At 36.8% G+C, this 72,089-nt stretch overlaps 2 protein-coding genes and 1 non-coding gene across 3 annotated transcripts; all 3 read right to left on the reverse strand.

Moving 5' to 3' along the window:
- Positions 1 to 5,182: 5,182 nt before the first annotated feature.
- LOC131618882 (protein PHYTOCHROME KINASE SUBSTRATE 1-like) lies at positions 5,183 to 6,363 on the reverse strand. The gene has a single exon (XM_058890037.1). The coding sequence runs from the start codon at positions 6,317 to 6,319 to the stop codon at positions 5,183 to 5,185; it is 1,137 nt and encodes a 378-aa protein (XP_058746020.1). The 5' UTR covers positions 6,320 to 6,363.
- Positions 6,364 to 42,908: 36,545 nt separating this feature from the next.
- LOC131617113 (uncharacterized) lies at positions 42,909 to 45,876 on the reverse strand. The gene has a single exon (XM_058888487.1). It carries the CDS (start codon positions 45,852 to 45,854, stop codon positions 42,909 to 42,911), a length of 2,946 nt encoding a protein of 981 aa, XP_058744470.1. The 5' UTR covers positions 45,855 to 45,876.
- A 24,474-nt stretch (positions 45,877 to 70,350) lies between these two features.
- Positions 70,351 to 70,457, reverse strand: LOC131621160 (small nucleolar RNA R71). The gene has a single exon (XR_009289488.1). It is a non-coding gene; the product is annotated as a small nucleolar RNA R71 (small nucleolar RNA).
- Positions 70,458 to 72,089: the final 1,632 nt, after the last annotated feature.

Consider the following 72,089-nt stretch of genomic DNA (forward strand, 5'->3'; position numbering starts at 1 on the left):
TATATATGATTATAAAATATAATAAAGTGTTGAATTTAAAATACCTGAACATCAAGCCATATAACGTCTTTTATCCCATTATCTATGTCTTTCCACTCATCTTTCAAAATAGGACATCTCTGCCGGGCAAGAGATGCTATATAACTCCTAAAGTTTGCAGCATTTTTACCAACACTAGTACATTCAAGGGTTCTAAGATCAAACTCGACCTTTATCTTTTCACCTGTTTGGTGAACTTTATCAATTTGTGTCATCAATAATATTCTCACAAAATCTATTTTTTTGGCAAGTACTTATCCTCTTTAATTAGTCTATTTCTTATTAAGATATGGTTTTCAGCTTTACGGCAAAGTTAGCTTGCATTTTTTGCTATACATCAAACCAAAGCAACATATAATTATATATTATATAGCCTCTCTAACCACAAAACAATTAGAGAAAATTTCTTAAATCAACCACACCATGAGAATTATTAGTATTATTATTACTATTTTTCTCATCATCAATCTCCTTGTAAGAGTAGAATCAATTAGCAGAAGAGATTTTCCAGAAGGATTTATCTTTGGAATTGCTTCTTCAGCTTACTAGTTACTATTCTTATTATTCAATCACCATAATAGTTTATAAAAGAAATTGAAATTGAAAATGAAGTAATGTGTTATGTAAAGAGTTACTACAAAATAAACTTGTTGAGAATAATGCAAGTGAAAGTGTGGATAATAGTCCCACATTGGATATGCATGTGGTGAGTTGAGCATATATAAGTGGGAGAACCCACTCACCTATTACCTTACGGTTTTAGGTGGAGAAGTGGTGCGTCTCCCACAAAGGTGTGTTGCTCAAGTGGAATGTCCCGAAAATTAACGACGCGCCTTGTTCAACCCTCCCCCAATTGTTACGCTAACAAGTGGTATCAGAGCCTGGTTTGAGAAAGAGACCAGCTTACTTGTAGTTGAAGAGAGTCAACAGATACATGTAGTTGAAGAGAATCAACGGATACATGTAGTTGAAGAGTCAACGGATACAAGTGTAAGTGGAAGAGGAGTTTCCACATGAGGGGGAGCATAGTGGACTCACACTTGAGATGGAGTGTTGAGAATAATGCAAGTGTGAGTGTGGATAATAGTCCCACATTGGATATGTATGTGGTGAGTTGAGCATATATAAGTGGGAGAACCCACTCACCTATTACCTTAAGGTTTTAGGTGGAGAAGTGGTGTGTCTCCCACAAAGGTGTGTTGCTCAAGTGGAATTTCCCAAAAATTAACGATGCTCCTTGCTCGACCCTCTTCGGATTTTTACGCTAAAAAACTATTTTTTGTTGATGCGACCTCAGTTTAGTACTTTCAATGAACATGTTAGTCACAAAAATAGAACCAATTATTGAAGCATATTAGTAATATTATAATTCTATACTTTACAGAATGACATAAACTAGATGAAGGATTTTGTCTCTCATCAACTATCTCTAGTCTTCTCTAATTTCTCAATACTCAGATAACAGCAACAACTCCCTCTATTCTTTTCTCTCCATGCTCGGTTCTTACCTTCTCTCAATACCTTTCTAAACTCTATTCTATAAACACAACCCAACTACATCTAAAAAAAATCAAGCAATAACAATCTAACAATGTTCAAATGGAAACATACGGATCCCATCATTACAAGTGAGAAGTAGGAATAGTTAGCGACAAAATAGATTTGAATTACGATGCTTTTGCGCGACAATGTCGAATGTAGAATCTGTGAAGTTGTTGCGCTTGGTGAAGCTTTGAAGGTTGGATGTTGATATGCAGCGTTATTGTTGTGAATCGATTGAGGTTGTATTTCGATTTTGAACGGAGCTGTTTGAGTTGCTGAAGGCGCGTACGAAATCGCATTGGTGATCGAACTCGCGTTGGATGCTGATGTGCAGCGTTGTTGTTGTGAATCGATTGAGGTTGTATTTTGATTTGTATGTTGTAGAGGTATTTGTGGATTGAATATGCAGGTTCATCGATATTGCTACGAAGGTGAACGCAGGGAGATGAAGTTTCGGCGCAGGGAAGAAGAAGAGAGAATAGATTTTCGAGATTGGGCTGGAATAGGGTTTTCACAAAAAATTGGGATGACCATTTTCCATCGGTTTTTAAAAGGCCCGATGTAAAGGCCACTTCGTAACATTTCCCATCGGTTTTATTTGGATCGATGTCAAGGACCATTATGCGTAACATTTATCACATCGGGTATTAACTAGGCCCGATGTAAAATCCCTTATAAAAAGATTTTCATTTATTTACAATTATGCCACCGCCTTTTTTTTCCTCATTTTATTTACTATACTGCCACTATGTTATACATTTTCTATTTTTTCATATACTGTTATAAGGTTAAATATACAAAATCCTCCTATAATATTAGCGAGATTCGGCTTAAGCCCTTGTAAAAGATTTTTTTTAAAAGCCCCCTCGTAATTTCCAAATTCCGTCAAATAAGCCCTTGATTTTTAGATTGCATCAAAGATTCTTTGATTTTGTCAACGTGGCAGTCCACCTTAGCATTTTAAGTTTTTAATTAATTTTTTACATCTATGTGGAATTTTTTTATTATTAATTTTTTTTAATCACATATTAATTTTCTTATAATTAATATTTTTTCAGAATTATTATTTTCATTTCCATTAATATTTTTTGTGTTTTATTATTTTGATGTATTAAAATATAAAATTGGACCTTAAGCCCAAATTATCTTACCCAGTAGCCCAACACTTTAACATTTAGCAGGTATTGTTTAAAAAAGCTTTATAAACACTTCCACTTGTTATTAAAATAAGATGCTATTTTGGCTGAAGATTGCTACTTTGAATGTTAATGTTTCTCCTCTGTTTCCTTGTTGGAGGCTGAATTGTGGGAAAGAGTCCACCAAGGAACAACAGTTGCAACACAATATCTGAATTTCCACGCTTCAGTTGCTGCGTATGATGCCCATCAGGTATTGGTTTGGATGCGAGCAAATGCTAGGTCAACATCAACTTTCATGGAGGTTAGTTACAGTCACATGTAAGCAACTAATAACCAAAATTTAGGACTCACCAATAGTACCATTTTGTGTTTCATTGAATTTTTAGTCTTCCTGTATACTTATAAGCCACAGAATAATAAAAATAAACAATATCATTCCATCCACATTAACACCGATCGAATCCACTATCGTCTTCTCTTTATTGAGATGCATGAACATTAATTTAAGATCGGGAAATTCATGAAGTTGTGGTTTGTAAGGATCTGCCATGATGATGAGGGAACGCAAAAGAGAGATAGTGTTGTTGTTGCTAGTGTTAGTGCTTTGGCCGCCGTGGATAAGGTGGCGGGAGGCTTCATCGTTGTTTGGTTTTGTCTGCAAATTGATGCAAGCTACACTGGCTGACTGTGAAACAACATGCTCGCCGCAAACTGACAAACTGTAAACAAAAGATTGTTTGGAAAGTCATGTGGCTTTGCTTGCACTTAAGGATAGATAATAGCCTCTTTATGATAAAGTAAATGGTTTTTCTCTATGCTTAGAAATGAACTATGTAGACTCTAGTTAATACAATGCTCAAATATGTTTACATAAAAGTCATGGTAAACAACTTCTGAAGTTAAAAGGTTGACTAGAATTGAAATTGCTCCAACTTCAGTAATTAGTATCCTATTGCCGGTGCTTCTTTTAGATAGTGATCGAATTTCAGCAACAACTGCTCTACACTCGTCAACGGACCTGCATGAGAGCCAGGGCTTCAATTGCTGCTATGTCACCTGTAACATCTTTGAACGATTCGTATGTGCTGCAACTTTTCCAATGGCCAAGCATTTCACATGCATCCAATGGTAAACTGCAAACTTGAATGAAAAATACTTGTAAAGAAGTCCCACATCGAAAATTAAAAATGAAAAGTAATTGTTTATAAGATCCTTTCACACACTAGTTAATAAAACTTAAAGTATTGGACTATGTATCATTGGGCTGAAAAATTATAGTGTATTAAGCCCAAAATAATATTTTAATAATAATTAGTTTATAAATAGATTTTCATAAAAAATATTAGTTAAAATAATTTAAAAAAATATATAAAAATAAGTATATTATATATATTATATATTTAAAAAGTAAAAAAAAAGTATTTAATTAAAAAATTTAAAAAAAAGTCCACGTGGATTTAAAAAATTAAAAAAAAGCCATGATGTCTGCTACGTTAGAAAAGTGAGTGAATCTGTGGAGGAATCTGACGCTCAGACGTGTTATAGATGGAATCTGTAAATTACAAGGGGGTTTTAAAAAAAAAAACTTTACCAGGAGCTAAAATCAAATCTCGCTAACATTACAGGAAGGATTTATATATTTAACTCTTTTTTATATCATTAGAAATAAATGTCTGATGTAAAATCTTTTGACAAATATTTTTTACATCATATATTTCAATACCTAATGTAAATTCCTTTAAGCAAATCTCATATTTTTAATAGTGATATACATGTGGTTCGCTTCCGTATATGCATCTTTGAAATTAACTAAAATTTAACAAAAATAAAGTATGTCCGAAAAATATATTTTAATTTTGATAGAATTCTTTTCAATTACATAGAGTGAAATAAGTAATTCTCAAAAACAATTTCTTTGAAAATCAATTCTATCACCCAAAAAATATTTTGAAAAAAAGTTTTGTAGTTATTTTTGTGAAATCCTATTGTAGAGGTAAAAGACTAATTTTAAAATCTTAAAATGACAACACCCATCCATTCCTTGAAATTTGAAAAAAATTGCTAAAACGTCCCTATGCTAAATTAACTTTCATAATTGGTGTTATTCTCATTTTAATACCAAATATCAAACAAAAAGGAATAAATACAATTTCATATAATAGAACCAAACTTTTGCTTGAAGGGATCATTGGAAGAGACATTTTCTAATGTATTCACAACATGAGGCCACCTTTCACTTCCCTTTTTTATAACAAACCAAAAGCATCACTACAAAGCTTCCAATTTCATCAACTTTTTAACCATAAACGGCCATTACTAAAGGCAATCATAATATATGATATCAAAATATCAACATTATTATTACAAAAAAAAAAAAAAAAAAAACTCATACCATGAGGTGGCATTTAGAAGCCATACAACATTTTGATAATAATTTAATAAAATAAAACAATTAAACATAATCACACGTGTCTCTCTGAGACACTAACATCAGTCTCTCCTGGAAACCTTGCCACCTGAGAAAGAGCATTGTTTTCTATTCTGTTACCAATTTTTGGACTTAAACTTTGTTTTTCATATGTTATGAATGCATCACCAGCAACTCTAACAGTAACAGCTTTGTGGCTCTTGCATCCCAACAAGATACCTGGACTCCGCCTCGGATTCTCCCTAATGACCTTTGGTTTCAATGGTACCTTTAATGGACTCCTTACTGTAAATTCATACATTTGATCTTCACAGTCTGACATAACTGCAGCACTTGCAGTAACTACACTCCATTCTACACTCGCCTCACTCGGCGCGTAACAAGTTGAAGCAGCATCTGATGTCCGTCTATTGAGAAAATTGTTGGAAGATTTTTCTTTGAGACTCTCAATCTCAAACAAATCAGAACTTGCATCACTTCCAGCATCATCATCATCATCATAGTTTGCATCAACAATTTCTTCCATTTTGGAAGAAAATATCAACCTTTTATCAATGCTCAAGGAACTTTTTTTGCTATTGGTCAATATTGGATTTGGTGATCCAAATACTTCAACTGATTTTCTTGGTGTTTTTTCTTCATCTAATGGAAATTGCATTTTGACAAGATGGTTTCTTGAGTTAGAAGGGAAACTATTCATTTCACTGTTTAATCCTACACTTAAATTCTCTTGCTTTTGAAAGTAAAGATCTTTATTGATGAAAAATTCTGAACTAGCCTTTCTTAATTTAATTGAAATATCATCATCAAGACCAAGATTGAATTCTTTTTTTGGTGTTGTTTTTTCATGAACTGCACCATAGTTAGAAGTTTTGTTATTAAAACTGATTTCACCTGCATGATCACTGATATCAACAGAATTCTTATCAGAACAAGAGCATTTGAGACCAAGTCTTGATAGAACACTCTTAGCATGCACCTTATCTTTGATACTTTTTTCAGAATCTCTCTTTAAGAGTGCATTTTGGCTGTTCCATGTTGATATAGAACTAATACTTGGAGTTCCATACTCAACTTGGTACTTTGTAGCAGCTCTTGGAGTTTCAACTACTTTTCTGTTGAAGTATTTTTCAGCTCCAAATACTTCAATTTCTCCACTTTCTTCTGTCATATGTAATGAAAAGGTGGAAAGAGGAAAGGAAAATGGACAAGAGAATATATAAAGTAAAAGGGTGAATATAAATATGAGCAATGTCCTAAGGAGTAGTACTATTATATATGTTTAGTAGGTATCAAGTTTAGGGTGAATGGGGTCTTTATATAGTTTTCAGGTGGTTATTGGAATAATAAGTTGTATGTTTCAACTTGGAACTAATATTTTATTAGTTATTTATAATTAAAATATTATATTTGTATTAAAATAATAAATTCTTTAAACATTTAATCTGTTTAATTATTAAACGTTAATCATGCATTTATTGTGAGATTCCATTAAATCTATATTATAAGTGTCTAATGAAATCATTTTTAGTGTCATGAAATAATGAAATAATAGTATATAGATTATTATTTATGTATAGATTAGTAATCATATCTCAAATACCATAAATATTAGATATTAAATATTCTTATAAGTATAAATATTAAAAGTAATGATTAGGGGTTGGAATAGGCCAGGCCAATTAATAGAGACCTACGACCTAGTTTAAACAGGTCAAGACCAGGCCAGACTTTATTTTAAGTAGAAAAGGCCTACGCTTTTTTATAAGCCTATTTAGTTAAATAGGCTAGACCACAAGCTATAAGAAAAGTCTTTTAAGTCTATTAGGTCGGCCTCTCTAAATAAATATGAAAAAAATTACTATTTATTAAAATACAAAATTAAAGCTTAGTTATATTGAAGAACTTGTGAAAATAAGTTGAAAAAGCCTAATGAATAATGTCATAAGTTGTTTAAATAAGCTCTCAAACAAATAATCTCATAAAACTTATATTACTTTGAAGGCTTAAATAAGTCAATGTAAAAAAATATTTAATCTCATTGTACTTTTGATTCTCTTATCTATTTAAACATTAGTTGATTTACTTATTTACGTATATGTTCAAATAAAATAGGATTTTTAAGCAGGCTAATAGGCTAATCAGACTTTCAAAAATGTCAGGCTTAAGCCAAAAAATAAGCTTATGATAGGTCACAGGCCAAGCTTAGGCTTTGAATTTTTTAACAGACCAGGTCTAGACTTGATAAAGTCTAACTCGGCCTGACCTATTTCCACCCCTAGTAATGACGAATACATATGTGCGAGTTTGAGGATCTTGCTCCCACAAAATAAAATAACTTTTCTTACAAAAAAAAACCTTACTATGAAAATACAAAATGATTTTTAATTTCCTTTGTAAAATAATTGTCTGTCTACATATATGATTTTTTTATAGAAAATAAAAGTTGAAAGCTTTGAAGATAAAAATAAAACAAATTACTATTTGAAGTATAATAGAAAGTGAGAGTCTGCTCAAATAGAATGCAAGAGGCTCTGGTTGTGTTATTTTTGTAGAAATAGTGAATAATCCATGTATTTAGTAAATTAAAATGATGGTGAGTGGAAGTTGTGGAAAGCCTACTCACTCGAGAATCTTGAGAGCCTCTTTCTGTATGCGTGCTTAGTAAAAATTTGTGACCCTTCATTTTCTCGATTCTAGGGTATAGACCTTTATAGAAATTATTTAGGTATGGGTTAGAAAGTAAGGAAACGATTTTCTCATTCCTTCCTCGGAAACATGCAATGGAGGAGACCAAGTCGTCCTTCAATTGTGGGAGGAACGACTTTCCCCATTTTCTCACATTCCTCGGCCATTTCTCCTAAGCCACTTTAGAATATATGATGCGTATTGTAACACCCCAAATCTACCCCGCAATAAACAAGAATATCAGAGTACAAAATTTCAAAGCAAATAGAACATAAGATTCGGAGCGTCACATTTTAAACAACAAAATCACATACGTATATCATGCTCAATCACTTAGATACATAACACACATATAGGAGAACAATATCGAAATCATTAATCATTGTCAGCCAATCAAGTACTTGCATCGCAGCGGAAAATCGTATGTCAACAACAATACAACTCATAATATCACGGCCAAACACGGCACGATACATCAAAAGGTCTCAGCATAACATAAGGACAAAGTTTAACAAGGATAAACATAAGGAGCTAAAACATAAACAAGTAATCCAACGTTCCCCGAGTATTACGTATCAGAGCATTGACACACACCGACTCGAGCTATAGGTACACGACTACTCCTCGTCATTACCTGCACGTTACCAACGGAGAGTAACATTCAAACAGAAGGGGTGAGATATCATTCATTATAAAGGAGTGTATGATAATATTCAAGGCGGAGAAATAATCATACATTGGTCACCACTTTTCAACACATATCACTTACTACTATTCACATCATTCAACATCTTACCGACAACAATAATATCAATCTCAATTAAGGCATACATAGGAATTTATCACATATGTCCAATGAACAACCATCAAATTAAATCGACACAAGATAACATTCATGTTATGCACACACAAATATTCAAATACGACTCATCACACGACTTTACTTATGCAACTCGAACAATGCAAATGAATGTGGTACCATTGGAGTGAAACTCCCGTCTCAAACAATTGCCATTGGGTCGTCTCAAACATTCGCCACAAGGGCCGTCTCAAACATTTGCCACTAGGGCCGTCTCAAACAATGCAATGAATGTGACTCAATGATGCACATTCACAATCACACTTAACGACATAATTCGACTCGAACAACACAATCCACGTAAACGACATGATCAACTTAAACGATATAATCAAATACGCACAGTTAATCACATATAGCATATAACATCTTTATCAATTATGCATATCAACACATACATCATTATATCATCATGAGGAAGGTACATATCATCATCTCAATAACATTATCATAAGAAAACATACATCAAGTTATACAACAACACAGTTATGTCAATTCAGCACAAAGAGCATACTTCATATGTTAACACAACATAGTTCATCACTTAATCCTAATAAACATAATAGGAAACTATATCATATGAATCATTTTATTGCGTCATGGTATAGTTCATTGCGTTAGCTTTCCAACGCTTCAAACGGCTCCTAAAACGGAGTTACGGATCAAAAGTTATGGTCTTTACAAAAATCTGCCAAAAATGGAAATCAGCAGGTCGATGCAAAGGATCTTCAGGTCGACGCATAAATGTTTCTGTCCCCCTCGGGTATGCGCACGCTGACCCAATAGGTCAACGCATTCATCAGAAACCCAAATTTTTGCCTTTTTAGGCTGCACAGGTCGACGCAAACCTCTGTGTAGGTCGACCTATGCTGCGTAAAACTCAGAAAATCACCATTTTCTTCCCCATTCCCCTCATACAACACCCATTAACCCAAACCAAATCCATACATCAATAAACATCAAATACAACCAGTATTCATCATTATTGAACAACATATATCACCAAAATCATATTTAATCATGTAGTTCCATAGAAAATAGCATAAACCCTAACTTTTCTACACACAACTTCCATGGATGCAACATATAATTAAATCTCACCCAAAACATCATCATACATCCCTTTAGCATGAAAGAATCCCACCCTTACCTTAGGTTTGGATTGAAGACAACTCTAGCTTCAACCTTGAGATTCTCCTCTCTTCTCTTCTTTCACCAAAAACCCCAAAATGAACTTCTAACTTCTATTTCCTCTAAAACCCTTGTTTTAGATAAACCCTTACTATCTTTAATTACTAATGGGCTCTAACTAACACCCCTCACTTACTAATACCAACTTAGGCCCAATAATCAACAACACTTACTATCTTATATTAGTTACTAACAATTCCCAAATAAAACAACATAAAATCAATTAAGCATATAATTAACACATAATTCACAATTAATTCACAAAACTCACATAAATAAATAATTAAAGAAAAACGGCCGTTACACGTATTACATGAGACAGGTTGTTAGTCTTGGTCTTAAGCCCAAGTGAGAGGCCTGCAATATTCTTTAGGCGGCCACCTTGCTTTATACACTTTGGGATACATGTTACACTCAAGACTCCTTGGGTGATCTAGCTTCATTCGGGCGCTCGGTCCTTTAGATCCATCACAGACCATTTCCTTTTAGGCCTAGTAAGTTATCCTAATCTATAATCTCTCAAGCACGAGGCCTTAAAAAGGGCTAAGTGATATAACTCGAGCATATTTTTCGTATTAAAGATTATGCGAGTTTCATAGAAGAAACTCAGGACGAGTCTCTCAAACAAAGTTAGATGCGAGTCCCTCAGGAAATACTTTAGAAGGTGAGTTCCTGAAGCGTTACTACCCCATTTTACCTTTTGTATTTGGGGTCGTTCAGGCCCATTTTGAAATCACGATCTTCATGTTTTGAAGCATTTATGGCAAATGATTTCACGTTGCTTGAATTTATCATAGTTTGTCCATTTGTTGTCGAAGTTTTATGATACCTTAGTTGTACAAGGTTCTCACTTGAGGCGAGTCCCTCAAGCGTAGAGTTTTATGGGTGTTGATCCTTCCGTGAAGGTCCATTGTATTTTCCTTAAAAAAAATCTTGTTGAAAGTCCACATGTATCATCATATTGTGTCAAAGATAGGAATGAACACAGACGTAAAATAAGGTATGGGTCCAAAAAATTAATCTCCTTAAATAACTCCATATATAAGAGAGAGAAGTGTAGAGCACATATCTGAAGGCCTCTAACAAGGGGTCCAATTTGAATGAACTAAAAGACAAAACCTTATCCAGACTTCGTTGGTCTAAGCTTAGGGGCTACTAATACGATCAAGAGCGAATTTAAACTCATCCCACTAAAGTCAAGGTAATATGAATCCAGTTGTTAAAAAGAAATCCAGCAGGTACACTCATCTAGAGCTGGCACAATGGGTCAGGCTTGCCGGGCCAAAATGTCCGCAAAAATATAGGGCTTGAACAAGAAATTTAGAGCCAATTAAAACTGAATTTGTTAGCCTGCCAAGTTAGAGTCCAAAATTTAACTGGACTAGCCTAACCGAATTGTGGGTAACATTCCTATTTTATAAATTTAAAAAAAAACATAAATTATTTTAAATATTTCTATTATAATATTTTTTCCTCTAATTTCCTTATCAAAGAGCGTTGCACCTTAAACTTGTTCTAGCTGATATTACTAATTTTTATTTGTAATTCTTTAAAAAAATTTAGTTTATATATCTCATGGCCAACTAATTTTTTAAAGAATGTTTTATTTATTAAAAGTTGTTTTTAAAGTAAAAAATAAAAAATAAATAGAAATAGAGTCGGCTCAAAAAAGTACAACCCACATAGGATCAGACTTGAACAATCAAATTGCAATTCATTTATATTTTGAGTTTATTGCTCGACCCGCAAAAAGTATGAACTTTTACAGGCCAGATCGCCATAAGCTGGGTAGCTCGTTTTATAAGCTTCATACTCACCTTAGAGGAACATAAGATTGAGGACACACAACCATCATGTGTCGTATATTCGAACTCAGGACCTTGAGAGGAGCAGACTCCCAAGACTCAAGCCTCCACCGCTAGGCCAACCCTTGGGGGTTACTAGAGTTATATATTATTTGGCTAGGTCCCGTATGTAATTACTGAATTTGAAACATAATTGACGACTTTACAGTTTTCCCTGTTAAGAGTTGTGAATGGGAGTGTGAGATATAGAGGAAGACTCAGTCAATCATTTTTTCAAAATTCAGAATCAAGATGACAAGAACGACAACCTTTATTATCAAATTATATCTTCAACAAGTAAATGTTAATGTTTTAATTTTATATAATTAATCAATGAATTTTTCGGCTTTAACTCAAGCATTAAAGTATTTGGGTGCAAATCTTTCACTGCTAGATTAAAATACAAGACTTTATTAACTCGTCGTTAGGATAATAAAAATGAAAAAGAAAAAGAAGTATTACTTCTAAATGCCACCTCAAAAGCATGTGTGTTTTTTTGTGTAATAATAATATTGATGTTGTTAAGAATACTGAATACAGAGAGATAGAAAAGACTGGTAGTATATTGTTTCTCGTAGAAACGATTGGTGTGTTTTCCTTTCATATGCCAAGAGGTGATATATATAGTGTCGCTACTACTATACATGTTACTGTTAAATGTTTGAAAATTTGTGTATACACTATTCATTGGTATTTCAAAATAGTAGTAATAATAATTACTTATTATTATAACACTCCTCCTTTTTGAAATATTTGCCGCAGTGCTCCGTTGATGTCTTGTTGAGACGAATCCTATGGGAACATAAGTTGCCTCGTTAAAAACCTTATTAGGAAAAACCCATTGGGATAAAATCCTTAATAAGGGAAAAAGAGTACAACATTATGCTCCCCCTCAATAGAGGGATATGCTTGGTTCTGTCACTTTTTATGTAACCTTGTTTCATCTGGGTAACACATGCCGCATTGTCTTCATACAAAATTGTTGGATTATTATCAATTGGTAAACCAGACGCTCCCTGGATATGTCGAGTTACCGATCGTAACCATCTACACTCTTTGCTTTCTTCATGAAGGGCAATTACTTCTGCATGATTTGAAGAAGTTGCTACAAGAGTTTTCTTTTGAGATCTCAATGATATTGCAGTGTTGCCATATGTGAATATATATCCAGTTTGTGATTTAGCATTATGTGGGTCTGACAAATATCCTGCATCTGCATAACCAAGCAAAACTAGTTTTGTATTGTTAGAATAAAATAAACCAAGATCAGATGTACCTCGAAGATATCGAAATATATGCTTTATTCATTTCCAATGTCTTTTAGTAGGGCATGAACTAAATCTTGCTAGTAAATTCACTGCAAACGCTATATCGGGTCTTGTATAGTTAGCAAGGTACATGAGTGCCCCAATGGCACTGAGGTATGGAACTTCTGCGCCAAGATCCTCTTCATTACTTTCCTTAGGCCTAAAAGGATCCTTTTCAATATTAAGGGTTCTACCCATCATTGGACTACTCAAAGGATTTGCCTTGTCCATGTTGAACCTTCTCAATACCCTTTCTGTATAATTTGATTGGTGTACTAATATACCATTTTTAGTGTACTCAATCTGTAAACCAAGGAAGAATCTGGTTTTTCCCAAATCTTTCATTTCAAATTATTTCTTTAAATAATTTTTTGCTTCTTTGATTTCTTTATTCGTCCCAATGATATTTAAATCATTAACATAAACAACAATTATTACAAACCCAGATGTTGTTTTTCTTATAAAAACACAAGGACAAATAAGATTTTCTCATAGCCTTCTTTAAGTAAATATTCACTTAGTCTATTGTACCACATGTGCCCGGATTGTTTTAATCCATACAATGATCTTTGCAACTTAATTGCATACATTTCTCTAGGTTTTGATGTCTCGGGCATTTTAAATCCTTCAAATATTTTCATGTATATATCAGTATCAAGTGATCCATATAAATAAGCAGTAACAACATCCATAAGATACATATCAAGATTGTTAAATACTGATAAACCAATTAAGTAACGAAAAGTAATGGCATCCATAACATGAGAATATGTTACCTCATAATCAATTCCTGGTCTTTGGTAAAAACCTACTGCAACGAGACGAGCTTTGTATTTGACAATCTCATTTTTCTCATTTTGTTTTCTTACAAAAACCCATTTATACCCAACAGGTTTCACACCTTTAGGTATAGCCACAATAGAGCCAAATACTTCTTGATTATTAAGAGAATTTAACTCAGTATCTATAGCATCTTTCCAATTTTTCCAGTCATGTCTATTTTGACATTCATTCATAGTTCGTGGTTCTGGATCATCATTAATAATTTCACATGCAATGGAAAATGAAAATATTTCATCTATATTCATACCTTTTCGGTTCCACAAATTTCCCGTATCAACATAATTAATTGAAATCTCAAGATCATTCTTATTTCTAGTTTCACTATCAATGATCTCATTTTCATCATCTTGTGCTTCTTCGAGAGCACGCTTTTCAATTTTGGACTTATCATTATCTAGTGTCTTTTCAAGATCACTTTCAATCATATTCACCTTTTCTATTCCCTTTCTTTTTCGGGGATTTTTGTCTTTGGATCCCATAGGTCGGCCACGTTTCAAGTGTGCCTTAGATGTACTTGCTTCATTATTTTGATTTGAAATCTCAATCGTAGCTGGGACATTTATAGCCGGTACATGTGACTTTGTTACTCTTTTCAAATCAGTAAATGAATCTGGCAATTCATTTGCTAAATCTTGTAAGTGAATTATTTTCTTTATATTTTCTTCCCACGATCTATTATATGGGTCCAAATATAATAAATGAGGTACATGCCATGTTATGTCATTTTCTGATTTTTTATTCTCTCCCCCTAGAGTTGGAAATATTGTTTCGTCAAAATGACAATCAACAAATCTTGCCTGAAAAACATCACCTGTTAAAGGTTCAAGATATCTAATAATAGATGGTGATTCATACCCCACATATATACCTAACCTCCTTTAAGGACCCATCTTTGTTCTTTGTGGTGGTGATATTGGGACATATACTGCACACCCAAAAATCTTTAAATGAGAAATATTTGGTTCCTTTCCAATTGCAAGTTGATAAGGGGTATGTTTATGATCAACACTTGGCCTTAGACGGATGAGTGCTGCAGCATGTAAAATTGCATGACCCCAAACTGTAACTGGTAGTTTAGTTCTCATTATTAATGGTCTAGCAATATATTGAAGACGTTTGATTAATGACTCAGCTAAACCATTTTGTGTATGTACATGAGGAACAGGATGTTCAACAGTAATACCAATTGACATGCAATAATTATTAAATGATTCAGATGTAAATTCACCAGCATTGTCAAGTCTAATTTTCATTATAGTATAATCAGGAAATTGAGCTCTAAGTTTAATTATTTGTGCAAGAAATTTTGCAAATGTCATATCACGACTTGACAACAAGCATACACATGACCATCTACTAGAAGCATCAATTAATACCATAAAATACCTCAATGGTCCTGACGGAGGATGTATAGGTCCACATATGTCTCCTTGAATTCTTTCAAGCAATGCAGGCGATTCTGTCTGAATCTTTCCTGGTGAATATTTTGTTATTAGTTTGCCAAGAGAGCAAGCTTCACATGGTTTATTTTTTATAAGTTTTAAACTTTTCAATGGATGACCATGTGTACTTTCAACTATTTTACGTATCATAGTAGATCCAGGGTGACCTAAACGGTCATGCCATAAAGTCACAATTTTGGGATCTTCTTTTACTACTAAGTTGCATTCAATTTCAAGTAAATATGTGTAATGTAATCCAGAAGGCAGTTTTGGTAGCTTTTTTAAAATTTTATTCTTTCCCAAAATATTAGAGGTAATATTAATGTATTTCATATTACCTTCAGTTGCAGTTTCAGTATCATATCCTTGACGATATATGTCATTAAAACTCAACAAATTTCGCTTTGATTTTGGAGAGTATAAAGCATTGTTAATGACAAATTTTGTCCCATTTGGTAATATGAACATAGCATTACCTGTTCCTTCAATCAAATCTGCAGGACCTGAGATTGTATTTATTATAACTTTAGTGGGATTTATTTCAGTAAAATATTTCTTACTTTTGAGGATTGTGTGTGTAGTTCCACTGTCCGGAATGCAAATGTCTTTGACATGTTCCATGTATAACCTTCTTAAAATAGACATAAGATTAAATAGAGTAAATTAACAACATATTTAACATTATTATTTCATGCAAACATAAGATACATCTTAACAACATACAAATGCTTAAGTTGATACATATTTCAAATATAAAACAAGCACACCAAACATTATTCAAATACATATTTTAAATAATTACTTAATCAGTTTCACCTCCAACAAAGTCAGCAGTCTCAAAATAGGTATTATTGTTTCTGGGTTCAATCTTATTAAAATTCACTTCTTTTCTCTTTTCTTCAACATATGCCATTGGTCTTTTACACAAATGTTCTGGTGTTCTACACACCTTAGACCAATGGTCTTTCTTTCCGCATCTGTCGCATATATCTTCATAATTCCTTGAGGGACATTCTTGGATATACTTACCCTTTCCTTTGCGATTCCAATTATTTTGGTCATATCTGGGAGATCTATAATTATTCATATGACCTCGTCCACGTCCTCTACCACGAAAATAGTTTCGACCGTGGAAAAGGTTTCGACCATGATATCCTCCTTGATTTTGACCATCATAACGAGCATGACCATTTTTACCATCAGAACGAACATGACCACCACGTCTCTTAAGACGATTAAAGCCACCACGCCCACGATTAAAGGTCGTGGCAATAATTTCAAGATATGGCATTGTTCCTGTGGGTCGTGCCTGGTGTTTTTTATAAGGAGCTCGTTATTTTGTTCTGCCACCAGAAGGGCTGCAACTAAATCAGAAAACTCAATGTATTCTCTCATTCTATATTGTTGTTGCAATAATACCTGAGATGCATGGAAAGTTGAAATTTTTTTTCCAACTTTTCTTTTTCAGTTATAGTTCTGCCACAAAATTCTAGCTTTGCTATAATCTGGTGCATAGCAGAATTATATGCAATGACAGTTTTGTAATCTTGGAACCGTAACTTGTTCCACTGATCCATTAATGAGAGTAACAGGACTTTCTTCTAATGTCCAAATCTTGCTTTAATTTTGTCCCATAAAATCTTGGGATCCTTAGCATTTGAGTATTCGGTTTGTAATCCATCATGAAGATGGTGTTTTATTATTCTGTTCACTTTTGACTTTTTCTTTTCCATTTCTTCTGGGTCATCTGTTGTTTTTCCAGAATTGTCTCCTTCAAGGATTTTGTTAAGTCCCTCACATGAAAGGTACTCTATTAAATTGTTGTTCTAGGTTATGAAGTTCTCCCCAGTTATGCTTAGAATTTTGAATTCATGCTTAAGATTGGACATGATTATATCTATAATTCAGATGAACATAATCATTATTTAAAAACTAAAAGAAATATCAATTTATTCAATCACAAAATTCGTGATTACATATTATTTAAAACCTCTACTAACAAACCAAGCTATGATAAGTAATGGTAAGACAAGAATTATTATTAAAGCTACAAAATCATTACCTAATTCTTCATGCATAATAAGACTGAAAATTAAAAAAATGATTACAATGAGAGTGATGAGCAAAATAAGAAAATCAGTCATTTGAAAAAATTTGTAGGTAGATGTTTTGAGAATGATGTGAAAATTATGAAAGAAGTTGGAGTATTTATAGAGGTAAAAATGGTTGTTATATTACCGTTGGGGAAAAGGAAAAAGAAAAAGAAAAAAGTTGATTAAGAGAATATTAAACCAAAAATTAAGTGTGTTAAAAAAAACATATGACCGTTATAAGTGTTGGAGATAAATATAATCTATAACATATAAGGTAAATGAACACATATGATAAAAATTAGTACATGCGTATGGGGTTTTAGATCTCCACCGAATATTAAAAGAATATTTACATATGGAGTCTCAGACTTCCATTGAATATAAAAGTTAATATCTGCAAATGAGATTATGACCTCCATTGAAATATAAAAGTTTGTGTTTGCATTAGGAGTCTCAGACTTCCATTAAATATAAAAGTTAGTAACTGCATATGGGGTTTTTAAACCTCCACTAAAGATAAAAGTTAGTAACAGTATATGGTGGTTTTTAAACCTCCACTAAATATAAAAATTAGTAAATATATAAATATAAATGTTAGTAATGGTATATGGGGTTTTAAACCTCCATACAAAATTTATTTGTCTTGGCTTTAATATACCATTTTATAGTTGCCTTTAGTAATGGCAGTTTATGGTTAAAAAGTTGCTAAAAGTGGATGCTCTGTAGAGATGCTTTTGGTTTCATATAACGATACTGAAGTGAAAAGTGGCCTCATATTGTGAATACACGACAAAGTGACCCCTCCAATGATTTCTTCATGCAGAACGATGGTTCTATTTTATTGTTTTGTTTTTATTCCTTTTTGTTGCATAATTGGTATTGGAAGGTTTGGCAAAATTTTCACTTTTTAAAAATTGGCGTGCCTAATAATAATAAGGTGACATTTACCTTACACAAAAGTTTTGCCATCTTTGTAGTTGCTCGGAAATTAAAGTTATGGTGGTACGACATGTTGAAAAAAATACTCATTGGTTTATTTTATTGCTAATTGCTTTCTCATTCAATTTAGCACGACATCTATCTATTAATAGTTATATATATATATATATATATATATATATATATATATATATATATATATATATATATATATATATATATATATATATATATATATATATATATATATATATATATATATATATATATACTATTATAAATATACTATAATATCTTGATTTCTCTTTATATATATATATATATATATATATATATATATATATATATATATATATATAAGAGACCCGTGCGTATGTACGAGTCGATCAAAGAAAACAAGATATTAAAAATAAATTTAATTTAAATTATGTTTAAAAAAATGTTAATTATATCATAATATTAATAATAAATATTAATAAAGAAGAAAACATTATTTAAAAATAGTAACTTTTTCATATAAATAATAATTTAGTTTATTATTTACTATAAATTATTAAGATAAGAATATCTTAATATATGACCTTAAGACACACATAGCATATAAAGTAAATAAAAAGAAATAATAAAATATAATTTTTATTAATATATTGTGTATAGTTTATGTGCAATAAACAATAGGTTAATAGGTTAAATAAAAATTGATTTGGGGACCACATTAGAATTTGTTCAATACAAAATGCCAAAAAAATTTGATTTGGTGGACCAAATATCAATTATTAAGATAAGAATATCTTAATATATGACCTTAAGACACACATAGCATATAAAGTAAATAAAAAGAAATAATAAAATATAATTTTTATTAATATATTGTGTATAGTTTATGTGCAATAAACAATAGGTTAATAGGTTAAATAAAAATTGATTTGGGGACCACATTAGAATTTGTTCAATACAAAATGCCAAAAAAATTTGATTTGGTGGACCAAATATCAATTACATACAATGGCCCATTGTTGTAGAAGACAAAAAAGTCTTATGCACTACATAAAATATGTTATTATAGTATTGGAAATTACAATTTCACGTTTGCTTTGGAGAAGTGAAAAACTTTCAGGGTTTTAGGGAAGTAGGGCAACAATCATTGTATGTAACTCAGAGAAAATCAATAGAGGAGGAGAGGGATGTCTGGTCCGAGAAAGCCCTGTTATGGTTACATATCAGACAATAATTGGTGTGAAAGAAAGTAAGAAATTGTTCCCCTTAGCTGCTTCAAATGCATTATGGTTTAAATTAGTTCCTCTGTTTTTCAATTTGGTTTTCAATTTGCTACTAAAAAATGCAATGAAACCTTCATTAATGAGTATAATAGGTTTGAAAAAAAAATCATTTATCGATGGAATATAATTGTTTGAAAAGATTTTAGATGTTGAAGAATGTTTTATTTAGTATTTCGAAATGATTTGTATAATTATGTAGATATTATAATTTGTATTTTTTGTACCGATAATGAGTTTTCAGCAGAAACTTGTTTTGGAGAGGATAGATCAAATGGTGATGGAAGTTGGTGATCCATGCGAGCAGAAAAAGTTTGGTAAGAAAGGGGAAAATAAATCTGCTAAGAAAGTTATTACAAATGTCGTGAACAACACATCTGTTATGACAAATGTTGATGATGCGAAATCAGGTTTGAAAAAAGGAAAAGATGTTATGCATCCTATTAAAATAGAAGACCAATCTGATGAAAAAGGAAACATATAGTCTCAAAGGATGCCAAAGCTAAATAGAGTTGGAAAGTCAGTTTCAAAGAAACAACTTGCTGCAGAGAAGCTTGGGGTTATTGATAACACGATTTTATATCATATATTTAGCCTGAAATCCAAAAATATTTATAGCATTTTCCGTCAATTATATTGTTTTATTATGATATTATGCGAGTATTTGCTTTGTTTAAGGTTTTACGCTCTTATTGAGACTATTTGTGAAAAGGAAAGAAATGGAGCTTAAATCACTACTATTTGTGCCTAAAAGATGAAAAAGGGGTGCAGAAGCAAGAAAGGGGTGCAAAGAAGACCCAATTGTGCAAAGCGCTAGCCCAGCCCACGAAGGAATCATTTGCACGTGGCCCAACTCATTCCAGCACGTGGAGACGCACGTCTCCAACGTCTCTCTGCCACGTCACCAAGAGGAGACGCCCGTCTCCAACTGCTCCTGGATCTTCTCCACTTGAGACGCACGTCTCAAGTCGTTCAAAGGGTCTCCCCAAAAAGTGGAGAGGCACGTCTCCAAGCCCCAGTCAAAGAGAAGCTCCTCTTTTCACGCGTTCCAACTGCAGTCCCTCACCTATAAATAGAGGCTGCTACTTCAGTTCAAAGTGTCCGATTTTCTGCTAACGAAGTGCTGCCGAAATTATTCTGCGACCATTTTTTACTTTCTTGCTTTCAATTCAACCGCTTTAATTTTCTCACAACAATTTCCACACCGGAGATTGTTGTGAACCTTTTATAAATCTAGCCTTACGTTAGATTTATCTTTTATATTCCTTGTTTTAAATTTCTGCCCGTTAATTTCCGAAGAACGATCCAGCCAACCTGTGGTGGAAGTTCGAGTACTTCAAGATTCAATTCAATTCAGATTTATTTTATTTCAGGTTTATTATTTACCGCCTTTATTTATATTATTATTGCATGATATATTGTATGCCATTTAACGTGCCTTTTATTATAAACCAAATGAATTTATGCATGTTTAACCGTATTAATATGTCCGGCTAATTAACTAAGATATCGGTATGTAAAGTAAGTTAACTGTGGGATCCGAAATAAATTGGCTTAATTATGTTTTATTAAACTTCACTTGTTTTTGGTTTATATGTCTAATTTAATTAGTAAGTCTTAAAACCAATAGAGCGAAAGTTTGAGGGGTTAAGACGGTCAAAGGTTAAAATTAATAGAGCGAAAGTTTGAGATCTTTAACTGGATAGTAGACATAGGACATTAGTTTTAAGGATGGCGAAAGCGTATTAAAACTAATTAGAACTTATTTATTTTCAAAAAATGTTTTTACAACCGCGCGGGATGGCGAAAGCGTACGTTAGGGATATTAGCATGCTCCGAGTCAACAGAGCGAGAGTTTGAGATTAGGAGATTTAAATAGATAACAACTTCATAAAACAAGCATTTTATTAATTACGTTGTTTCCAAAAAGCTTTTCTAAATCTAATGGGATGGCGAGAGCGTACATTACGAGTTAGGGCAGTAGTCTAAATCAACAGAGCGAGAGTTTGAGAGGAGGACTTTTAATCAATTGAATTAATAAAGATTTTTAATCGAATTAATATACTAGCCAATGGACCTTCGGATCGCCTAAAGTTAAACAAAATACATACTGATATCCGCCTATTATTATATTTCTTAGAATTCACAATCACTTCCCCTTAGAAACAATCAAAATATTAGTAGCCTTAGCTTTACATAATAACCTTAGATAACGGTAGATCGATTCATAGTCCCTGTGGATTCGATATCTTTTAAAACTACACGACACGACTGTGCACTTGCAGTCATCAGATTAATAGACACGTAAAGTCGCGATCAAGTTTTTGGCGCCGTTGCCAGGGACTATTTAAGTCTGTTAGAACAAGATTTGTTCTGATCAATATTCTTAGTTTTGATGATAACAAGGATATGAATTTTGTATGAGATAATGTGGTACTCTAATACTATGCAATTTCCGTTTCAGGAATTATACAAAGAGTATGCACAAAATCAGTGCAAGAAGCACTGACTCAGAAGGTTCAGCACGCAACATCAGAGCATGGTCTGACAAGACATCAGAAGATGGTCAAGCAGAATCAGAACATGGGTCTATGGAAGCATCAGAAGAACTTGAGATCAGAAGCAGAAGCACTGAAGTTCTCATGGTATCACGCTCAGAAGCACTTCAAGGTTAGAAGACAAGAAGATGCTCTGCATCAAGCTGTTTGACTCTGATGATATTCAAACGTTGTTTACACAAACATTAGATCAGAAGCAAGTACTAGACTGGCAGGCTACGCTGACTGACAAAAGGAACGTTAGAAGCTATTAAAGGCAACGTCAGTAGACACAGCGGAAACAAGACTTGAGGTAGTTGACAAAAGAAAGAAACATTAAATGCAATGCTGTACGGAATACGCAAAGCATTAAATGCTCCCAACGGTCATCTTCTCAAATGCCTATAAATATGAAGTTCTGATGAGAAGCAAAGGTTAACGAACGAATTACAAACTCTGAACCAACTTGCAGAAACGATGTTCAAATCAAAAGCTCTCAAACTTCATCATCAAGCTCACTACATTGCTGTTGTAATATCTTAGTGAGATTTAAGCTTAAACTTAAGAGAAAATCACAGTTGTGATAATAGCTTTATAAGAAGCATTGTAACTCTTAAAAGAATTTGTTTACATTAATTTGTAAGTTCTAGAGTGATCAGGTTGTTGATCAGTATACTCTAGCAAGTCTTAGAAGTTGTCTAAGCAGTTTGTTCCTAGAGTGATCAGGTTGTGATCAGGATACTCTAGAAGACTTAGAGTGTTTCTAAGTGGAAAACCATTGTAATCAAGTGTGATTAGTGGATTAAATCCTCAGGTGAGGTAAATCACTCCAAGGGAGTGGACTGGAGTAGTTTAGTTAACAACGAACCAGGATAAAAATCATTGTGCATATAGTTTTTATCTTACAAGTTTTTAAAGCTACACTTATTCAAACCCCCCTTTCTAAGTGTTTTTCTATCGTTCAATTGGCATCAGAGCGCCGGTTCTAAGGTGCAAGCACTTAACCGTGTTTAGAAAAGATTCAGGAAGAGAAAAACGCTTCTGTAAAAGATGGTTGGTGAAATTCCAACAAACACATCTGCATCTACATCTGGCTCTACTGAGCAATACAATGGTAACAATGGTTATACTAGACCACCAGTATTTGATGGTGAAAACTTTGACTACTGGAAAGATAAACTGGAAAGTTATTTCCTTGGTCTAGATGGTGAACTATGGGATCTTCTGATGGATGGTTACAAACATCCAGTAAAAGCTACAGGTGTAAGGCTTACAAGACAAGAAATGAATGATGATCAAAAGAAGCTTTTCAAGAATCATCATAAATGTAGGACCGTTTTGCTGAATGCTATCTCTCATGCTGAGTATGAGAAGATATCTAACAGGGAAACTGCCTATGATATATATGAGTCATTGAAAATGACCCATGAGGGAAATGCTCAAGTCAAGGAGACTAAAGCTCTTGCTCTAATCCAGAAATATGAAGCCTTCAAGATGGAGGATGATGAAGATATTGAGAAGATGTTCTCAAGATTTCAAACGCTAATTGCTGGATTGAGAGTTCTGGATAAAGGCTACACCAAGGCTGATCATGTAAAGAAGATCATCAGAAGCTTGCCCAGAAGATGGGGCCCAATGGTGACTGCATTCAAGATTGCAAAGAATCTGAATGAGGTTTCTTTGGAAGAGCTAATCAGTGCCTTGAGAAGCCATGAGATAGAGATGGATGCAAATGAGCCTCAGAAGAAAGGTAAGTCTATTGCATTAAAATCTAATATTAAAAAATGCACTAACGCTTTTCAGGCTGAAGAAGTAGATTCTGAAGAATCAGAATCAGAAGAAGAAGATGAACTGTCCATGATCTCCAGAAGGGTAAACCAACTTTGGAAGAGAAAACAAAGGAAGTTCAAAAGCTTCAGAAGTTCAAAGAAATTTGAACGAGGAGAATCTTCTGGTGGCAGAAGATCTGACAAGAAGAAGGTCGTCTGCTATGAGTGCAATGAGCCTGGACACTTCAAGAGTGAATGTCCAAAACTTTAGAAGGAGAATCCCAAGAAGAAGTTTCATAAGAAGAAAGGTCTTATGGCAACATGGGATGATTCTGAATCTGAATCAGAATCAGACTCTGAAGGAGAGCAAGCCAATTTTGCACTGATGGCCACAGTGGATGATGGATCATAATCTACATCAGAATCAGATTCTGAAGAGGTATTTTCTGAACTATCTAGAGATGAATTAGTTTCCGGTTTAACTGAACTTCTGGAACTCAAGGCTCATCTTAGTATCAAATACAAAAAGCTGAAAAAGCAATTTGAATTTGAAACTAAGAAGCTGGAAGTGGAAAATTCTGAACTGAAGGAAAAAGTTTTAAAATTATCCAAAGATAATGGATCTCCTTCTGAATCAGAAAAATCCATTCCTAGTCTCAATCATATTCTGAAACAATATGACTCGAGCTTCAGAAAGTTCCTATCTAGAAGTATTGGCAGAAGTCATCTTGCTTATATGATATATGGTGTTTCTGGAAACAGAAGGTTTGGTTTTGGCTATGAGGGTGATACCTCACATAAATTTGAACCTGTTGATGATTTGAAAATCACATACAAGCCATTGTATGATCAGTTCAAATATGGCCATGCACGTGATATTAGGCTCACTTCACATGCACAGAGTTTTAACACTGTACACACCAAGAAGCATGTGACACAACCTAAGAAAAATCATGCTGTCAAACCTAAAGAATATCATGTTGTTCCTCCTGTTAACTATTATGCTAAACCCAAGTTCAATCAGAACTTGAGGAAAACTAACAAGAAAGGACCCAAGAAATTGTGGGTACCTAAGGAGAAGATAATTTCTGTTGCAGATATCCTTAGCTGCAAAGAGGACAAAGCACAAAATGTCATGGTACCTGGACTCTGGGTGCTGTTGCACCCCAAAATTTGCCCACTTATTTATTCCCAAATGGCTTTCACATTACATTCATACACATATTTCATATAGGCCATTCATCCAAGGCATTCATCCATATCACTGTCACTATCCAAGAAAACCGGTGAAAAAGAGGCTGAGGTTGGGGATATTCTTGGTAAAGAAGAATCAGATCTGAGGTCTTATTGAAGAGGATCATTTCCATTTGCATACTCCTAAAATCAGGGTTTTATTCTCTCCGAGTCAAAGCTCTGATTAAAAAGAATTGACCTTTTGAGTACAAAAATGCAAATGCTTGAAGAAATATTCATTGAAGCCTCTTTGGTTGAAGATTGATTGAGAATTGGGTCAGAAACGATTTAATCGGGAAATTCATCTGGAATCGGAGAAAATCAAAACAGGTGACTTTTTGGTCAAAGTCAAGGTCAAACTGTCAAATATTGACTTTTGGTGGAAGATCGGTCAAAGAAAGTCAATGAAATGAATAAAATCAAGTTTTAACTAAAATTTACCATTTTGGGAAAGTTAGTTAAGATGAGAAAATCCTAAAATAGAAACTTCTACACTTAGTGAAATTTCTGAAATTTTGAGAATGGTTGACCAGTTCACTTCCCAGCTTGATTTCACGTGGATCTATGCATTATTTCAGAAAATGTTCAACATTAATATTGTTCATCTCATGGAGATGAACAAATTTGTAGTTGAGTGTTTTTCCATTTGAAGCATGGTTCGTGAGTTACAGAGATGCAAAGTCTGAAGATTTTCACTGAGTCAAGTCAAGCTTCCAGACAAATTGTCATGCTAGCGCAAGCATTTGCTCAAACATGTAGTGTGCCATTTTCCAATTGAGTTTCAGGAAATTCTAAAGATCTTTTTAAGGAATTATTGAGGTCTCTATCTTCCTTGCCATGTGTTCTTCCCAATGGGCTATGGGTTGTGTTGATTGAATACGTATTGATCAAAATATAAGGGCTCAAAGGCATCTCTTCATCAAATCACGCGTTGCCAAGTACAGGAGTCAAAATCCATGGCATGCATGAGACATTACGTCGAACACTTGGCAGACTACTTTTAATGCTAATTATTAAAGTCTACAAAAGTCCACTGAGAATGAGTGTGGAGCCATATTACTCTTTGCCACGTCTCCTTTCCATTAAGCCATATACTATATCAATTGAACAAGTGATAGGCGAGATATATGGTCTGGAAGTCGTGCCCTGATCAAGTTAACTTTTGCCAAAGAATAAGGGCCAGAAGCTAGGTCACGGATGCCCTGGGTATGCAGTGGGGAATCATTCGGCTTGCAAGCTGATTTTGAATGTGTTACACTTGTTTTCTCTCCAAAGCATCAACATAAAAAAGGCTCTATCCCATGTCCCCTGCGTTATGAGCCCTTATTTGTGTCAAATGATGAGTCATGAAAGGATCTATGAGCCCACGAAGAGGGCTGCACAGTTTGTTTTGCAAAAGGCTTGGCATGAGATAAGTGGCAGCAGTGTATACGTAAGCAGCATCCGGTACTTCCATAACGAACCATGCATCAGTCTGAGCCATCCAAAAGCGTGAGAGAGTTTACCAAAAAGAAACTTGCGTGTTCCCTAAGTTTTGTAGAGGAAAGATCCACTGCTTCTCACCACACCAAACACAACCATTACACTCATACTATAAAACCAAAACTCAGCTTTTGCCATTGAGGAGGACGTCATTTTTCTTTTTCAGTTTTCAATTACCTTGTCTCCACTCTCTCTTCTCATCTCTTCATCCATAACTAACCCTAACAAACTTCTAACCACCACCACTCCGCCAACCTCTATAACAACTCAACCTCCGGCGCTCTCCATAGCTATCCATCACCAAGACCATGTGCTACGAATTCCAGGATCATCATCATCAACCATAGATTCTTTGGAACTGGCTTGAATCTTTTCTTCAACAATACAAGATCCCGGAGTTTATTTCTCAGGAGTGAAAGCAAGCGCAAAAAAGGAAATAGAAGTTCTTCGAAAGCAGTCCAAGATCCAACGAGTAAGTGATTCTTTTCATTGCTTTAGAAGCATATAGGCCTGGAACCCGTCATCAGGGATTGGGTTAGGATTTAGACCACCATGTTTGCATTGAAGGTGTTGCATATGACGCATGATTCGTTGCCTTTGAATATGAATTCGGTTTGTGTGTGAAACTTGTTGTTCGGATGGATGAATCGTCTTTTCGAACTCTCTGAATGAATAGAAACCGATTGATGTGCTTAGCTTGTTCTTTGGTGAGTTTGTTATGAAGCTAGGGTTTTATGTTTGTATTCGGATAGGAGAATAGAGTAGGAGTTAAAAGAAACTAATTGCAGATCCATAATCAGTGCGAAAAAACAAGTCGAAAGGTGTAAGCTTTCATGATTTCTGGGTGATTCTTTCATGGCCGGCGCCGGTGTTCAACCGGAGAAGATAATCGGAGGAGGAACCTCCGGCGGCCACGCTACTGTTTGTTATTGCAGTCTGTCACGTGGCTGGCATGCTCTGGTCCACTTTCCCATTATTTTGCAATTTCTTTTTGTGTTCAATGATTGGATGTTGAGGTGTTGTGTTCTGATTGGTTGAGTAATTCATTTTTGTCTTTTATGACTTAAGTATAGTATTGCCCAATTGATATCATAGTTGCATTGCATGTCACGTTGATACACCACATGGTTCACATAATAATCAACATGCTGCCATTAAATAATATAAAAATGAAATAAAAATGGAATAACAAAACAGTCTGGGCCTCAGCTTTTCTTTTTGCACCTCCTCTAATCAGGCCCATGCGCTGATTAACATAGAATTAGTTCATTGCAAATTGCTTTTACACCCCTAGCTCTTAGGCAGAATTACATTTTATTTGAACTTGTTTCTCTTCTAACTTTTGACTTATTGACCAGTTTTCCTTCAAATAAAAAATAAATAAAAATATGTTTTAGATACTTCTATGTGTGTAAATAATTGTAGTATTTTTTATAGATTTTTAGAAATTAGTTTGATATTTTTAATAAATCATTTACTTTGGTATGTTCATGTTTCTCTTGGTTTTGATAGATTTTGCAAATTAATTTTGTTTAGTACCTTAGGATCAGACTTTAATCACCAACTTTTGTGTGACATCAGTAGGCTCATATACCATATTGTGTGAAAAAAATAAAAGTCTAATTCTATGTTTTGGTTAGGTTTTCATTAGATTTTCTATACCCGATTTATGTACGCTCCCAAACGGATAACCATGCGAATTTGACCTATAATTTGTTTTGCATTTATGCAAATGGCTTAGTTTCTTTTTGTACATATAATTAGGGATGTTTAGAGGTCCTAGGACCTGGAGCTGAATTTTTCAAGTCATGTTTTCTTATTTTACTTGAATCTTCCTTTCTTACTTGTAAATAACTTGCTTTTGGCTAACGATTGTATCAAAACTTGTCCAAATGACCTATAATTTTGTATGAGACTTTGTGACTTGATTCCATGATTGTTTAGACACCTATTAAAGTTCATTAGCTACTGACTTCTACCATGTAAATACATCCTTCTAACTTCACTCCTAATTTGAATTCTATTAACTAGTTTTGACCTAGTTTTGTATAGTTTTGTTAGAACTTTGTTTGTTTCAAGTTAATTGACTAACATAGATTGGTATAAGGTCTTGGACCTATAAATGAACTACTTGCTACTGACTTTAAGCTTTGTTCATATTTCCATTTGCTTTTTGTTTCGGTTAATTGATGTTTGTTCACTAATTGTTAAGTAACGATTCAAGCGATACTTCGGTAACTTCTTGTGAATATTTTCGTGTGATGCCATGATGCCTTTGTGTTTGATTTAAGACACTATTTCCTTTGGTTTGCTACTGCCCTAGGGCTTTCTTCTCCCATTTTCATGCTTTTCCTCTTCTTTCACACTTTGATTGTTGTTAGTTTAAGAGGCGACGATTGTTTGTTCGTCCTCCACCTTTTGTGGATTGTTTTCTCTTGGGATTCATTGTGTGTAGTCTCTCTTAGGAGTAGACTTGATTAGGGACTTCATTAAGTCACCTACCTTGCTTGTTTCTTTTTCTTATCTCTTGCTATATGCTTACCATGTTCCCTTAGGGTGGTGACTTCAATCTTCATTAAGATTAGTCACATAGAACAACTTAGGTTGTAGTCTATGCATGATAACATAGGTAGAGATCCCTTATCCTTGACCTTAGGGCCATTAGACTTAGATTAGAATAACTTAGATTAGAGAATAGGTTAGTTCCCTTTTGTTCATTCTTTTTCTTTTCAACATTAAAACACTAATAAAATAAAGATGCGAATCACATTAAGAAAGTGATAGAGAAATGAGTGGGATTCATTCCCTAATCTGTTTCCCAATCACTTAGTGGCATAGAAATGAGTGGGATTCATTCCCTAATCTGTTTCTCGGTCACTACTTAATGGGAGAAAAATGAGTGGGATTCAATCCCTAATCTGTTTCTCAAACATTAGTTAATGGGATAGAAATGAGTGGGATTCATTCCCTAATCTGTTTCTTGAACATTATATAATGGGATGGAAGTGAGTGGGATTCATTCCCTAATCTGCTTCTCGATCATTATACATTTTATGTGATTCTAATCGCAAAGTAAATTCCCTTAAAAAACACTCAACCAAAAACATTTAAAACATTTAATAAAGGCTCGAATTAAAACAAAGTGACGAAGTGGTGCGAAACCTTGTATTGGGTTTTGTTCATCATGTAGTTACATAAAAAACACAAACCCAAGTTCACTCTTTTGCCTCGTTAGGCGCTTAAGAACAAGTTAAGTCCTTTCCAAAACTAGGCGTATAAGTCTCCAAAGGTCGAGCATCGTGGATTGTGACCTTAACCGCTGTTCAACTAAAAAACACAAAACAAATGGAAACTATGGAGCCGAACTACGGTCGTTCTGATTCCTGAAAAGGATACGTAGGCATTGGGTCGCGGGGCCTAAGCGAACACACTTGTAAATAATTCCTTCTTTTCCCCGTATTTCTTTTGCATTCATTCGCATTTAGGTTTAGACATAGATACACCCTTTAGATAGAAACAAACATAGGTGGATACCATCGAGTACGATGGGCGTGAGGGGTGCTAGCACCTTCCCCTTGCGTAACCGACTCCCGTGCCCTGTTCTCTGGTCGAAAGACCTTGTTCTTGTTTCGAGTTAGGTTTTCTGATATTCCTTTCCCGCGATGGGATGAATATATTAGTGGCGACTCTGATCCATTTTTCGCGGTAGCGACAGGTGCTCGCGACATATGACGGGAAGAAGGTCTATGTTCCAAGACCTGGTGCTTAAGTCTGGTGGAAAAGTCAAGTTTGGAGGAGATCAGAAGGGCAAGATTATTGGCTCTGGAACCATAAGTATTGGTAACTCTCCTTCTATAACTAATGTACTTCTTGTAGAAGGATTAACGCATAACTTATTGTCCATAAGTCAATTAAGTGACAATGGTTATGATATAATCTTCAATCAAAAGTCTTGCAAGGCTGTAAGTCAGAAGGATGGCTCAATCCTATTTACATGCAAGAGAAAGAACAACATCTATAAGATTGATCTTTCAGATCTTGAGAAGCAGAAGGTGACTTGCCTTATGTCTGTTTCTGAAGAGCAATGGGTCTGGCATAGAAGATTAGGACATGCTAGTTTGAGAAAGATTTCTCAGATTAACAAACTAAATCTGGTCAGAGGACTCCCAAATCTGAAATATAAATCAGATGCTCTTTGTGAAGCATGTCAGAAGGGCAAGTTCTCCAAACCTGCATTCAAATCTAAGAATGTTGTCTCTTCCTCAAGGCCGTTATAACTTCTGCATATTGATCTGTTTGGACCAGTCAAAACAGCATCTGTCAGAGGGAAGAAATATGGATTAGTCATCGTAGATGATTATAGCCGCTGGACATGGGTAAAGTTCTTAAAACACAAGGATGAGTCTCATTCAGTGTTCTTTGAATTCTGCACTCAGATCCAATCTGAGAAGGAGTGCAAAATCATAAAGGTCAGAAGTGATCATGGTGGCGAATTTGAGAACAAATTCTTTGAGGAGTTCTTCAAAGAAAATGGTATTGCCCATGATTTCTCTTGCCCTAGAACTCCACAGCAAAATGGAGTTGTAGAGCAAAAGAATAGGACTCTGCAAGAAATGGCCAGAACCATGATCAATGAGACCAATATGGCTAAGCACTTCTGGGCAGAAGCAATAAACACTGCATGTTATATTCAGAATAGAATCTCTATAAGACCTATTCTAAATAAGACTCCTTATGAATTGTGGAAGAACAGAAAGCCCAACATTTCATATTTTCATCCTTTTGGATGTGTGTGTTTTATTCTGAATACTAAAGATCATCTTGGTAAGTTTGATTATAAGGCACAAAAATGTTTTCTTCTTGGATATTCTGGACGCTCTAAAGGCTACAGAGTATACAATACTGAAACATTGGTTGTAGAAGAATCAATCAATATCAGGTTTGATGATAAGCTTGGTCTTGAAAAACCAAAGCAGTTTGAGAATTTTGCATATATAGATATTGACATATCAGAAGCTGTAGAACCAAGAGGCAAAGCTCCAGAAGCTGAAAGTCTCAGAGGCAATGGATCAGAAGATCAAGTTGCTGCATCTTTAGAAAATCTCAGGATTTATGAAGAGCCAACCGTTAGAAGATCATCTAGACTTTCATCAGCTCACTCAGAAGATGTGATCCTTGGAAATAAAGACGATCCCATCAGAACAAGAGCATTCCTTAAGAACAATGCAGACATTCAATTAGGTCTTGTCTCTTTGATCGAGCCAACTTCTGTTGATCAAGCTCTAGAAGATCCAGACTGGATAATTGCCATGCAAGAAGAACTAAATCAGTTTACAAGGAATGATGTATGGGATTTGGTTCCTAGACCAAAAGGATTCAACATCATTGGTACTAAGTGGGTGTTCAGAAACAAGCTTAGTGAAAAGGGAGAAGTGGTAAGAAACAAAGCCAGACTGGTGGCTCAGGGATATAGTCAGCAAGAAGGGATTGACTATACAGAAACCTTTGCACCAGTGGCCAGGTTAGAATCTATTCGCTTATTGATTTCTTTTGCCACTCAACATAACATCACTCTGTATCAGATGGATGTTATGAGTGCCTTCTTAAATGGTTATATAGATGAAGAAGTCTATGTCCATCAACCTCCTGGTTTTGAAGATTCTAAGTCTCCATAATATGTTTTTAAACTTAAGAAATCATTGTATGGATTGAAGCAAGCTCCCAGAGCTTGGTATGAAAGATTAAGTTCTTTCCTTCTGGACAATGGTTTCACTAGAGGTCAAGTGGACACAACTCTTTTCTGTAAAACATCTAAGAAGGATATTTTAATTTGTCAAATTTATGTTGATGATATTATCTTTGGAACATCTAATGCTTCACTTGGAAAGGAGTTTGCTAAGTCTATGCAGGTTGAATTCGAAATGAGTATGATGGGTGAACTCAAGTATTTCCTTGGGATTCAAATCAATTAAACTTCTGATGGAACCTATGTTCATCAAATGAAGTATGTGAAAGAACTTCTGAAGAAGTTTAATATTTCTGAAAGCAAAGAAGCCAAAACTCCTATGCATCCAACATGTGTTTTAGGTAAGGATGAGGTAAGTAAGAAGGTAGATCAGAAGTTGTACAGAGGTATGATTGGATCTCTTCTATACTTAACTGCTTCTAGACCTGATATTCTATTCAGTGTTTGTTTGTGTGCTAGATTCCAATCAGATCCTAGAGAATCTCACTTAACTGCTGTTAAGAGAATTCTGAGGTATCTGAAAGGTACTACTAACGTTGGTTTAGTCTACAGAAGATCTAAAGAATACAACTTAGTAGGATTCTGTGATGCTGACTATGCTGGAGATAGAATTGAAAGAAAGAGTACTTCTGGAAGTTGTCAATTCCTTGGAAGTCATCTGATCTCCTGGTACAGCAAGAAGCAAGCTACCATAGCTCTCTCAACTACAGAAGCAAAATATGTTGCTGCTGCTGGATGTAGCACACAAATGCTATGGATGAAGAGTCAGCTAGAAGATTATCAGATATATGAGAGTAACATTCCTATTTTCTGTGATAATACTTCTGCTATATGTTTATCTAAGAGTCCTCTCTTACATTCCAAAGCTAAACATATTGAGATTAAACATCATTTTATGAGGGATTCCAGAAATGCCTTCAGAGTGAAAAATTGTACTATCATTCCTTTTGGAAGAATCATTACAAACCTTCTGGTTCACTCCAAGATTGTTGAGAACCTGGAAGCTGAAGGTACTATCAAAGACCTTGTCGTTACCACTGGAAGTTGCTTGAATGCTCTCACTTTGAGAAAGATGAAGATTATTGATACTATCATCAAGACCCCTCAACCTCTTCCTGGAACAAGAAGCAGAAGAGATCCTGTTCTTGCTGACTTTGAAACCTTTTTCAGAAGTGCCAGGAGTCAGAACTAGGTATTTGAAGTCACTGGAAGAAGATGAAGGAGTAAAAGATCAAGAAAAAGGTGCTCCTGCTAAAGTAGGCCGCAAGAAAACTTCTAGGGCTGCTGCCTCAGAGGATGTTTCAGAAGCTGCTCCTCAAGCTGCTGAAAAGAAGGAAAGAAGGACCAAAAGAAAATTTGATCATCCTTCTGATAATCAGGTGAAGGTAGTTCAGAACGTAGCTGCTGCTACTGTTAAAGAGGTTGTTCTAGAAGAAGTTATTGCTGAAGTAGTTAAGGCTGTTTCAGTTGAATTTAAAAAGAATAAGAAGGAGGCTGCTGATAAGAGGAAGAAGAAGAAGTCGAATAATAATGCTGAAAGTGTCAGAGTTGTTGAGAAGAAGAAAATCAGAAAAAGGAAGCTGATAATAAATGACTCCGATGAAGAAGAGGCTGTTCAAGAAGCTATGAATCAGCAGGAAGAAATCTTACAGAGACCAACAACTCAAGCAGTTGAAGGTCAGTATGTTGTTAATGAGAAGGAAGCTCTGGAATCTGCCAGAAGGAGAGAAATCTCTCGTGGAAAGGCAAAGATTGTTGATGAGCAGAAGAGTAAGAAACAGAAGAAGCTTGAGGCTGTGTTCGAAGCTGTTCAGAAGGTATCAAAAGGTATACATCTCTCTGAACCTGATTCTATTCCTGCTTTACGTTCAGAAGTTGCACCAATAGTTGTTGCCCAAACCCCTGAACTAGTAAATCAACCAGATAAAGCCCCATCAGAATCACCCATAAAAGTTCATGTTCTCACACCTCCCACTTCTCCTGTATCCAAAATCCTTACTCCTCCTCCTTCACCCACTCTAGGTGCTCCCATTCCTTCTCCTCCTCCATCAATCAACCTTGCTTCTGACCAGGCCCTTGATAATCCTGTTCTTGATATACCACCCCTACAAACTCTCTTTCCACCTCACACAAATATATCCACTTCTCAACCTCCTCCCCATGCCAACTATGAACCCATTCCTTCCACCCCATGTGTTTCTGATCTTCCAGACTCTGCATCACATGAGCAATTGCTCCGTGATTGCAACTACACTCCCAAGCCTCGTCCTGAAGCTGAAATGGTAGTGTTAGATTCTGAGAACGAAGCAGAATCATATTTTAGGTTGGACAGAGAACCTCAACCCTATTCTATCCCTAACCCTGACTCTCCAATAACCAAAATAAAATCCCGCCAGGAATACCCTATTGGTGTAATTTTTGAATTGGTAAAGAGGAATCTCAGAAGAGTCTTTGATACTCTCAGAATCGCTGAAAGTGCTGGCCTGAATGATGTTGCTATGCGAAAGTTCTGGAGAATCTTTCGAAGAAAAGCTGATGCTTGTTTTGTAGAACTTCAAGAAGCTTGTGTAGAAGCTGCTCCACGGCCTCGTGGAATTCTGAGAAGTTATGAAGACTTCTGGTTTGCTCGTCTCGGAGGGAGATATATCTTTGAGGAGAAGAAATTTGTGGATGAGCTGGAAGAAGCAAGAATTGCTGCTGCAATGGAAGCTAACCCATGCAGGGAAATTGTGGTCTGGAAACCTCAATATCCTGTTCTGCTCGGAGACTTCAGGACGCTCTTTGACTTTCTGAGGGAAAATCCTTCTGAGGAAGACCCAAGCTTGGTCATTCCAGAAGTTGTTGACCCACCAAGAAGTTGAAGGTCCTTCTGCTCCTAGGAATCTTGCTGCCATTCTTCAGGCACTTGAGAATGGAGATTCTGAGGTTCCTGCTGCAGAGTATAGAGATGCTTCTATGCAAGAAGCAGATGCTGAAGATCATCTTGCTGAAGCAAATGATCTGACCATGGAAGCTGCGGATCACAATGCCATCCCTCTGGAAAGAAGTTGTGAAGATTCTTCTGATGAACCTTCTCGTCTTGCAAGGACTTTGGAAGTCATTCAGAAGAACCAGGATGAGCAGAGATCAATCAACGCTGAGTTTCGTGCTTTCATGGAAAGGCAGAATGAGAGCAACAGTGGGATTCATGATATGCTGGCCAAGATCATGTCGAAGCTAGGGTCATCTTAGATTGAGTCTTAGAACTGTTTTCCTTTTGCTTTGCTGCATCTGTTGTTGCATCTTCTTTTGCCCTTCCTCTTGTACTTCTGAACCCTTTCTCCGTGCTTAATGAAAATTATCCTTTTCTTCTATGTGTTTGTCGTGTTTTTCATCTGAATCTTTTATGTTTTTGATGTTATGACAAAAAGGGGGAGAAAAATGTGATAAATGATATGATTTATTTTATCAATTGCTGGGAGAAAGGCTCCACATTTCTAACAGAACTTGCAAAGTTCTATGTCTTGAGTGTTGTTTTGCAGGAATTTGTCGCGGGCGAAAAATCGTTTTGCTCCTCTTTTTTGTGGGATGGGACACCTGATGCCTTCTTTGGGCTCGAGTGCTCATAAAAATGATTTTTCTTTGTTTCGACCAAACTTTTTATTATTTCCAAAGGAGGAAAAGGAAAAAAGCTGCAATAACCTAAAAGTGGGGGGAGAGATCTTTGGGTAAGAGGGTTGGTTATACGAAGGGAAGGTATTAGCACCCAACGTATCTATAGTACTCTATAGGATTCTTTATTGTTTTTCATTCCATGTTACGGTGGAGGTTCTGTTGTGAAATAGGTGGGACCTAAGGTGTTTGTTTGATTATGCTCGCAAAGATCATCGCGATCCTCTGCATACATATCCCTTAGAGGGAATCAGAGCATCTGTAGCTCAGGGTCTACGGGTGCTAAGGTTTGAATGGTTTTTTTTGTTTTGTTTTGCTCGCCAAGGATCGACCTTGTGCCTACGTATTCTCAAAGGGATGTTGAGAAAGTCAGAGCAATCGTAGTTCCCACTTATGCTAGTGGAAGCAAAGGAAAATAGACAAATGTCGTCTAAATGCTAGATGTATCTAATCTATATCATCACATACATCTGTTTGTTTTTGTTTGTTTAACCAGCCTTGTGGCAAAAACTTTCAATGAAGTCAGCCTTGTGACAAAAAGTTTTGATTAATCAGCCAGCCTCGTGGCAAAAGTTTCAATGAAGTCAGCCTTGTGACAAAAACTTTGATTAATCAGCCAGTATGGTGGCAAAACGGATTGATTGATTAGCCAGCCTTGTGGCAAAAAGAAGTTTGATTGATTAGCTAGCCTTGTGGCAAAAAAGTTTGATTGATTGATTGTTGGTGATGATATAGAAGAGATACTCCTATCATAGAGATGATAAATGTCTAATCTCCTAGGGTATTTGATTTGGATATTTGGGATGCTTATAAGAAGCCCGTGGGTCCTTGTACGAAGCCCAAGAGGAGGCTAATCGAGGGTCCTTGCATTGTAAGCCCAAGAGGAGGCTATGGGAGGGACAATCCAGGGTCCTTGCATTGTAAGCCCAAGAGGAGGCTATGGGAGGGTCACTCGTTTGTACAAAGCCCAAGGGGAGGCATGGTATAGTTGGTTTGAGCTCTTAGAGCGATTTCACCGGGAAACCACACTCTATGTCCTAACCTAAACTAGGGAGATCCTTTGCACGAAGCCCAATAGGAGGCTATGGGGAACCTAGTGTTGTACTAAGTTGAACAATTACACATATCACACATATGAACAAACATGAACAAGTATAAACAAACATGAACAAACATGAACAATTATATATATGTATGACAAAGTGTGTGTATATAATGGAGTTTATGAAGGAAATATACCTGTAAGCATGATCCATTTGTATACACAGGGCTCGGGACTCATACTCGGGGAGAGGCCCATTTGAATTTATTCAAAGCTATGTAAACAGGTATTTACAAAAGGGCTTGGGACTTATACCTACATGGAGGCCCATGGTATTTTTTTGGGAAGATTTAAAGAAAAACCTTCATTTTTGGTTTGTTATTCAAAGTTAAAAATCAAACTGATCGAGATATGTACAAAAGACGTACAATGAAATACCTAATTTCATGTACTGGAATGGGTATGTACAAAAGGGCTTGGGACTTATACCTACATGGAGGCCCATGGTATATTTACAAAAACATGGTTGATTGTTTATTTACAGACGCGTTGTTTGAAAAAAACTGTTTGAAAGTTTTTTTTGAAAGAAGTTTTCTGTATAAAGAAAAATTGTAAAAGGAAAAAGGAGTGGGTCTTATACTCTCTAATATTCTAGAGGCCCCACTGTTTTGAAAATTAATTGATTAGTCAAAAGAATTTAATAAAAAAGAAGTGGTTTATCGTTTGAAAAAGAATCGCGATCGCTCGTTTTAAAACGATTTGAATTTGACAAAAGTCAACTTAATTAAGTTAAAACAAGTTTTAATACTTAATTAAGACCTAAGTGATTAGGGTTTGATCACAAAAATATTTACAAGTGATTAGGTTAACAAATAATGAAAAAAACAATATTTAAAGTATTTAAAAATACTTAAAAACATGTCATTTTAAACCTAATTAAAACATATTAAATAAATCTTTTTTTTGTGATTTTTTTTAATGTTGTCAAAATAGGTATATTAAATAAGAAGTGTGTAAAAAATGAATAAAAAATGAGTTAATTTGATTGGTTAAATAATTAGATAAAGTTTGTTAAAAAATGAAGAAAAAAGGGTGATAAAAAATTGGTTTTGTCTCCCAAAGGGTTTGAACCCACGCCCTAGTGCTTACCAACCAAAACACTAACCAGCTGAGCTGCGTGTGCAGCTTGTTTATGATACGCTTTCAACTCATTATATTTTAAGACAAATATTTGAATTCTTTGAACGAAAATCTGGCGCCAAGAACACACCATAACTGAAATTCAAAAATCTTCAAAACTGTGTTGTTTGGATCGATCAAAGGGTCTATCTCACTCGGTTTTTCACAAGGAACATGATGGTGATCTCAGAATTCATTTATTTTCACTCTAAGGGGGTCAATTTTGTGATGAACACGAAGAACCCTAAAACTGAAATTCAATGTGAAATCGTGTATGATCATGATATGATGCAATTGATTGAGGGTTAATGATCAGTGATAGTGCAGAAACAAGATGGTAAACCAGTTTTTCATTTATGATGCATGTATGTTAGAGTTTGAAGTTCATGTTACTTACCTTCAAAAACGGCCAATCTGGAAATTGATTTCTGCAAAAGAGAAGTTCCAGTTGTTGTTTGATGATCTGAACAGCTTTAGTGGACCTTATGGAACATGTTTGAATGCTTGGAATGGATTGAATTCACCTGAGTATATCCATGGAACCCGATCTGCAGTTACTTTGAAGTGAGGATCGAATTTGATGATGGAGGTGTTTCAGGTCATGGATGATGATTGGTATAGCTCATATATGATATATGGAATGTGTTTGGATGATTAACTTGGACAGATATGGGCTGGTGTGAATTTTGGCATGATATGGCTCTCTTTATGCAAACATGGTGGTTGAAGAGTGATTCTGAGATTTAGGTGTTTTTGGGGTGTGTGGATGGATCAAACACATCACATTTGATGTTTATGAGATGTTAGAACCCTCACTTTGGTCAGAACTTCAAAGGTTTAGAGGTTGAGAATTTCACCTCTTTGAAACTTAAGAAACTTGCATTCTAAGAAAGAAGAGAGAAAACCTATAATTGTGAGGTTTTGGTGTGAATTGAAGAGTGATTTGAACCTCTATTTATAGGCCAAAGTTTCTGAATACAAAGCTCTTGCAAGTTGATCAAGAATGATGACTTGGCTTAAGAGATAAAATGGCATCTTTTGCATTTAATGCATATGGTTAAAAGTAACTAAACCATGGTTAATTTCCAAGCTTCCTATCCTCTTCCATTCTGATCTTCAAATCAGAAAATATCATTCAATCATTGCTTCTATGCATCATTGCTTGGATTATAGGTCATGTAGTCTTGAAACTTAGTGAAAAATGGTGAAAATTCAAGTGAAAAAGTTCACTAATGTCAAAATTCAAAACCATGGCTACACTCCATATTTTTTCATGCTCTTGGACATTTTGGAAAGCTCATATTACACACTTCAAAACCCTAGTTGAAAGTTTCTTCAAGACCTTTAAGGAAATGGGTGAAAAAGATCCATGAACTTTGAGAAAAATGAAGTTTTAAGTGAAGTTTTCAAAAAGTACCAACTTTGAAGCACCATATCTCTTAAATGGTTGATCTTATGGAAAAAATTTATATGTGTCAAAGTTGTTTATTGGATCAAAATCTACAACTTTCATGTTGGAAGTTTTTTTCAGTTTGTAGGTGAAATTTTGAGAAATTCCCTTCCAAAGTTTGGAAAAAACCATTGAAAAACACTTAGAAAATTTTCTAAGTATGGAAAGTCAAACTTTGACTTTTTGATTCTTGATTGATTTTCTTGATTTTTCTTGATCAAATGACTTCATATATCATATATTGATGATCTAAAACTTCAAAAGTCATGGTTGACCAAAATTCCCCAAAAGTCAATGGTGATCTTGTACAGTTGACTTTTTCAGACGAATCGCGTTTCTGGAGATTTCAAATGAAACAGGCTATCCTCACCAAATGAATGGTATGAATGGATCACATTGAGGCATTAGAGGATATTGAGCCATGGTTTGAGTTGTGGCACCATGTTCTGATAAAAAGGCAGTTGTTCAGTGAATTAGGTCAAAAACCCTAATTGTCGATCTGATGAAATTGATGACTGTGGATCTTGAATTGAGACACAATTTCCATTGGATGTTGTCATAGGGATTATTAGAGGATGATTGAAACCTTTGATTGACTTCCTGGGGGTTTTTAGGGTTTCCCAAATGTGATCCCTGATTTTAGTCCCTGATAGTTCAAAACCCTAATCTGATGATTTGAAATTTCTCTGTTGATCAATCCTTGTGTAGGAGATGTTATAAGCCAATGGATTAAATCAAAATGATGTACTTGGGATCTTGAGGTCATGTCCCAAGTCACTAGGTCAAATCCTGAGCAAAAGTCAAGAGTATGCTGTCTTCAGTCAAAACCCTAATTCAGTCGATCCAAAGCTGCTGAGCTTGTTGACATGAATCTCTGAGGACCAAATATTGATTGTAGATGAATATGATTCTTTGAGATGAAGGGAGAACAAAACCCTAATTGACTGTTATTTGCACTGATGAGTGATTTCCTGATTAAATCCTGCTAAGTCACAAGTAGCAAACACAAGCTATGCAATTTGTTAGAGATGCAGATGATGCATATGCAATGATATGAGGTGGTATCTTAGGTCAAAAATTGGGGTATGACAGATGCCCCTATTTAAGTTTCTTCAGCCTGAGACATGAAGATTGAAAATCTTCGTTTTGATAGGGTAGAAGAGACTTAAATATCAGAAGACGCAAATTTTGGACCTAAGATACCAAAATTGCGAATGATGCAAGGATATCTTTACCGAGGGAATATCAAGAACTGACTCCGCTGGGGAAAAGAGATTGGGAAGGATATCTCAATCCGTTTTAGGAAGAGAATCCGTTTTTTCGGGAAAGCAAGTGTATGCTTCATTGGGGAATGATAGCTTTGTAAGAAAAGCTTACCTATCGACATTACTGACTATCAGCACAGGGATAGACTTGTTTAATAATGCGAAGGTAAAAGGTATGAAACTGTATTACCGACTATCAGCCTTGGTGATAGACTTGACAAGGTAAAAAGAGTTTCAAAGGTTCGGTTAATATTATCGACTATCAGCATGGTGATAGACATGTTTAATAATATAACCAAAACAAAAGGTTACCGACTACCCGCCTTGTGATAGTGGTTTTGAAGACATGATCAATTATCAGCCAAGTGATAAAATGATTCTGGAGACTTTGCTAGGGAAATTACTGGTTATTCAGCCTTGTGAACAGTAATAAGACCCTGATTGTCAAATGGTCTTCATGATTGATTTCCTAGAGAGGAAAAGTCTTTTGGAAGAGACATAAGCTGCTCAGATGATGAGGCTATTGCTTATTGTCTATTTTTCACGACTCTGTTTGAGGAATCGGAATTTGAATATTTGGTAAAGACAAGGTTCTAACCAAGAATTAATTGGAAAGAAATAGTCAAACAAGACTTTGTACCCATGAGGAATGAACTCGATGGGATTTTCTCTTTCGTTTTGAGAGGAGAAAACTAAAGCAACCTTCTTCCACGAGGAATGATCTCAGTGGGGAATTGGAGAAAGAAGATGTTATTTCTGCTTATGGGGACAACCTACTAGAGAGATGATACGCCCATACTTGTTTCTTTTTTCCTTTTCTTTCTTCTTTTTTTTTTTTTTTGGGATAGATATATCCTGAGCAAGTGAATATGAAGCAAATATTGAAAAATGCAAGAATGCATAAATGATGCAAATATGTATGAATGATGAATGTCATGAATGTAGCATGCATACTGACAATACTGACAGACAAAGAAGTATATACTGGAGAAGGATCGACGTCGCAATACATCCAGATACTTAGCAAATGTTCTTCAACACGGTGTAGATAACACGGGTGATGAATGTGCTGCATGTTTTAAATTTCTCTGGGGAAGATGAGCATCTTTTCTCATTGAGATGGAAGAACCTCTTCACTGGAGATGGAAAATCTTCGTCACTGGGGATAGAAGAGCTTCTTCACTGGGGATAGAAGAGCTTCTTTATCTCGAGGGATAATTGCTTCAAGAATTCTTTTCTGGGACAAGAATACCGTTGTCTCAACAATTTTTCAGGGAGAATCCTTTTGTTCATCCTGTGGAGACGACTGCTGATGTTCCTTCCGTTGTTCACAACTCAAAGGAAAATTTCGCTTTTATTTTGAAAAAGAAAAGTGAAGTAAATTCATTTAAAACTTATTTTTTTCTTTTTTTTTTGTTTCAAAAGTGAATAACACAATTAAAGCGTCATTTTGCAAGCTGAAAGAAATTAAAGATTGCAAACAAATGGGCACAAGGCTCAAATTTATTTAATAGGATGGAAATCAGCTAAAGGCGTGATTCCATGGAGTATTTACAAAAGTTGGAAATGGTAATTATGCGGAAAAGGCTACATTGAAAGCAATAACCACTATTCCCTTAACAACTTTGAGTTCCAACTGTGCTTGTTGCTTCAGATTGGCGATGATTTGATTGAAGATCCTTTGATGAAAAAGACTCCTCAGGTGACGAAGTATGGACTGATGCAGTTACTTTGTCATAAATCCCTAATTTTTGCCTAGATTGCCCTTTCAGGTTTTCAATCTACCAGGATGAATTTTTGTGTTTATTGTCTCTAATTTTTGCCTGGACCGCCCTTTCGGGTTTTCAGTCCACCGAGACGCTCATTTTTGCCTAAGTCGCCCTTTGCGGGTTTTCGACTTACCGAGCTGTTCTTTTGTATTTTTTAGACAAAGTATTTCTTGACTGCATCAGCATTCACAGGATGTGGGAGTTCATCACCATCCATGGTTGCAAGAGTCATGGCGCCGCCAGAAAATGTTCTTTTGACAACATACGGGCCTTCGTAATTAGGAGACCATTTGCCCCTAGAATCTGGTTGAAAAGACAAGATCTTTTTAAGCACGAGGTCGCCTTCTTGAAATTCACGAGGTCGAACCTTTTTGTTGAAAGCTTGTTTCATCCTTGCTTGGTATAACTGTCCATGGCAAAGAGCAGTCATACGTTTTTCTTCGATTAAGTTCAACTGATCGTATCTGCTTTGACACCATTCAGCCTCTGATAACTTAGTCTCCATGAGGACTCTCATTGATGGGATTTCAACTTCTACGGGGAGCACAGCTTCCATGCCGTATACTAGAGAAAAGGGAGTTGCCCCTGTTGAAGTACGCACTGAAGTACGGTACCCATGTAAAGCAAATGGCAGCATTTCATGCCAGTCTTTGTAAGTGACGACCATTTTCTGGATGATCTTCTTAATGTTCTTGTTGGCAGCTTCGACGGCGCCGTTCATTTTTGGCCTGTAAGGAGAAGAGTTATGATGCTCAATCTTGAATTCCTCACATAATTCTTTCATCATCTTGTTGTTCAGGTTTGAACCATTGTCAGTAATGATCTTGCTGGGAATACCATATCGGCAAATGATGTTATTCTTGATAAACCTCACAACCACTTGTCTTGTAACATTGGCGTAAGATGCTGCTTCGACCCATTTGGTGAAGTAATCAATTGCCACTAAGATGAAACGATGACCGTTTGAAGCTTTTGGTTCGATCATTCCAATCATGTCGATCCCCCACATGGAAAAAGGCCACGGAGATGAGAGAACATTGAGTAGAGTCGGTGGCACATGGATCTTATCTGCGTAGATCTGGCACTTGTGACATCTCTTCACGTGTTTATAACAATCAGATTCCATTGTCAACCAATAGTAACCTGCTCTTAAGATCTTTTTGGACATTGCATGCCCGTTTGAATGAGTTCCAAAGGACCCTTCATGCACTTCATGCATTAACATGTCTGCTTCGTGTCTGTCCACGCATCTGAGCAAAACCATGTCGAAGTTTCTTTTGTATAGCACATCTCCGTTCAGGAAGAAACTGCCAGAAAGTCTCCTTAGAGTTTTCTTATCTTTGTTTGATGCCCCAAGTGGGTACTCTTGAGTTTGAAGGAAGCGTTTGATGTCGTGGAACCACGGTTTATCATCGATGACTGCTTCAGTTGCAAACACATAGGCGGGCCTTTCAAGGCGCGTGATTCTGACTGTAGGCATATCATTCCAGTGATTGACTTTGAACATGGAAGATAGAGTAGCTAAAGCGTCTGCCATTCGATTCTGATCTCGAGGTATATGATGCAATTCAACCTTGTTGAAGAAAGTCAACAGACGTCTTGCATAATCTCTGTAAGGAATCAAGCCAGGGTGGTAAGTTTCCCATTTGTCTTTGATTTGGTTGATCACAAGGGCTGAATCTCCATATATGTCGAGGATCTTGATCCTTAAGTCAATGGCTTCTTCGAGACCCATGATACAAGCTTCATATTCTGCGATGTTGTTGGTGCAATCAAATAGCAATCTGGCGGAGAACGGGATATGAGTACCCTTGGGAGTGATGATGATTGCCCCAATTCCATTGCCAAAAGCGTTTACTGCTCCATCGAAAATTAGGCCCCATCTTGATCCAGGGTCAGGACCTTCTTCTGGTAACGGTTCGTCACAATCTTTCATCTTCAAGTACAAGACATCTTCATCAGGAAAGTCAAACTTGAGAGATTGATATTCATTAATTGGTTGATGCGCCAAGTGATCGGCGAGAATGCTTCCTTTGACCGCTTTTTGAGCACGGTATTCAATGTCATATTCGGATAACAGCATTTGCCATCGGGCAATCCTTCCTGTTAAGGCAGGCTTTTCAAAGACATACTTGATCGGATCCATTTTGGAGATTAACCAAGTAGTATTGTTGATCATGTATTGGCGGAGACGTTTTGAAGCCCAAGCCAAAGCACAACATGTTTTTTCGAGCATGGAGTAACGAGACTCACAATCTGTGAATTTCTTACTCAAGTAATAGATGGCATGCTCCTTCTTACCGGTTTCATCTTGCTGTCCAAGCATACAACCCATGGATTCTTCCAACACAGTAAGGTACATGATTAATGGTCTTCCTTCAACTGGAGGAATCAATATTGGTGGTTCTAACAGGTACTCTTTGATACTGTCGAACGCTTTCTGGCAATCTTCAGTCCATACAACCCCTTGATCTTTGCGGAGAAGCTTGAAAATTGGCCCACAAGTAGCAGTCATTTGAGAGATAAATCTGGAGATATAGTTCAATCGTCCGAGAAATCCTCTTACTTGCTTTTCAGTCTTTGGTGCAGGCATCTCTTGAATAGCTCTGACTTTGTCGGGATCTACTTCAATACCTCTTTGGCTGACAATGAAACCCAAGAGTTTTCCAGATCTAACCCCAAAAGTACATTTGTTAGGATTCAAGCGAAGCTGATATTTCCTTAGTCGTTGAAACAACTTCAAAAGGTATTCAATATGTTCTTCTTCTGTGCTGGACTTGGCTATCATGTCGTCCACATAAACTTCAATTTCTTTATGCATCATGTCATGAAAGAGAGTAGTCATTGCCCTTTGGTAAGTTGCGCCTGCATTCTTCAATCCAAACGGCATCACTTTGTAGCAAAAGGTACCCCATGGGGTGATGAAAGATGTCTTCTCCATGTCTTCGGGAGCCATCTTGATCTGATTATAACCGGAGAACCCGTCCATGAAGGAAAAGACGTTGAACTTAGCAGTGTTATCAACCAGCATGTCGATATGTGGTAATGGAAAGTCATCTTTTGGACTGGCCTTGTTCAAGTCACGGTAGTCAACACACATTCTGACTTTGCCATCTTTCTTCGGAACTGGCACTATGTTGGCCAACCATTGAGGATATTCTGAGGTGACAAGAAAACCTGCGTCGAGTTGCTTTTGAACTTCCACTTTGATCTTGTTAGCCATATCAGGGTGAGTCCTTCGCAATTTCTGCTTAACTGGCGGACATTCTGGCTTCAATGGCAAGTAATGCTGAACAATATTGGTATCCAACCCAGGCATGTCTTGGTAGGACCAGGCAAACACGTCAACATATTCTTTGAGAAGGTCTGTCAACTTACTCTTGATATCAGCATCAAGCAGCGATCCAATGGTCACTTCTTTTTTGTCTTCTTCAGAACCCAAGTTGATCTTTTCTAAAGGCTCTTTGTGAGGCAGAATGGCTCTTTCCTCGTGCTTAAGTAATCGAGAGATCTCGTCCGGGATCTCCTCTTCTTCCTCTTCTTCGGCTTCGAACACAGGAAACTCAAAGTTGGGAGAGGGCATAGGGTTATTGCATTCAATGGGTTTATCAATAGTAAATCTGCACATGTGATTTATATTTATTTCAGAAAATTTATGAATGCAAGAGTGTATGCAGATTTTTTTTGAAAAAGTTTTTTTTTTTTTTTTTTTTTTTTTTTATTTTGGTTTTTTAGGATTACCATTTCCAGAAAAAAGCAAAAATAAAACATATAATGTAGGGAATTCAAAATGACACTTTATTTATGATTCATTTTTGAAACAAAGCCCTAAACACAAACTCATTTGTCTTGGGCAGGACAAAGAGGGAAACTTTTAAAACAAAGCCCTATACACAAAGTTATTTGGGCAGAATATTTAAAAGCAAAGCCCTATAAAACATCTCTCTGCTTTGGGCAAGGCAGGAGGTCAAAATAACAGCGAGGTGATTACTTTGAGCGGCGAACAACATTCGGAACGTCGACAGCTTTCCAGTAGCAACGAACTCCTCTGTGTATTATGTATTCAGGAAAAATCTCCCCAGAATTGTCTTCAGTATTGACATCGACTGCTGGTCGAGCAGGATTCGAAGGTCCTGGTTTGTCAACCTTGTTCTTTGTAGAGTTGAAACGGTCTCCTTCTACTTCTTGAAGAGCATAAGACGAGTCACAATCTTCAGAATTTTCAGGATGTATTTCCCAGTCTTCAGGATGAAGAGACTCATTGTCAGCGACACTTTCTGAGTCAACTGCGGGACCATCTTCCCCTTCATCTTCAAAAATGGCATTTATGTGATGGTAACCATCTTCAGGATTGTTAACCTTGGTAGATGCATTGAATCCGAAATCTCCAGTAATTTCAGGTTGCTGAGAAAATTGACAGTATTGGTAAGCCTCTTCTGGTTGACTATTATATTCAAAGGAATCTCCCCATCCAGTTGGTTGGATATCTTCCATGGAAATCTTTGAACTTTCAGGCGCAGTATATTTCACCATATAATCAAATTTTCCACTTGGTTGTCCCAAGGTGTCCCAGATTTCTGCAGGAACAGGCTCAGTTTCTTTGCCTTTGGATTTCTCTAAAGGAGGGTATGGTTCTTCCTGAGATATGTATCCCGAGTCATTGAGATAACATTTCCATTCTTCTTCATCATCGGAGAGACCTTCTTCGATGCATTCTTCGATAAGGACATTAACCTCTTGAGGAATTGGGTTAAGGAATCCTCCACTAATGAATGTTTCCTTGATCGGACGAAGGGTTTCATCCTTCTTGGTGCAGTTTGAGAACATCGGTGAACATCCGAGCCCTGCTCTAGTTTCATTCTTGGTAGGGATCACAACTTGCCCCCAGCCAGTGGTAGTTCCATCTTTTACTACTTTCACTGCCTCTTTGTAAGAAGAGATTGATGCTTTCTTTTTGGAAGATTCGTCTTCTAAAGAGAGACCTTGGAACTGCGTTCCTTCCTCACTGTCAGCACTTATGAAAGAGAAATTGGATAAATGGCTCACCATCAAGGCTTGTTCTCCACTTATTGTTACCAATTTTCCATTTGTTACAAATTTTAACTTTTGGTGGAGCGTAGAAGTTACTGCCCCTGCTTCATGGATCCATGGTCGTCCTAACAGACAGCTATAAGCAGCTTGAATGTCCATGACCTGGAAGGTGATTTGAAATGTATGTGGACCAATTGTCATGGGAAGGTTGACTTCGCCGATAACAGATTTTCGCGATCCATCAAATGCTTTGACAACTACACCACTGAATTTCATAGGCATTCCTTGGTAAGACAAGCGAGCAAGAGTCGTCTTTGGCATCACATTCAAGGAAGATCCGGTGTCTACCAACACATTGGACAAAGAGTCTGACTGACAGTTCATAGAAATGTGCAAAGCAAGATTGTGATTTTTACCCTCCTCGGGGAGTTCTTCATCACAGAAGCTTAAATTGTTACAAGCTGTTATATTGGCTATTATCCCATCAAAGTGGTCAACAGTCACATCATGATCTACAAAAGCTTGATCCAAAACTTTCATCAGGGCTTCCCTGTGGGCTTCTGAGTTTAAAAGCAATGAAAGTATTGAGATCTTTGAAGGAGTCTGCATAAGCTGATCCACAATCTTGTATTCACTTCTTTTGATAAGCTTCAAAATTTCGTCAAAGTCAGGATTGACATTGGTTCCACTGGATTGACCAACATCAGTGTTTGTATTACTGACAGGAGTTTCCACAGGATTCCCCACTGGTGTACCAACAGGATTTTGCCCAGTTGCAGGAGTAACAGGCTGCTTTGGAGGTAGTGGAGTATACACACGTCCACTTCTTGTTACACGACTTACATCAGCAATGTTTACAACAGATGAAAGAGTAGGTAAAGGAACTTCTTGTCCATTCTTTATCATTGTAGCATTGTAAGTTGTATGGAACTGCCTTGTCAGAGTCATAAGGAACAGGTCCAGGTAGACAAATGATCAAAGGAGCAACAGGAACCTTCGGCTTGTTGTAAGTAACTTCCATGCGCTCAGGCATGTTGAAATGAGGAACGATGACGTTAACTGTAGGCATTTCCGAGTTGATATCTGAGACTAAAAGCTCATGCGGATAACATCCTATCATGTTAACTTCATTTTCATCCCTATTTCTGTAGATCTCAATAGTACCATTATCTAGCAAAACTTGGAGATCTCTTCTCACAATCGAACACCCGTGAGGATCCACACAACATATTCTACAGGAACCGTATTGATGCTGGCGAAAATTCTGCCCCCGACAAAGAGTGGCGTGCATTTGTACCAAATCTGCTCTTGAGAAGTTGATATTATAGACTCGGTATTGGCCAGGACATCCATATACCATGTTTACAACATGCCCTCCATGATTGGGCAGCGGATTTGCTTGCACATTAGGATTCAAATTTCTGAAAGAGAGGAGATTAGACCTAACCAACCTCTGGACTTCATATTTCAAAGCTATGCAATGCTCAAGATCATGGCCAGGTGCTCCTTGATGATAAGGGCATGAGACCTCAGCTTTGTACCACCATGGGAGTTTCTCAGGTACGGGTGGTGGCGCTTTAGTTTGAACAAGACCTCTTTCAATCAAAGCAGGGTACAATTCCGTGTATGTCATTGGAATTGGATCAAACTGTGGAGTTCTTTGTACTCGATTCTGATTATTGTTTAACTGCTGAGCCTGTTGTCGAGGCTGTTGTTGTTGAAACTGAGGAGTGAATCCCGGATTTGGTGTTGTGTTAACGACTGGTGTGATAGAAGCAACCTGTCGCTGACGATTGACATTTCCTCTCGGCCTCCCTTGGGATACCATGTCAACACTTTGTTCTTTCTTCTTTTGGAAACCACTTCCGAACTTTTTGGTTCCGCTTGAAGATCCACCTTCTTTAGTCAGACGTCCGGTTCGGACTCCTTCTTCTAGACGCATCCCCATGTTTACCATTTCGGTGAAATCACTTGGAGCACTAGCAATCATGCGTTCATAATAAAACGGACCGAGAGTATTCAAGAAGATCTTGGTCATCTCTTTCTCTTTTAATGGTGGATTAATCTGAGCAGCAGTTTCTCTCCATCGTTGGGCATACTCTTTGAAAACTTCATGGTCTTTCTGAGCCATGGACCGAAGCTGATCTCTGTCCGGAGCCATATCCGAGTTATACTTGTATTGTCGGACAAAGGCCTCACCCAGGTCATTGAATGTTCGAATATTAGTGCTATCCAAGCCTGTGTACCACTTCAGTGCGGCACCCGTCAAACTGTCTTGAAAGTAATGGATAAGCAACTGATGATTATCTGCATAAGTAGACATCTTTCTGGCATACATCACAAGATGGCTTTGTGGACAAGAACTACCTTTGTACTTCTCAAAGTCTGGGACCTTGAATTTAGCAGGTATCTGTACACTGGGAACCAAACATAGTTCCTGGGCATTCTTTCCAAACAAATCTTTTCCCCGAATAGCTTTGACTTCCAGCTGCATCTTGTTGAACTGTTCTTGGAGATCTCCCACAAGACTTCGCTGATTTGTGCTATCACCCTGATCATGATAAATCTCATTGTCTCCGTAAGGAACAGTGTGAACCATAGGAGTCGGAACCGTCATAGTGGGTTGAGAAAGTGCCATAGTGACTTGAGAAAAAGTTACCCCCTGATTTGGAGTGAACTGTGAACTTTGTGCAGCAGGCGCTTCAGTTGTGGATGTTTGAACCCCAGAAACATTATGGCGGAAACCTGTACCAAAGCTGAAAGGCGTGCCCCAACCTTCTGGCATGGAGAAAGATGGAATGCCGAATGCAACCGTAGAAACTGGAGTAGTGACTTCAGATGTTACTGTTGCTTGACTGTTGGGTGGCGGCGGCTGATTCTGTGCGGCCATTAAGGAGTCAACCAGAGTAGTGAGACTTTCCAACTTTTCCTGAAGGGTGGTCACTGTACCACGGAGCTCAACATTCTCTTGTTCAGAGTGTTCCATTACTCTTCTTCTGCTTGAACGAGTATTGTATCTGTGATCTGATTGCGAGCGCGGTCGAGAAACTTTGAGACGCGACAGCTTGACGATCTATTGGAGAAAGATCCAAAAGATGAGACCCTATACAACAGACTCGATATGCAGAATGATGTATGTAAAAAGAAATTTATGATTTTTCCAAATATTTTAAAGATTATTTTCTTGCAAACATTTGTACACAAACTGATCTTTTATTCATTCATTTTTTTTATTATTGCAATAATGGGAAATGTTACAACATTGGAGCGTAGCTCCTTACAAAAGCAAATGATAAATAAAAAGCTAAACAATCCTAAGCATCTTCATCAGACGAAGAACCAAATGCATTGTGCAGCTTGAGCTTCATGATTTCTTTCCCATAGTAAGCTTTCAATTCGGCCTTTTCGGTCTTTAGCTTGTCAACAATATTCTTCCAATCGTCAGGAGTTGGAGCGTTGCTTGTTGAACCTTCAGGTTTTTTCTTGCTTTCTTTGATGTACCTCTTGATTGCAGCGTCTTTCTGACGAATCTTCTCATCTTTACTCATGAGCCATCCATCTTGACAGTAGAGAGTTTCTTCGTGATCTTTCACTTGTTTCTTCAACCTTCTGTTTTCCATATCGGTCCTACGAAACTTGTGCTCCCAAGCATTTTTCTCTAACCTCATCTTGGCTAAAGTGTCTTGGTATTCCTTCATAGTGGGAATGGGAATATTGGGTAGTTGAGATACCACAAGAGACATGGGTTTTTCATGATCATAAGGCATTTGAAACTCCTTTGCTCTTTTCTTTACCCAGCAGGTGTAGGCGTCCGTAGCAATGCAATTCCTTTCCTCACCTTTTTCTTTCCATCGGACGTCGTACCAAGCTCTCATCATTCTTGTCTTCAACCTTTGAGGATCTTCCCTTTCTTGATAGAAGTAGCTTTCTACTGCGAGACCAACAGGTTTAACTGAATTTGCATACCCGAGTTGTCGTCGGGCTAAGATCGGATTGTAGTTAATTCCTCCTTGTGTACCAATGAGAGGTACGTTGGCGAATTCTCCGCAACTATCAATGGTTTCTGTACCACAGCGAGCCAAGGTATACCAACGGATATCATTATTAGTAAGAGACATAAGTCTTCGAGGCCAACGCAAACCTTCTCGGTTTTCTGTGAAAATAGGAGACTCAGGTAAGTGTGAAACAATCCATTTGAACAATAGAGGTGCACAACATACAATGATTCCACCGCCTTGGCGATTCCTATGATGAACAGAGAAATACATGTCACCAAGCAAAGTCGGAACAGGATTTCCAATCAGAAAGATCTTTATGGCATTGATATCAACAAAGTTGTTGACATTGGGAAACAGAACCAACCCATAGATGAGCAAGGCTAGTACAGCTTCAAAAGCTATCATGCTACCAGTTTCAATGAAATCAAAGGCTTTCTTTACCAGGAAGTGTGAAGTTAAACCCGGAAGGTTTCCTTTGGTAGTCCAATTACTCTCTACTTCAGATTTCTTCAAGTGGATACTTGTTGCAATGACATGTGACTTAGGAATGGCTTCCAAACCATTGAAAGGTATTTTGTCAGACACAGGAATACCCAAAAGATTGGCATATTCCTCCAAGGTCGGTACCAACTGGTAGTCTGGAAAGGTGAAACAACGGTAGACGGGATCATAGAACTGAACCAAAGTTTTGAGAAGTCCTTCATCAACATGAGTGTTCAAGATAGGCAAAAGTTTTCCATAACTTTTCCTAAAATTGGAAGGATTTTGTACAGAAGATGCTAATTCTATCAGTTTTCCCACATCAGGCGCTTTGAAACCGTATTTCTTGGTATGCCTTTTTACTTCTTCCATGACTAAATCCTAAAATGTTTGCAAAGAAAATTTCTCTAAATCTTTGGAAAAATCATGTTTTTATGGAAAAAAAGATGGGTTTTTTTTTAATGTATGAATGCGTGGATGCATGAATGCCACATATTCAAACATGGTAAAACAGACATGGTAATACGAACATGGTAACGCAAACATGGTACACAAACATGGTAACACAAACATGGTAATTCACACAAGTTCAAAGGTCCAGCGTCACGAGCATGAGGTCAGAGAACCAAATAGGGATAGATCTAGTTAATCACCTGTACAACATGTTCTACTGATACGTCAGAGTCTACATTTTTCTTTCGGATATTACCGGCTTTCACGACTAAACTGATGAGCCAGAAATATTCTCAAGAAAAACTCGTCTGAGTGTGGTTCTCCGCATGACAACTATCCAAGTCTTCACCTGGATCGTTTCTGCACCACGTCCTAATAAGGCCAGGATGGGTTGGGGTTCTACGGCCAACTCAGCTTCTACAGTTCAATGCGGCAATAATGTCTTCGCTACGAAAGCATGCTAAACATATATTACCAACAAGGAACCTCCACTGAGCGGAAGGATTCTCAAGTGCGCCTGCACATGACTATACCCTCCACCTAATTTCTTATGTGTACTTAATCCGGGTTAGGATTTGTCCATAATGTATCACTTGTAACAGAACCACACAAGTAACAGAACCAAAGAATCACACATGTAACAAAAATTAAAATAAAAACAATAATTAGAAATAACCCTTCCTTTGGAAACAATAAAAAGATGGTCCCCAGTGAAGTCGCCATTTTTCTGTCGCGGGCGAAAAATCGTTTTGCTCCTCTTTTTTGTGGGATGGGACACCTGATGCCTTCTTTGGGCTCGAGTGCTCATAAAAATGATTTTTCTTTGTTTCGACCAAACTTTTTATTATTTCCAAAGGAGGAAAAGGAAAAAAGCTGCAATAACCTAAAAGTGGGGGGAGAGATCTTTGGGTAAGAGGGTTGGTTATACTAAGGGAAGGTATTAGCACCCAACGTATCTATAGTACTCTATAGGATTCTTTATTGTTTTTCATTCCATGTTACGGTGGAGGTTCTGTTGTGAAATAGGTGGGACCTAAGGTGTTTGTTTGATTATGCTCGCAAAGATCATCGCGATCCTCTGCATACATATCCCTTAGAGGGAATCAGAGCATCTGTAGCTCATGGTCTACGGGTGCTAAGGTTTGAATGGTTTTTTTTGTTTTGTTTTGCTCGCCAAGGATCGACCTTGTGCCTACGTATTCTCAAAGGGATGTTGAGAAAGTCAGAGCAATCGTAGTTCCCACTTATGCTAGTGGAAGCAAAGGAAAATAGACAAATGTCGTCTAAATGCTAGATGTATCTGAAGGATAGAAAAACACTTAGAAAGGGGGGGATTGAATAAGTGTGACTTTAAATCTTGGACGATAAAAATAAATGCACAAATATTTTTATCCTGGTTCGCTGTTAACGAAGCTACTCCAGTCCACCCCCGCAGAGATGATTTACCTCAACTGAGGATTTAATCCACTAATCGCACGGATTACAATGGTTTTCCACTTAGCCGCAGCTAAGTCTTCCAGAGTCTTCTGATCACAACCTGATCACTCCAGGAACAACTGCTTAGTTCACTCCTAAGACTTTTTCTAGAGTCTACTGATCAACACGATCACTCTAGGCTTAGTTCACTCCTAAGACTTTCTGCTCAGCCAACTGCCAAGACTTCCTGCTCAGCCAACTGCTAAGACTTCCTGCTCAGCCAACAGCTAAGACTTCCTAGAGTATACTGATCAACTGATCACTCTAGTTCCTTACAACTTAATGTAATCTATTCAAGAGTTTACAAATGCTTCTTAAAAGCGATAATCACAACTGTGATATTTCTCTTACAATTTAAGCTTAATCTCACTAAGATATTACAACAGCAATGTAGTGAGCTTTGATGAAGATGAAGATTCTGAGCTTTGGATTTGAACAGAGTTTCAGCAAGTTAATTTGAATTGTATTGGTGCGAAATCGTTAACCTTGCTTCTCATCAGAACTTCATATTTATAGGCGTTGAGAAGATGACCGTTGAATGCATTTAATGCTTTGCGTGTTCCGTACAGCTTTGCATTTAATGTTATACGCTTTTGTCAACTACCTCGAGCCTTGTTCACGCTGTGTCTACTGACGTAGCCTTTAGTAGCTTTAACGTTCCTTTTGTCAGTCAGCGTAGTCTGCCACGTGTACTTCCTTCTGATCTGATGTTTGTGAATACGACGTTTGAATATCATCAGAGTCAAACAGCTTGGTGCACAGCATCTTCTGATCTTCTGACCTTGAAGTGCTTCTGAGCGTGATACCATCTTCTGATTTTCAGTGCTTCTGATCTCATGTTCTTCTGATGCTTCCATAGACCCATGTTCTGATTCTGCTTCGACCATCTTCTGATGTCTTGCCAGACCATGTTCTGATGTTGCATGCTGAACCATTTGAGACACATCTTCTGAGCGCTGAATTATGCGTACTCTTTATATATTTCCTGAAAGAGAAATTGCATTGGATTAGAGTACCATATTATCTTAAGCAAAATTCATATTATTGTTATCATCAAAACTAAGATAATTGATAAGAACAAATCTTGTTCTAACAATCTCCCCCTTTTTGATGATGACAAAAACATATATAAATGATATGAATTTGCGATCAGAAAGAGTAGACGGCAAAAGACAAATTACACAGCTATAGCATAAGCATATGAATATGTCTCCCCCTGAGATTAACAATCTCCCCCTGAGATAAATAATCTCCCCCTGAAATAAATACTCGAAGAACTTTGATAAAAGACTTCCCTGATTATTTCGGTAGAGACGATCATATAAGCTTCTGCCTTCAGAGAATTCATAGCTTCTGACTTCTGCTTCCATTGGACAGCTTCAGAACTTGAATTTCTTTGATCTACAGAACATTCACAGCTTCTGACTTCTGCTTCCATTCAGGACAGCTTCAGAACTTGAATTTCTTTGATCTTCAGAACATTCACAGCTTCTGACTTCTGCTTCCATTCAGGACAGCTTCAGAACTTGAATTACTGGATCTTTTAGAACATTCACATCTTCTGATTTCAGCTTCCCTCGGATAGCTTCAGAACTTTGAATGTCTACCAACATCACTTCATGCTAGATTTGTATCAGAACATTTGTTGAATGTACCAGAGCATCATCTGAGCATCTCTACATCCTGAAATGTTACAGAACAAAAACTAAACGACAAAAGTCAGCATGAACGAGTTAGAACATAAAATGTATATTCAAATACATGATATGTATCAGAGCCAAATGTATCAGAGCATTCAGGCTAAAAACATGTATCAGAGCAAATAATGTATCAGAGCCATAACATTATATGTATCAGGGCAAATAGAATTTTGTCATAACAGGATAGACAATGATATTCAAATTCTATTATCAGTGCTTCTGATTCATTCTTCTTTCTTGCTTCTGATCTCTGAAGCTTGACAGCACTCAGCTTGCTTCAGTTTCCATGGTTTTGCTTCTAGTGTTTGCTTTGAAGATTCACTTCACTTCTTTGTACCTGCAAAAACACTTTAAACCATGTAGAACTTGCAGTTCTTGTTAGAGAATGTGTGGGAGCCTTTACCTAGCAACTGATAGATTTAATCAAATCATTTATCATTTATCTTTCTCCCCCTTTTTGTCATACCATCAAAAAGAATATATAAAAAGATTCAGATGTATAAAACAGAACACATGGAGGAAGAAGATGATTTCATTAAGGTTCAACCAATGGGTACAAAAGTACAGGATGAAAAGATCAGATGCACAGAAACAAAACAGATGCAAAGAAAAGAAAGAAACACCACAGACTCAATCTAAGATGGCCCTAGTCTTGATAAGATCTTGGCCAGCATCTCTTTAACATCGTTGTTGTGTCCTTCTTGCCTTTCAATGAAAGCATCATACTTGTCATTGAGTGAGCTTTGCTCATCCTGTCTCCTCTGAATCGCTTCTAGAGTCTGCAAGACGAGAAGGTTCATCAGAGGAAGCTTCACCGCTTTCAACCACAGGAATGACAACATGATCTGCAGCTTCCATAGAAGTATCATTTGCTGGGATGTCCTCAACAGGGTCTGATTTAGCAACATGATCTTCAGCATCTGCTTCTTGCATAGAAGCATCTCCATATTCTGCAGCAGGAATTTCCGAGTCGCCATTCTCAAGTGCCTGAAGAATGGCAGCTAGATTCCTTGGAGCAGAGGGACCTTCAACTTCTGGTGGGTCAACAACTTCTGGAATGACCAAGCTAGGGTCTTTCTTAGAAGGGTTTTCCCTCAGAAAGTCAAATAAGGTCTTGAAGTCTCCAAGCAGAACAGGATGCTCAGGAATCCAGATAACCATGTCCCTGCATGGGTTTGCTTCCATTGCAGCAGCCAGTCTCAATACTTCCAATTCATCCACAAAGGGCTTCTCCTCAGCAGCAACACAATTTCTGAGAGGATGGTAGTATATACCATTATCTTCCTCCAGAAGGTAACCAGGGTAACCAGGGGCAGCAGCCACTAGTCTTTTCTGAACACCCATTGCTTCTACTTGAAAATCCTTGCGAAATCTTCTCCAGAGATTTCTTGTAGAAACATCATCCAGACCATTTAGGAATGCATCCTTCAGAAGGTCTAGACTGCTAATCACCTCATGTCTAAAGAGTTCCAGGTATGTAGAAGGTTCAGGTTCAGGCGGATTGAAGGTAAATTTGTAGTCTGGATAGAGAAGACAGTAGGGTTGGGATTTTCTGGTAGGTAATGGATGAGATATAGAAGGTGGAGGTGCGGTGGTTGAGGAGGAGGGGATATCTGAGAGAATGATTGATGAGGTTGGAGTGTCAGATGGGATGGAGTGAGGAGAGGGTGGAGTATTTGTAAAGGGAATTGGTGAGGGGAAATTATCAGAAGGAGTTGGTGGAAGAATGCTCAATGGTGTGGGGTTTAGAATGGGAGAGGAGAAGGATGATGGAGAAGGATTTTGTAAAGTGAAGTTTACTTTTGGTTCAGATGGAGGTGATTGGAAAGATGGTTTAGGGACAGAAGGAGGTGGAGAAAGGACATTTCTGGAGATTTGTACAGAAGAAGAAGAGGAAGATCTGGTTCTGCGAAAGGAATCTCTGATCCTTTTATCTCTTCGTTCTTTAGAGTCCACCTTGTCAGGATCATAGGTGACCCTCAACTTCTTGGCTCTTTCAGCCTCATCTTCTTCAGCCTTTCTTTTTAACCTTGCCTGTCGTTCCTTCTTATCCTTCTTCAGAATATCCTCTTTAGACGGAAGTACTCTGCCACGGATCCAAGCAGGATCAACATCCGATTGCTTCCTCACGCAATCTTCCAAGTAAAACTTGACAACTTGATCAAGTTCTTTATGAAACAGAGAGATGAACCCTTTAACAGCAATTCTTCTAGACAGAATGTCAGGAAAGCTCGTGCACATAACAGGTACATTCTTAATGACTTCCAGTCCGAACAGATCAACACCATTGAAGATGGGACCTTGAGTTACTCCAAGAAAATGCGAGGCATTACGATTTCTGATGGAGTCCACCACTTTGCTTTCAATCAGAATGTCTGAAATCATCCTTCCGAAAGGAATGGTTGTTCTTGGAATATGAGGATACTTCGCCCTTTCATCTTCTCTTGACTCAAAGATAGAGGTTTTCAGATTCTCAAATAGAATATGGGAGATGTTGATCTCTATCTTTTTGCCAATGCAGAAAAGAGTATACTTGTGAGTCGGACTGATGTAGGAGGAGCAGCGCATCTTTTTTCTATGGTGAAGAGAACCCAGGATAATCTCAGCCCATACTTTATAAAAAGGCTTTAAGTTGCCCGTAAAAGCAGAGTCAGTTCCAACAACCGTAGAGATTTGCTTTTCAACTAAAGTCCAGTCAACAGTGTGGGGTTGAAACTCAGACCAACCTTCTTTATCATCAAGATTGTACAGCTTTCTGATGAGTCTCTTAGTGATAGTCACTTCATGCCCTAGCACGAATGAGATGATGGCAGTTGGGGTAACTGTTGCATGTACCCAAAACTCCTTTACAAGTTCAGGGTAAATTGGACCAACCAATCTATCAAGATATTTAGACCATCCTTGCTCAAAGATTCTTGCGTCACACTGAAAGCCATTTGCCTTAAGGTTGTTGACGTCCACTGCCGATTCACATAGAACTTCCAGTTCTTTCGTGGGTATTAAGCATGTTTTCAACGGAGCATCATTTTTGCTTAAACGGTTCTGTGTGGAAGTGATACTATCTTTAGAGATTGATGAACGAGAGGATGGATTCATTATGATAATGCTTTGTGATCAAATCAAGAACTAGGGTTTGAAGAAAGATGCAACAAGGTGAATGCACAACAGAGAGAGAAAGAGAGAAAAAAAATGGAAATGAAGATGAAGCGGGTTATTTAAAAGATTTAAAAAGAAATCAATATGCATTTAATGAGAATTGACATTAGGAGAGAGAGGACACAGTAAATGAAATGATTTAATACAGTTACCTAGGTCGGCGTCTTTTCAACTGCACGCTTTGTACAAATCGTACAGACACGTGTTCATCATCAGATAATAGATGACAGCTGTAAACATCAGAGAGATTTTACGCCTTCAAATTCTGATTACTGCTTCTGAGTTGATCAAGTTTCTCTTCTGGAAATACTCCTTCTGAAGTGTGCTGATATAAGACTGAATGATCTTCTGATCCATTACTTCTGATATACACAGCTTCTGGAGGTTTACTTCTTTGTTCTGCAGCTTCTGATAAGATAAAACGGTATCTGCAGAAATTCTTAAGCTCTTTGTTTCATCAGAAACAAGTTTATCATCAAAACAGATGTTTACTGATTTGTCCACAATTAATGTTTCAATGTTGTATATTCTGTAGCATTTAGAGCAATCAGAAAAATCAAGAATAAAACACCAATGCTTTAGAGACAAACAAAACAGATGGTTCCAAGACTAATAAACTTTCTTTTCTGAATGCCTACAAACAAAGTTTCTTCAACAGATTTAAGAACCAGAACTTGAAAGACAATCTTTCTTCCCTTCAAGTGTTGAGACCAACTTGAATCCAGGTGTCAAGTCATGTTGAATGTTGTCTTCTTTGTTATCAAGAGAATCTGCAAAAGAAATAATCTTTTTCTTTGGTACCCACATCTTCTTGGGTCCTTTCTTGTTAGATTTTCTCAAGTTCTGATTGAACTTGGGTTTGACATTATAATCAATAGGAGGAACAGCATGATAATTCTTAATGTGAGTTTCATGATATTTCCTAGGTTGTGTCACATGCTTCTTAGTGTGTGTTATGTGAAAACTTTGTGCATGTGAGGTGTGCCTAATATCATGAGAGTGGCCATACTTGAACTGATCATACAATGGCTTGTATGTAATTTTCATTTCATCAACAGGTTCAAGTTTGTATGGGGTTTCACCCTCATAACCAATGCCAACTCTTTTGTTTCCAGACACAGCATATATCATAGAAGCTAGCTGACTTCTGCCAATACTCCTAGATAAGAACTTTCTGAAACTTAAATCATATTCTTTCAGAATATGGTTCAGACTAGGAGTGGATTTTTCTGAATCAGAAGGAGATCCAACATTATTGGATAATTTTAAAAGTTTTTCTTTTAATTCAGAATTCTCCAACTCAAGCTTCTTTGTTTCAAATTCAAATTGCTTTTTCAGCTTTTTGTATTTGAGACTAATCTGAGACTTGAGTTCCAGAAGTTTAGTTAGACCGGAAACTAACTCATCTCTAGTAAGTTCAGAAAATACCTCTTCAGAATCTGATTCTGATGTAGATTCTGATCCGTCATCTTCTGTCGCCATCAGCGCACAGTTGGCCTGCTCATCTTCTGAATCATCTTTTGACTCATCCCAGGTTGCCATAAGACCTTTCTTCTTATGAAACTTTTTCTTGGGACTTTCCTTTTGAAGATTTGGACATTCATTCTTGTAGTGTCCAGGCTCATTGCATTCATAGCACATGACCTTCTTCTTGTCAAATCTTCTTTCATCAGAAGATTCTCCACGTTCAAATTTCCTTGAACTTCTGAAGCCTCTGAACTTCCTTTGCTTGGTCTTCCAGAGTTGATTTAGCCTTCTGGAAATCATGGACAGTTCATCTTCTTCTTCAGATTCTGATTCTTCAGGATCTTCTTCTCTGGCCTGAAAAGCGTTAGTGCATTTCTTGATATTTGATTTTAATGCAATAGACTTACCTTTCTTTTGAGGCTCATTTGCGTCCAGCTCTATTTCATGACTTCTCAAGGCGCTGATAAGCTCTTCCAGAGAAACTTCATTCAGATTCTTTGCAATCTTGAATGCAGTCACCATAGGACCCCATCTTCTGGGTAAGCTTCTGATGATCTTCTTCACATGATCAGCCTTGGTGTATCCTTTGTCAAGAACTCTCAATCCAGCAGTAAGAGTTTGAAATCTCGAAAACATCTTTTCAATGTCTTCATCATCCTCCATCTTGAAGGCTTCATACTTCTGGATTAAGGCAAGAGCTTTTGTCTCCTTGACTTGAGCATTTCCTTCATGAGTCATTTTCAAGGACTCATATATGTCATAGGCCGTTTCCCTGTTAGATATCTTCTCATACTCAGCATGAGAGATAGCATTCAGCAAAACAGTTCTACATTTATGATGATTCCTGAAAAGCTTCTTTTGATCATCATTCATTTCTTGCCTTGACAACTTTACGCCTCTGGCATTTACAGGATGTTTGTAACCATCCATCAGAAGATCCCATAGATCACCATCTAGACCCAGAAAGTAACTTTCCAGTTTATCTTTCCAGTATTCAAAGTTTTCACCATCAAATACCGGCGGTCTAGTATAACCATTGTTACCGTTGTATTGCTCAGCAGAGCCAGATGTAGATGCAGGTGTAGGTATAGTCCTTTCACTTTCATCAACCATCTTTTAAATGAAGCGTTTTTCTCTTCCTGAATCTTTTCTAAACACGGTTAAGTGCTTGCACCTTAGAACCGGCGCTCTGATGCCAATTGAAGGATAGAAAAACACTTAGAAAGGGGGGGATTGAATAAGTGTGACTTTAAATCTTGGACGATAAAAATAAATGCACAAATATTTTTATCCTGGTTCGCTGTTAACGAAGCTACTCCAGTCCACCCCCGCAGAGATGATTTACCTCAACTGAGGATTTAATCCACTAATCGCACGGATTACAATGGTTTTCCACTTAGCCGCAGCTAAGTCTTCCAGAGTCTTCTGATCACAACCTGATCACTCCAGGAACAACTGCTTAGTTCACTCCTAAGACTTTTTCTAGAGTCTACTGATCAACACGATCACTCTAGGCTTAGTTCACTCCTAAGACTTTCTGCTCAGCCAACTGCCAAGACTTCCTGCTCAGCCAACTGCTAAGACTTCCTGCTCAGCCAACAGCTAAGACTTCCTAGAGTATACTGATCAACTGATCACTCTAGTTCCTTACAACTTAATGTAATCTATTCAAGAGTTTACAAATGCTTCTTAAAAGCGATAATCACAACTGTGATATTTCTCTTACAATTTAAGCTTAATCTCACTAAGATATTACAACAGCAATGTAGTGAGCTTTGATGAAGATGAAGATTCTGAGCTTTGGATTTGAACAGAGTTTCAGCAAGTTAATTTGAATTGTATTGGTGCGAAATCGTTAACCTTGCTTCTCATCAGAACTTCATATTTATAGGCGTTGAGAAGATGACCGTTGAATGCATTTAATGCTTTGCGTGTTCCGTACAGCTTTGCATTTAATGTTATATGCTTTTGTCAACTACCTCGAGCCTTGTTCACGCTGTGTCTACTGACGTAGCCTTTAGTAGCTTTAACGTTCCTTTTGTCAGTCAGCGTAGTCTGCCACGTGTACTTCCTTCTGATCTGATGTTTGTGAATACGACGTTTGAATATCATCAGAGTCAAACAGCTTGGTGCACAGCATCTTCTGATCTTCTGACCTTGAAGTGCTTCTGAGCGTGATACCATCTTCTGATTTTCAGTGCTTCTGATCTCATGTTCTTCTGATGCTTCCATAGACCCATGTTCTGATTCTGCTTCGACCATCTTCTGATGTCTTGCCAGACCATGTTCTGATGTTGCATGCTGAACCATTTGAGACACATCTTCTGAGCGCTGAATTATGCGTACTCTTTATATATTTCCTGAAAGGGAAATTGCATTGGATTAGAGTACCATATTATCTTAAGCAAAATTCATATTATTGTTATCATCAAAACTAAGATAATTGATAAGAACAAATCTTGTTCTAACAGTATCTAATCTATATCATCACATACATCTGTTTGTTTTTGTTTGTTTAACCAGCCTTGTGGCAAAAACTTTCAATGAAGTCAGCCTTGTGACAAAAAGTTTTGATTAATCAGCCAGCCTCGTGGCAAAAGTTTCAATGAAGTCAGCCTTGTGACAAAAACTTTGATTAATCAGCCAGTATGGTGGCAAAACGGTTTGATTGATTAGCCAGCCTTGTGGCAAAAAGAAGTTTGATTGATTAGCCAGCCTTGTGGCAAAAAAGTTTGATTGATTGATTGTTGGTGATGATATAGAAGAGATACTCCTATCATAGAGATGATAAATGTCTAATCTCCTAGGGTATTTGATTTGGATATTTGGGATGCTTATAAGAAGCCCGTGGGTCCTTGTACGAAGCCCAAGAGGAGGCTAATCGAGGGTCCTTGCATTGTAAGCCCAAGAGGAGGCTATGGGAGGGACAATCCAGGGTCCTTGCATTGTAAGCCCAAGAGGAGGCTATGGGAGGGTCACTCGTTTGTACAAAGCCCAAGGGGAGGCATGGTATAGTTGGTTTGAGCTCTTAGAGCGATTTCACCGGGAAACCATACTCTATGTCCTAACCTAAACTAGGGAGATTCTTTGCACGAAGCCCAATAGGAGGCTATGGGGAACCTAGTGTTGTACTAAGTTGAACAAGCACACATATCACACATATGAACAAACATGAACAAGTATAAACAAACATGAACAAACATGAACAATTATATATATGTATGACAAAGTGTGTGTATATAATGGAGTTTATGAAGGAAATATACCTGTAAGCATGATCCATTTGTATACACAGGGCTCGGGACTCATACTCGGGGAGAGGCCCATTTGAATTTATTCAAAGCTATGTAAACAGGTATTTACAAAAGGGCTTGGGACTTATACCTACATGGAGGCCCATGGTATTTTTTTGGGAAGATTTAAAGAAAAACCTTCATTTTTGGTTTGTTATTCAAAGTTAAAAATCAAACTGATCGAGATATGTACAAAAGACGTACAATGAAATACCTAATTTCATGTACTGGAATGGGTATGTACAAAAGGGCTTGGGACTTATACCTACATGGAGGCCCATGGTATATTTACAAAAACATGGTTGATTGTTTATTTACAGACGCGTTGTTTGAAAAAAACTGTTTGAAAGTTTTTTTTGAAAGAAGTTTTCTGTATAAAGAAAAATTGTAAAAGGAAAAAGGAGTGGGTCTTATACTCTCTAATATTCGAGAGGCCCCACTGTTTTGAAAATTAATTGATTAGTCAAAAGAATTTAATCAAAAAGAAGTGGTTTATCGTTTGAAAAAGAATCGCGATCGCTCGTTTTAAAACGATTTGAATTTGACAAAAGTCAACTTAATTAAGTTAAAACAAGTTTTAATACTTAATTAAGACCTAAGTGATTAGGGTTTGATCACAAAAATATTTACAAGTGATTAGGTTAACAAATAATGAAAAAAACAATATTTAAAGTATTTAAAAATACTTAAAAACATGTCATTTTAAACCTAATTAAAACATATTAAATAAATCTTTTTTTTGTGATTTTTTTTAATGTTGTCAAAATAGGTATATTAAATAAGAAGTGTGTAAAAAATGAATAAAAAATGAGTTAATTTGATTGGTTAAATAATTAGATAAAGTTTGTTAAAAAATGAAGAAAAAAGGGTGATAAAAAATTGGTTTTGTCTCCCAAAGGGTTTGAACCCACGCCCTAGTGCTTACCAACCAAAACACTAACCAGCTGAGCTGCGTGTGCAGCTTGTTTATGATACGCTTTCAACTCATTATATTTTAAGACAAATATTTGAATTCTTTGAACGAAAATCTGGCGCCAAGAACACACCATAACTGAAATTCAAAAATCTTCAAAACCGTGTTGTTTGGATCGATCAAAGGGTCTATCTCACTCGGTTTTTCACAAGGAACATGATGGTGATCTCAGAATTCATTTATTTTCACTCTAAGGGGGTCAATTTTGTGATGAACACGAAGAACCCTAAAACTGAAATTCAATGTGAAATCGTGTATGATCATGATATGATGCAATTGATTGAGGGTTAATGATCAGTGATAGTGCAGAAACAAGATGGTAAACCAGTTTTTCATTTATGATGCATGTATGTTAGAGTTTGAAGTTCATGTTACTTACCTTCAAAAACGGCCAATCTGGAAATTGATTTCTGCAAAAGAGAAGTTCCAGTTGTTGTTTGATGATCTGAACAGCTTTAGTGGACCTTATGGAACATGTTTGAATGCTTGGAATGGATTGAATTCACCTGAGTATATCCATGGAACCCGATCTGCAGTTACTTTGAAGTGAGGATCGAATTTGATGATGGAGGTGTTTCAGGTCATGGATGATGATTGGTATAGCTCATATATGATATATGGAATGTGTTTGGATGATTAACTTGGACAGATATGGGCTGGTGTGAATTTTGGCATGATAAGGCTCTCTTTATGCAAACATGGTGGTTGAAGAGTGATTCTGAGATTTAGGTGTTTTTGGGGTGTGTGGATGGATCAAACACATCACATTTGATGTTTATGAGATGTTAGAACCCTCACTTTGGTCAGAACTTCAAAGGTTTAGAGGTTGAGAATTTCACCTCTTTGAAACTTAAGAAACTTGCATTCTAAGAAAGAAGAGAGAAAACCTATAATTGTGAGGTTTTGGTGTGAATTGAAGAGTGATTTGAACCTCTATTTATAGGCCAAAGTTTCTGAATACAAAGCTCTTGCAAGTTGATCAAGAATGATGACTTGGCTTAAGAGATAAAATGGCATCTTTTGCATTTAATGCATATGGTTAAAAGTAACTAAACCATGGTTAATTTCCAAGCTTCCTATCCTCTTCCATTCTGATCTTCAAATCAGAAAATATCATTTAATCATTGCTTCTATGCATCATTGCTTGGATTATAGGTCATGTAGTCTTGAAACTTAGTGAAAAATGGTGAAAATTCAAGTGAAAAAGTTCACTAATGTCAAAATTCAAAACCATGGCTACACTCCATATTTTTTCATGCTCTTGGACATTTTGGAAAGCTCATATTACACACTTCAAAACCCTAGTTGAAAGTTTCTTCAAGACCTTTAAGGAAATGGGTGAAAAAGATCCATGAATTTTGAGAAAAATGAAGTTTTAAGTGAAGTTTTCAAAAAGTACCAACTTTGAAGCACCATATCTCTTAAATGGTTGATCTTATGGAAAAAATTTATATGTGTCAAAGTTGTTTATTGGATCAAAATCTACAACTTTCATGTTGGAAGTTTTTTTCAGTTTGTAGGTGAAATTTTGAGAAATTCCCTTCCAAAGTTTGGAAAAAACCATTGAAAAACACTTAGAAAATTTTCTAAGTATGGAAAGTCAAACTTTGACTTTTTGATTCTTGATTGATTTTCTTGATTTTTCTTGATCAAATGACTTCATATATCATATATTGATGATCTTAAAACTTCAAAAGTCATGGTTGACCAAAATTCCCCAAAAGTCAATGGTGATCTTGTACAGTTGACTTTTTCAAACGAATCGCGTTTCTGGGGATTTCAAATGAAACAGGCTATCCTCACCAAATGAATGGTATGAATGGATCACATTGAGGCATTAGAGGATATTGAGCCATGGTTTGAGTTGTGGCACCATGTTCTGATAAAAAGGCAGTTGTTCAGTGAATTAGGTCAAAAACCCTAATTGTCGATCTGATGAAATTGATGACTGTGGATCTTGAATTGAGACACAATTTCCATTGGATGTTGTCATAGGGATTATTAGAGGATGATTGAAACCTTTGATTGACTTCCTGGGGGTTTTTAGGGTTTCCCAAATGTGATCCCTGATTTTAGTCCCTGATAGTTCAAAACCCTAATCTGATGATTTGAAATTTCTCTGTTGATCAATCCTTGTGTAGGAGATGTTATAAGCCAATGGATTAAATCAAAATGATGTACTTGGGATCTTGAGGTCATGTCCCAAGTCACTAGGTCAAATCCTGAGCAAAAGTCAAGAGTATGCTGTCTTCAGTCAAAACCCTAATTCAGTCGATCCAAAGCTGCTGAGCTTGTTGACATGAATCTCTGAGGACCAAATATTGATTGTAGATGAATATGATTCTTTGAGATGAAGGGAGAACAAAACCCTAATTGACTGTTATTTGCACTGATGAGTGATTTCCTGATTAAATCCTGCTAAGTCACAAGTAGCAAACACAAGCTATGCAATTTGTTAGAGATGCAGATGATGCATATGCAATGATATGAGGTGGTATCTTAGGTCAAAAATTGGGGTATGACAGAATTGAAGATCCTCTTTAAAGCTCAGCATGAGAAGCAAAGAGATGAGGAAAAGCAATTCTATAAAAAAGAAGCAAGAAGAAAGAATGTTCTGATATTCTGATGATAGAATATACTTTCATTCTTATTCTTTATATGTTCTGATGCATGTTTTAGTTACAAAATATGCTCTGAAACATTTTATGTTTGTGTGCTCTGATACATAATTATATGTTCTGATTCATTCATGCTGACTTTTGTCGCTTAGTTTGTTCTGTAACATTTCAGGATGTAGAAATGCTCTAATGATGCTCTGGTACATTCAACAATGTTCTGATACAATCTAGCATGCAATGACTCAAGAAGAAATTCAAGCTCCGAAGCTGTCCAATGGAAGTAAGAATCAGAGGCTATGAATATTCTGAAGATCTAGGAAATTCAAGTCCTGAAGCTGTCCTATGGAAGCAAGAATCAGAAGCTGCGAATGTTCTGAAGATCTAAGCATATGTGAAAGTCTCTACTGAAATACTCAGGGAAGTCTTTTATTTATAAAAACTCTTCTAGTATTTATTTCAGGGGGAGATTATTTATCTCAGGGGGAGATTGTTAATCTCAGAGGGAGACATATTCACACATTGTCTATATGCTTGTGCTAGAGCAATGTAATTGTCTTTAGCCGTCTGATATTCTGATCGCAAATTCATATCATTTATGTATGTTTTTGTCATCATCAAAAAGGGGGAGATTGTTAGAACAAGATTTGTTCTGATCAATATTCTTAGTTTTGATGATAACAAGGATATGAATTTTGTATGAGATAATGTGGTACTCTAATACTAAAGAGTATGCACAAAATCAGCGCAAAGAGTCTGCACAAAAATCAGCGCAAGAAGCACTGACTCAGAAGGTTCAACATGCAACATCAGAACATGGTCTGGCAAGACATCAGAAGATGGTCAAGCAGAATCAGAACATGGGTCTATGGAAGCATCAGAAGAACTTGAGATCAGAAGCAGAAGCACTGAAGTTCTCATGGTATCACGCTCAGAAGCACTTCAAGGTCAGAAGACAAGAAGATGCTCTCCACCAAGCTGTTTGACTCTAATGATATTCAAACGTTGTTTACACAAACATCAGATCAGAAGCAAGTACTAGACTGGCAGGCTACGCTGACTGACAAAAGGAACGTTAGAAGCTATTAAAGGCAACGTCAGTAGACACCGCGGAAACAAGGCTTGAGGTAGTTGACAAAAGAGTGAAACATTAAATGCAATGCTGTACGGAATACGCAAAGCATTAAATGCTCCCAACGGTCATCTTCTCAAGTGCCTATAAATATGCAGTTCTGATGAGAAGCAAAGGTTAACGAACGAATTACAAACTCTGAACCAACTTGCAGAAGCGTTGTTCAAATCAAAAGCTCTCAAACTTCATCATCAAGCTCACTACATTGTTGTTGTAATATCTTAGTGAGATTTAAGCTTAAACTTAAGAGAAAATCACAGTTGTGATAATAGCTTTATAAGAAGCATTGTAACTTTTAAAAGAATTTGTTTACATTAAGTTGTAAGTTCTAGAGTGATCAGGTTGTTGATCAGTATACTCTAGCAAGTCTTAGAAGTTGTCTAAGCAGTTTGTTCCTAGAGTGATAAGGTTGTGATCAGGATACTCTAGAAGACTTAGAGTGTTTCTAAGTGGAAAACCATTGTAATCAAGTGTGATTAGTGGATTAAATCCTCAGGTGAGGTAAATCACTCCAAGGGGTGGACTGGAGTAGTTTAGTTAACAACGAACCAGGATAAAAATCATTGTGCATATAGTTTTTATCTTACAAGTTTTTAAAGCTACACTTATTCAAACCCCCCTTTCTAAGTGTTTTTCTATCGTTCAATTGGCATCAGAGCGCCGGTTCTAAGGTGCAAGCACTTAACCGTGTTTAGAAAAGATTCAAGAAGAGAAAAACGCTTCTGTAAAAGATGGTTGGTGAAATTCCAACAAACACATCTGCATCTACATCTGGCTCTACTGAGCAATACAATGGTAACAATGGTTATACTAGACCACCAGTATTTGATGGTGAAAACTTTGACTACTGGAAAGATAAACTGGAAAGTTATTTCCTTGGTCTAGATGGTGAACTATGGGATCTTCTGATGGATGGTTACAAACATCCAGTAAAAGCTACAGGTGTAAGGCTTACAAGACAAGAAATGAATGATGATCAAAAGAAGCTTTTCAAGAATCATCATAAATGTAGGACCGTTTTGCTGAATGCTATCTCTCATGCTGAGTATGAGAAGATATCTAACAGGGAAACTGCCTATGATATATATGAGTCATTGAAAATGACCCATGAGGGAAATGCTCAAGTCAAGGAGACTAAAGCTCTTGCTCTAATCCAGAAATATGAAGCCTTCAAGATGGAGGATGATGAAGATATTGTAACTCACTGTCGATATCGTAACTCACTGTTACACCGTAGAGACTAGGGCAATTCTTTCCTTTCTTTTTGAACGATTGTATGCCAAATACTCGTTCACAAGGAGGAGATTTAATACAACGAATTAACGAGATCGAACGTTTTATTAACGTTAAACGTTGAGCTCGCAATCTTCCCGAAGTAGCACCAATTCCGATCAATCAGGAATTGATCTTTACTGATCAAATCAATCAAATTACCCCGAAGTTAGAGATGGCTGCTATTCGTCCTCTTAGAGACTATGCCGCTCCTTCACGCGCTGAACCGCACTCAAGTATCGCACCACCTGCGATTGAGGCGATCAATTTCGAACTGAAACCTTCATTGGTACAAGCTGTTCAACAGAACCAATTCTCTAGAAGCCCTGCAGACGATCCCAACCTCCATTTATCTGTGTTCGTGCAATATGCCGACACTGTCAAAGCTAACAACGTTAGTTCCGAAGCTATTCGATTACGCCTCTTCCCTTTCTCCTTGAGAGATAGAGCTAGAGCGTGGCTTCAATCCCTACCTTCTAATTCCATAACTACATGGGACGAATTGAAGAGAGTATTCTTAGCTAGATATTTTCCGCCTAGCAAAACCGTTATGCTAAGAGGTCAAATCAAAAGATTTACCCAAAAAGATAACGAACCACTCTTCGAAGCTTGGGAACGATACAAGGACGTGCTTAGACTATGCCCTCATCATGGACTCGAACCATGGCTGATCATCCATACTTTCTATGGTGGTCTACTTTATAACACTAAAATGACTATAGATGCCGCTGCTGGCGGAGCATTAATGGACAAACCCCATGATGAAGCATACAACCTAATAGAGAACATGGCACAAAACCATTATCAATGGGGTGGAGAATGAGCCGCTCTAGAGAAAACCCAAACCAAAGGAGGAATGTACGAAGGTAGCGGTATAGACCGCGTTAACGCTAAAGTAGACGCTTTAACTCAAAAGATCGAAAACTTAACCATCACTCCTTCAGCCACCGCGGCTGCCGTAGCACCAAACTGCGAAATTTGTGGATTAACTAGACACGTGTAGCAACCTGCCTAAAAATTAAGGTTTAGAGTCGCCACCTATTCTGAAGGGCGAATAGGAAACCCTACGCAGTTTAGAGATCGGGATAAGTTATTATAATCAGATCGAGGGAAGGTGTTAGGCACCCTCAACCCTTTCCTATTGGCTTTGAATCTAAGGGTCAAGTTTTATGGCTAGAAGTTAAGGTTAATAGCTAAGGAATTGAATAGGGGAAAAATTGAGATTTTAGGGAAGGGGACTCGCCTTGGTTATCCAAGTGCCTACGTATCTCCTTAGGGAGAATCAGAGTCAACGTAGTACGGGCACAGGGTTGTACACCTTAGAATGGATTATGGAGGTGTTTGAAGGCTTTTTGAATGGCCTTGTCGCAGTTGTTGAAATACGAAGTTCGCAAGGTATTTTGAATTACCTTATCATAGTTTTGAACATCGCAATGTTGAAGAGATGAAAGTCTGTAGTGTCGTGGTTTAGTGTATTTTGAATGTTTCGGCGTACAACCCTGATTTTAATATGTTACCATTAGTTGCAATAATCAATAGGTTTGATTACCATGGCTAACAGATTAAAGGGAGGATTGCTAACCACTATAATCGATTGATTCGATTATCACGAATAGCAAATGTGCGTATTTTAATTATCGTTACTCCTCATAATCGATAAATTCGATTACAAATAATAACGAATTGATAAAGGGGGAATGCTAATCATTGTAACCAATAGCTTTGGTTAAAACCATTTTGCAAAATAAATATTGTTTTAATTTATAGGATTTGATTAATTAAATTAATCGATTATCAACCATTGCGACTAATAGATTTAGTCGGAACGAATAATAAATTAAATCCTAATATCTTTGGCCAAATGGCCAATGGGAATGGACGAACCCTAATACGCTCACAAACCTATCTCTAGGGTTTTTATGGGTTTTCGTAATTGAAATTAATTAATTAAATCAGATTAATCGGGAAAATAATCGGGAAGATAATTTTAATTAATCATCTTTCTAATTATGTATTCTTACCCTAATTTAAATAAATTAATTAACCTAAATACAATTTACTATCATTTGATTTAAATAACTAAATAATAATAAAATAAAAGTTAAGAGAACCTGGCTCCAATCTGGTGTTGTTGTTGCCTTTGAATGCCCATGGTGAGCCTTGCAATTCTGGTAGGTTAGATTGGAATCATGGGAGATCATGTGGTGGCTGCTTGAAGGTGTATCATACTCCTGACGAGCTTGTGTGCATGGAATCCGCGTGTGGGAATTAATGAAAAATTATTTCAGG

The sequence above is a fragment of the Vicia villosa genome, linkage group LG7 (assembly GCF_029867415.1).
Source record: "Vicia villosa cultivar HV-30 ecotype Madison, WI linkage group LG7, Vvil1.0, whole genome shotgun sequence".
NCBI lineage: Eukaryota > Viridiplantae > Streptophyta > Magnoliopsida > Fabales > Fabaceae > Vicia > Vicia villosa.

What these genes read in the sequence shown, in the direction of transcription:
- LOC131617113 (XM_058888487.1), bottom strand. Translation starts at nt 45,854, where the DNA reads ATGTGTGTTGACTACCGTGACTTGAACAAGGCCAGTCCAAAAGATGAC.
- LOC131618882 (XM_058890037.1), bottom strand. Translation starts at nt 6,319, where the DNA reads ATGACAGAAGAAAGTGGAGAAATTGAAGTATTTGGAGCTGAAAAATAC.